General features: G+C 35.9%; 6 protein-coding genes across 7 annotated transcripts; 1 reads left to right on the forward strand and 5 right to left on the reverse strand.

Moving 5' to 3' along the window:
* Nucleotides 1-9,757: 9,757 nt before the first annotated feature.
* Nucleotides 9,758-13,523, reverse strand: LOC117704114 (olfactory receptor 5D16-like). The gene is made up of 3 exons (XM_076928268.1): nucleotides 13,494-13,523; nucleotides 12,834-12,957; nucleotides 9,758-12,109 (listed from the first exon to the last, which is right to left on the reverse strand). The coding sequence occupies exon 3, from the start codon at nucleotides 12,076-12,078 to the stop codon at nucleotides 11,134-11,136; it is 945 nt and encodes a 314-aa protein (XP_076784383.1). The 5' UTR covers nucleotides 12,079-12,109; nucleotides 12,834-12,957; nucleotides 13,494-13,523; the 3' UTR covers nucleotides 9,758-11,133.
* Nucleotides 13,524-14,770: 1,247 nt separating this feature from the next.
* Nucleotides 14,771-19,000, reverse strand: LOC117704285 (olfactory receptor 5L1-like). 2 transcript variants are annotated; one of them, XM_034496383.2, is made up of 2 exons: nucleotides 18,924-19,000; nucleotides 14,771-16,493 (listed from the first exon to the last, which is right to left on the reverse strand). In XM_034496383.2, exon 2 carries the CDS (start codon nucleotides 16,450-16,452, stop codon nucleotides 15,487-15,489), a length of 966 nt encoding a protein of 321 aa, XP_034352274.1. In that variant the 5' UTR covers nucleotides 16,453-16,493; nucleotides 18,924-19,000; the 3' UTR covers nucleotides 14,771-15,486. The 2 variants fall into 2 exon arrangements, with proteins under 2 accessions (XP_034352274.1, XP_076784384.1); XM_076928269.1 differs by having other exon boundaries at nucleotides 18,984-18,995.
* An 8,142-nt stretch (nucleotides 19,001-27,142) lies between these two features.
* LOC117704570 (olfactory receptor 5L1-like) lies at nucleotides 27,143-30,158 on the reverse strand. Its single transcript, XM_034496766.2, has one exon. The coding sequence runs from the start codon at nucleotides 30,066-30,068 to the stop codon at nucleotides 29,121-29,123; it is 948 nt and encodes a 315-aa protein (XP_034352657.1). The 5' UTR covers nucleotides 30,069-30,158; the 3' UTR covers nucleotides 27,143-29,120.
* A 10,823-nt stretch (nucleotides 30,159-40,981) lies between these two features.
* LOC117704416 (olfactory receptor 5L1-like) lies at nucleotides 40,982-48,036 on the reverse strand. Its single transcript, XM_076929038.1, has 3 exons — nucleotides 47,986-48,036; nucleotides 44,807-45,046; nucleotides 40,982-44,396 (listed from the first exon to the last, which is right to left on the reverse strand). The coding sequence occupies exon 3, from the start codon at nucleotides 44,302-44,304 to the stop codon at nucleotides 43,357-43,359; it is 948 nt and encodes a 315-aa protein (XP_076785153.1). The 5' UTR covers nucleotides 44,305-44,396; nucleotides 44,807-45,046; nucleotides 47,986-48,036; the 3' UTR covers nucleotides 40,982-43,356.
* Nucleotides 48,037-51,023: 2,987 nt separating this feature from the next.
* LOC117704122 (olfactory receptor 5D18-like) lies at nucleotides 51,024-55,613 on the reverse strand. The gene is made up of 2 exons (XM_076928270.1): nucleotides 55,499-55,613; nucleotides 51,024-53,323 (listed from the first exon to the last, which is right to left on the reverse strand). Exon 2 carries the CDS (start codon nucleotides 53,291-53,293, stop codon nucleotides 52,337-52,339), a length of 957 nt encoding a protein of 318 aa, XP_076784385.1. The 5' UTR covers nucleotides 53,294-53,323; nucleotides 55,499-55,613; the 3' UTR covers nucleotides 51,024-52,336.
* An 8,380-nt stretch (nucleotides 55,614-63,993) lies between these two features.
* Nucleotides 63,994-68,109, forward strand: LOC117702566 (olfactory receptor 5AP2-like). Its single transcript, XM_034493656.2, has 2 exons — nucleotides 63,994-64,176; nucleotides 65,412-68,109. Exon 2 carries the CDS (start codon nucleotides 65,433-65,435, stop codon nucleotides 66,363-66,365), a length of 933 nt encoding a protein of 310 aa, XP_034349547.1. The 5' UTR covers nucleotides 63,994-64,176; nucleotides 65,412-65,432; the 3' UTR covers nucleotides 66,366-68,109.
* The last annotated feature ends 3,980 nt before the right edge of the window (nucleotides 68,110-72,089 follow it).

Raw genomic sequence — 72,089 nt, forward strand, 5'->3', positions numbered from 1 at the left:
ATGTGGAATAATCCTAAAGTATCAAGGAAAGCCACAGAGGCTAGGGTTGTGGTAGGGGAGTCTCTGCATGGAGGCCCAGAAGGGTATTGTGTGAAGTTGTGAAAGTGAAGCCTGAATTATGTTGGAGCCCTTGGTGTGATACAAATGCAAGAGCTGTAAAGATATCTGAAAAATAAAGCTGCAGATGAAGTATGGAAACAGCCCAGAAGAGAGAAATATATTGCAGTGAACACAGCTGAAAGAAGTCAGGGATCCAAGAGACACTTAAATTAGGATTTGAAGTTTGAGCTGCTAGGTTTTAGTCTTGCTTTGTTCCTCTGCCTTGCCAGCATTTTCTCACTAAGTTCCTTTCCTCTCTTATAGCACAGTAATTGATGTTCTATGCCCGCATACACTGGGAAATATGTCATTTGTAACATGTAACTTTTCCTTCTGAAAAGGGCTACAGTTAAGAAAGTGTCTTGGGTCCAAGAAAAGATTTTGGACTTTGAACTTTGTCAGGCATTGACACTAAAATACTATGGGGACTTTTGAAATTGGATGGAACAAATTTTGCATTAGAATATGCCAATGAGCCTATTCAAGCTTAAGAGCAGAATGTGGTGTTTTGAATAAGAATGGCCCTGAAAGGCTCATAAATTTGAGTCTTTGGTACTCAGATGGTGTGGTGAAAATTTTAGGAAGGACTAGAATATATAGCCTTGTTAGAGAAGGTATGAAGTTGGGCATTAAGATTTCAAACAGCATGTTGGGTTGATCTCCGTATCATTTTAAATTTTGCTTGTACCTCAAATCTAAGCTCTCAGATATTGCTCCAGTATAATAACTGTCTACCTAATGCCATGCTTCCCACCAAAATGATCAGAGAGTAGCCTCAATTAAATGATTTCTTCTATAAGTTGCACTGGCGTGGTGTCTCTTCACAGCAATAGGGCAGTAATGAAGACGGCAACATTGTGAACACAGAGATAACCAGATGTGCTATGTTGTATGTCTGATAATCCTCAATGACCTTGAGAGTTCTTTTCCAGTGCTCACATCAGTCTCTGGAACATTTACTTTCCATGAATTCTTCAGTCTGTAAGAATATCTGAACTAGGCACCTGTGTTAGCTACTTTACCATTGTAAACACCAAGAATAATGCAACTTATAAAATGATGTGTTTATATTGGCTTATAGTTCTAGAAGATTCAATAATGTCATGGCAGAAGATAGACAGAGAGGAATGCTGAGATATCACATCTTCAAAGGCAAACACTAAACAAATATAACAAGCTAGACATGGAACAAGGCTATAAACTCTTAAGGCCTTTTCTGTGTAATGCATTTCCTTTCTCAAGGTCACACATCCTAAAAGTTCCATCACTTATGCCCTAAAAAACACAAAAAACCTACATGTACCAATATCAGAGCATATGGGAAGTGTTTCTGATTTAAACCATAATCCAACCTAGTGCAAACACAAGGCATTTAATATTGAATTCTTCCTTAGTAGACATCAATGTTCTCTTAAAAAGAAGTGGTTACTGTAGATTATTTATGAAGTCATTTCCAGTTGCTGCTTTTCTGCTAACCATAGCTATGACTCTGCTGTCATATAAACATATCCCAACTGTTGAACAAATATTTTATTGAATAATTATAAAAATGACATGGAAATTGGTCTGTGAACAGAGACCATACTATAGTTTCAACCAGCATGGTCAGAAATGACAATGAGAATAGCATCAATGAAAGTGTGTGAGCTATGGACGAGCCTCAGTAGATGATCTTCTATCCACATAAATCATTACTAGATGCACTGGAGAAGAAGTTAAATAGCTATTATTGTTCAATAAAGTGAAGTTCACATATCAGAACCATATGCTGACTCACCTAAAGAAATACAAAAGTGAAATTAATGATGTTAGTTTGAATGTATAGATTTATCACAAAATGAACTTGTATATTATTAATAGAATCTAAAATTGGTACTGGACTCTCAAACTATTTGACAGTATGTGTACTTGAAACAAAATGTGTAATTCTTCTTTTGTATCATTTGAAAGTAATTTTTCAGACAACAACCCACTAAAATAGTGGTTTGTATTTCAATTCAGGTTATGGATGGTGAAATTTTTGTTTTTGTTTTCTTCTTGTTAATACTCACCAAAAAAGGCAGAAAGACTATAAGAGTCTGTGTTTGATGGTAAAACCATGCCAGGAAGCTTGTTAAGGTAGAACAGACTGAGACCCAGAGACTCGATGGGCCCTCACCTGAGACTTTGGAAACTCCCTGCTCTCTGCGGGATTCCTGGTCCGGAAGATGTGCCATACTCCCCACATAAGTAAACGTGACCTGTGGTCACCTAGGCATAGAAAAGAGTTCTCCATGCTAATGAGGTACGTAGAGGCCCAGAGGGCTTAACCAATAGGCTTCTCTTCCCAGGCATTCCTGCCTGCAAAAGATATGTAATCTCAGGTCCAACCTGAGAAGTGAGTATGGTACGTTTATGTATCCATTTTCCATCATGAAAACCAATAAACTGTTTAGAACCATGGACTGTCTGCTTTATCAAGATCCACCATGGAGAGCCATGGAGAAGGGATTTGCCTACAGAGCTACAACCTAGTCTTCCATAGAAGACCTCTCTGTGCCCCTAGCCACAACCACCAACAATCCTGCCTCCGCCAAGCTAAGGACAACCCACCTCTGGGACAAGCTGGAGCTCCCTGTTTCCTTCGTCCTGGGCTAAACACTGTTCCCAGCCTGCAGCACCCCTAAGTCTGTTCTCAGCTCTTCTGCAACTCCCAGCAGCACCTGGATGTCCAAGAGACTGAGAACCAGTGGCCTCAGCCTCGTTGCAGACCTGGGGACCCCGGAACCAACTCTGTCTTTCCTATATCACTGACTACGTTTTCCAACTCCCTGAACTGTGTCTTGGTGCTTCCTTACAGCCAAGGATAAGCACAGTCAAACTTCCTGCACTCATCCTCTTCAAGTGGCCATGCCAAGTGGCAAGGTGGACATGAATTGACAACCCAGAATCTGGGGAGGAGTCCATTAAATATGCCTTTATATGATGTTTTTATTTTCAGGTGAATGAAAACAGCAAAGGACATGACTGCTCCTAAGCTATAGTGGAGGGGAAAGTGTATTGTAGGTAAAAGAAGAGCATAGTCCAAGAGACAACTTGGAATATGACCATACTGAGTTGGGACTTGATGGGAGACAAGGAGGGGAAGAGAGGGGAAAGAGAAGAACAAGGTGCAGCAGCCAAGAGGGTAAGAGTACAAAAAGGGTAGGTAACCAAAATGGAGGGATTTTACAGAAAAGAGTATCTAGAAAAAGCTCATCTACTGGGCTGGAGAGTTGGAGGTAGAGGTTAGGGTATGCTAGCAACACCCTGTAACAAGTTAGAGACTGAGTGGTTCTGGGAGAACCTGGTGGCCAGATCTGTTTTGATATGTTCAATAGACACCTCAGTCATTTGTTCTAGAGTTTGAGACTATACAGGATAAAATCACTATAAAACCTGTAATATTAATGTTTGACTTAATCTTTGTAAGTTATAATCTATTAAAAATATTTCTTTTTTTCTCAATAAAATTCCCTGGACACATTTACAAAAATTAGCCAGATGAAGACAAATTAATTTTTAATCTTCAATTTAATCAATGTAAATGTGTATGTGTGTCATATTCCACAAGATAACTATCAACTTTTCTTCATTAATGAGGTAAAGGGAAGGTTTAATATTGTTGAAGCCTTTTCCCTCAGCATAGGTGAAGCCATTTTGTTCCATGCCTGCCAGTTGTTTCATACTGTTACTGACACAGAAGAGTAGTTGAACTCAGAGCAGGGTGGAGCTGACCACATACTCGGCTATTTTCTGAGGTTTGTTAATCTTAAGAAATTCTACAACCATAAGTTCCACTTAGGATCAATTAAATTAAAGGTCAATGTGAACTATCTTGTCTAAGCCAGCTTGAGTCAGAGCTGATCACCCTGAAGTGTTTCCTGTACCTGAGAATGAGCTCACTGTGGTTTTGCAGTGAAAGATGACAGGGGAACTTCACAGAAACAGTAAGGAAGGCCAATGAATCACAAAAGACACAATTAGGTTTTGACCAGCATCAGAGAGCAAAGGACAGAAAAAATAAAAGGAGAAAGGAAAAGTTACTGTTTTCTGACTGGGCCCCAAAGTGGAAGAGGGGACCTTCCACCTTGGAGGTATAACTGTGCTAGGCTCAGAGGTAGAGGGAATCTGAGAAGAAAACGTACAGTATCTCATTAACATATTATTTATTCCTCCTATTGCTTTAATAGGACTTATGGTGAGCCTGCCTTCCAAGGAAGGGATCTTTTGGTAAGGTGATCAGTCCAGCTTAATTGGAATATTAAGTCTCCAACTAGGCCAAAGATTCTTTTTTTTCCCCATCTCCCCATTTTTAAATTTTATTTATGTATATATATATATGTGTGTGTGTGTGTGTGTGTGTATCCATTATACATCCTGATTCTAGCTCTACCTCCTTTCTCTCCTCCCAGGCCCATCCTCATAAATCCTTCCCCCCATTCTTCCTTCCCCTTCTCCTTTGAAAAATCCAACAACCCCCATGGAAACCCAAGTCTCCCTTGCACATTAAGTCTCAGCTGGACTAACTCCATCATTTCCTACTGAGGCCAGACAAGACAGCCAAGCTAGGGGAAAGAGATACTGGGTCTCTGCGACTTCCTGTTCTCCACACCCCTCAACCCTGGAAGCTGCATACTATCATTCATTCTCCTAGCTCTCTAGGCCTCTCTCTTCTCTTACTCCATACCTGAACTAGAAAAGATCATCCTGAGTAAGGCAACCAAGATCCATAAGGTCAAACATGGTATGAAATGGTATGTACTCACATTTAAGTGAATGTTAGTTATAAAGTACAGGATAACCATGATACTGACCTCAAAGTGGGGTTATACTTGAATCTCACAGAGAAGTGGAAACAGATTAAGCATCACTGGTAGAGTGAGGGAAGGGAATGGGTGAGGATGGGATGGAAACAGAAGAGTTGGAGGAAGGAGGAAAAGAGAGAGTACTGGGAGAAACAACTGGATTGGGCAGTCAGGGGATGTGGAAGGGCATCTCTGGGATGAGCTAGAAACCTGGAACTATGGAAACTCTCAATAATCTATTAAGGTAAACTGTAGCTAAGACTCTTTGGAATAGGGGATATGAAACCTCAACCTCCCATCCCCTGTAACAAGGCAAGACCTCCAAGGGAGGGACTGGGGCACCAAGATTGGTGGGTAGATACCCACGAAAACTTAGACCCACAATTTGTCTGGCCTACATGATGTGCAGAGGTAAAAGATGGAGCAGAATATAAGAGAAGGGCTAACTAATGGCTAGCCCAACTTGAGACCTATTCTGTGACAGGGAGCCCAAGCCTAACACTATTAGTGATATTCTGGCATACTTATAGAAAGGATCCTAGCATAACTGTCATCAGAGACCTCTCAGAAACTGGTGGGTATAGATGCAAAGACCCAAAATCAAATATTATGTGAAACTTGGGGAGTCCTTTGAAAGGGGAAAAAGGAATGAAAGAGCCAGAAGCATTAATAACAGCACAACCTAGGCCCACAGTGATTGAACTGCCAATCAGAAAACATGCATGAGACAGAGCTAGGTCCTCTGCACATATGTGACATTTGTGCATCTCCGCCTTCATGTAGGACTCATAACAGCAAGAGCAGGGGTCAGCTCTGACTCTGTTACCTGCCTTTGGGTTCCTTTCCACTATCTGGGATGCCTTGTCTAGCCTCAGTAGTAGAAGATGCTCCTAGTCTTATTGCAACTTGATATGACAAGGCTGGTTGATATCCATGGGAGACCTTTCCTATTCTAAGCAGAAGGAGAGGAGGGGTGGAAGCAGGGCTTGGGAAGGTTAGAGGGAAGCACTGAAAAGAAAGAAGAGAGGGAAAGCTGTGATCAGGATATAAAATAAATATATTAATTAAAATATAAATTAAAAATCTTAATAGATATGACTAAAGAATATAATACAAGATGTATTTTATGATTTTAAGACCTAACAAAATATTTCATAGAAACTATTTATAGTACTAGGGTATGTTAGATTTATGAAGCAATGTGAGGTGGCTGAAGGCAGAAACATGATCGAGTCTAATCTCAACAGAATGGACTGTTCATTACACATAGTGAAGAATGGACAATGCCGGAAAAAAGGGTTCCCTGGAGGTAGAAAAACTGTCTTTGATTTTATGGGTAGGGAATGAAGATGTGCCTGGGACCTATCTTTTCTTGGGCTTAGGATGCAGCTAGGAATTGAATTGTCTGCTTGATGACAATTTGTTTCTACAAACATTTCTTCCTGCACTGACCAATTGACTGAGCAAGTTCAGTCTTAGGAATTCTGACTTGTGACCAATGTAGTCTGTCAAGCCGTTAATGAGTGGATGTTTTATTCTTATGAATATAAATCACAAGCATCAATTTCCATATATTTTTAGCTTTCACAAATGATATTCATATGATTAACACAAGAAATGAGTATAGAATATAAATATAATGTAAGTCAGAGGCAGGGAAAATGTCAAAAAGTCTAACATGAATTCATTTCAGTTTAGTTATGTTAGACATAAAATATTTGTGACATAAACTGAAAATTGTGTCTATTTTTAACTTATTTAAGATTCATTTATTTTATGTATGAGTGTTTGGCTGCATGTATGTACATCCAACATATGTATGACTCACCTGAGGAAGTGAGAAGACTGTACTGAATACCTTGGAAATGGAGACATAAAGTGTTGTGAGTCACCATGTGGGTGCTGAGGACCAAACCCAGGTTCTCAAGAAGACTATTAGTGTTCTTTACCATTGAGGCATCTCTTTAGTTTCATATGTTTAAATTAAAATATATGAAAATATCAAAGAAAAACATATAATTACTTGAATTGAAATTACATTTAGTATTATTTCAAATGTAAATTTACAAAATTGAATTTTCCAAGATAAATTAAGTTCTATATATAATTTATCTCAAGGTTGCTTGAAATTGAAGGTCATAGAAAGAAAAAACTATCCTTTTCAATAAGTGTTACTAAAGATGTTTGTTTAAATAGCACTATTTCTAAATTGCCCTCTTGATTTCAGAAGCTCAAAATTATTATTATTATTGTTGTTGCTGTTTTTGTTGTTAGTAGTAGTACTTACTTTCTTTATAACCTGACTGCAGTTTCTCCTCTTTTCTTTTCTTCTATGCTTTCCCTCCCCCCCTCCCCTCCATTCATTCCTCCTTCCTTTCTCTTTAGAAAAAGGGAGGTATTAATGTTCCATCCTTGGCATATGATGTTGCAGTAAGACCAGGGCCATCTTCTTTCACTGAGATAAGACAAGGCATCCCAGTAATGAAAAAGGGTACCAGAAGCAGACAACAGAGTCAGAGAAAGCCCCTTCTCCTGTTGTTAGGAGTCCCACATGAAAACCAAGTTGCACATCTGTTACACATGCACAGAAGGCCTAAGTCAGCTTCGTGCATGCTTCCTGGTTTGTGGTTCAGTCTCTGTGTGCTTCTATTGGCCCATTGTTGTTGATTCTGTAGGTTTTCTTGTGGTGTCCTTGATTCCTCTGGTTCCTGTAATTCTTTCTTGACCTCTGGATTCCTCAAGACCCAACTAATTGACTTTGGGTCTTTGCATTTGTTTCCATTAGGGGTGGGATCTGTCATCTCAAGGCATGATGATCAAGTTGGACCATTCTTTGTTTGGCCACTCGAGGTAGATGTGTGAATCTCACTGAGAGTGGAAACTAGAATAGCCATCATGAATAGACTAAGGGAGGGTACTTGTTAGGAGTAGGAATGGGGATGGGTACAGAAGGGGACAGCATGGGTTTGGGGAGGGAAAACAGAGGGAGAGAGTACTTATATACAACTGGAAAGGGAGGTGCACCTCTAGGACAAGCTAGAAACCTAAGGCAATGGAAACACTGAAGAATATATGAGGGTTACACTAGCAAAGACTCCTATATGGAATCTAAACTGGTTATTTCCTATAAACAGGCAAGACTTCCAATGGAGGGAGTTTTACGCCAACCCAGCTACAAAGCCATAGATCCACAATTTTTCCTGCCTATAAGGTGTTCAGGAGTAAAGATGGAGTAGATATTAAATTTTAAAATGGATCATCATCATCATCATTCAAACCTTTTTTACAGTCCAGTCACCATCCCCCTCCTGGACCGACCTCGGACCACTCCCCATCCCATTCTCCCTCCTCGGTCTCTAAGAGATCACACCCCCTCCACCAGACCTTCCCAATACCTGAGGCTTCAAGTCTCTCAAGGGTTATGTGCATCTTCTCTCACTGAGGCCAGACCAGGCAATTCCCTGCTCTATATACATGGGAGACTTCATATGAGCTAGTGTATGCTGCCTGGTTGGTGGCTCAGTGTCTGAATGATCTCAGAGGTCCAAGTTAGTTGAAACTGCTGGTCCTCCCAAGGGAGTCCTCCTCTTCAACTTCTTCCAGATGTTTCTCAATTTAACTACAGAAGTCCCCAGCTTCTATCCATTGGTTGGGGTTAAGTATCTGCATCTGACTCTTTAAGCTGCTTGTTGGACATATACCCAAAAGATGCCACACCAAGCCACAGGTGCACATGTTACATTATGTTAATAGCAGCCTTATTTGTGATAGCCAGAAGCTGGAAACAACCCAGATGTCCCACAACAGAAGAATGGATACAGAAAATGTGGTTGATTTGCACAACGGAATATTCAGCTATTAAGAATGAGGATATTATAAATTTTGCAGTCAAATGGATGGAACTAAATTAATTTTTTTAAATGTTATTTTTGAGAGTAAAATCTTACTTGCCATCATCTTTTATTAATGAAAACACATTATTATTTACAGAAAAAGAAACAATAATTCATTAATTAAAAGTGGCAAAACATGATTTAATTTTTTTTTAAAAATTAACATAATATTTCTACTATATTCCTACTTCTCTGGCCATGGAAGGGTATCCTGGTTCTTGGGTTGTGGGATCCGCCACGCCCCCAGAACCCAGGCTTCTGACACTAATCTCCATTCAACCTGCACCCTTCAGTCACATAGGACACAGGTGGAGGGCATGATAAACAGGCCTCAGACCCTAGAGAGATTTACATACTAATGAGGTACCTGAAGGCCAAAGGGTGGAGCCAAATAAGCATTCCTCCGCAGCCCCTCCCCCCTCTTTCCCTTCCTATTTAACTCAGGTCTGCCCTGGGTTTTTGGGGGAGGTGCATCCAGATCCATCCACCATCCCTCATGCCAATAAACCGGTTTTGGAAACCCAAGGACTTTCTCGTGTTTGGGGCCACGCTGTGAGGAGCCTTGGAGAGGCCTTTAGTGAGCACCGGGGCCTAACTTCCAGTTGGAGGAACCCAGATCATTCCCAGCCAACTACACACAGTATGGCCTGAGGAACCCTGCAGTTCCCCAGCCACTTTTACTGACATCCTACTATTGTGAAAGATAATTAGTCATTTGAAAAGTTAAAATAAAATGTCTTTTAATTCTTCTCTGTTGTAGATGCAGAAAATGTGAAATACAAAACCATTATTTTCTATGTAATTCAACAAAAGTATAGAACAATCTTCATAAAAATAAAATCTAAGTCTAATATTTTATCTTTGAGATTTTTAATAAAAATATTATAATAATTTTAGGACTATAAGACTTTTCTATTATAAGCAGTATTTTTTCTCCATTTAGGTTAAAACTAGAAGTGATATTTTAATATACTTTTTGTATACAACAAAGGCAAATTAGATACAAATGCTTTAAAACAACTGCACTGAAACATTCAATGTCAACTATAATTTCAAATAAATAACAGTAAAATAGTATTAAAATTGAAATGAGCATATCGTTAACATTTGTCAACATTCTAAAATGCCATTTTATGCTTCTAAACCTTTTACAAATTTGTATAGCCAACCACACTGAGACTGGAGTGCTAAATTAAATAATTAAAATAGTAAGAACAATTTATTTTCATGTACATTTCTTGGAACACATTATAACAAGTCTTTTATTTATAAGACACAGAAAAATAGCTCCAAGTAATTATTGGATTGTTGCTGGAATAAAACATAATTACCTTCTGAGCAAGGTTGGTGCTCCTGAATGAAACAACACTCTTTCACAAGCCATGAGAAATAAAATGGCTTCCCTGTTGTTTTGTTTGTAGTTAAGTGCTTATCATCTAAATTACAGGGTAAAACAATATGAAATTAGGAACAATTATTCCTATGTTTCAAAATGCATTTCACCAGAGACATTATTATGGTATTTCAAAATAACATTGGATTTGGAAATCATGAAAAGATGAAACCATCTCTCCCTAACTACCACTTATTTCTCTACATCCACATTGTGGAGATGAAACTCTTTTAGCACTCCAGTCTTATTTGTCACAAAGAATAAATATTTGGCAGTGTAATTAGTTGTCACATGCATATAATGTGTCACATATGACTCATACATTTTCATTTGTTACACAGAATCATTCTGTGAGCTAAACTACACTACACATTAATGACAAAGACTAAAGTTAAGGTCAACCACATTTATACAGTATATTCAAGCCAAACATAATAGCATCTCTTGGTCCTAAAATGTATTTTTTCACTTGAAATTTTTTTTTCCTGTTTTGAAAATTCAGGAGTTTTAAAATGAATTTTTAATGCACAGTTCATCCACTCAAAACCAAACATGTATTTCTTTTTTTTTTTTTTTTGCATTTTTATTGGTTATTTTATTTATTTAGATTTCAAATGTTATCCTTCTTCCTTCCCAGTTTCCCCTCCACAAGTCCCCTGTCCACTCCACCCTCCCCCTGCCTCTTTGAGGGTGCTCCCCCACCTGTCCATCCACTCCTACCTCAGAGGCCTAGTGTTTCCCTATTCTGGGTCATCAAGCCTCCAGGACCAAGGGGATCCCCTCCTAGTGATGCCAGATAAGGCTATGCTCTGCTACATATCCAGCTGGAGCCATGGGTACCCTCTGTGTACTCTTTGGTTAGTCATTTAGTCCCTGGGAGTGTTTTTCAATAGCACAATTAATTGTATCTTGAGGCTTAAAGTCACTGAGAAAAATATCTTGCATTCATTAATTTACTGACTGTGTCTTTGACATCTTTATTTCTGAGACTGTAGATCAGGGGATTTAGCATGGGGATTACCACTGTGTAAAACAAAGAAGCCACTTTGACAGTGTGCCTGGAGTTCTTGGAGTTGGGTACACAGTAGAGAAATAATATGGTTCCATGGAAGATGGTGATGGCTGTCATGTGGGAAGCACAGGTAGAGAAGACTTTGCGGTGCCCACTAGATGAATGCATTTTCAGGGCAGTGACAATAATGAACAAATACGATGTAAGAATGATGAGCAGTGTGCTAATCTCATTGAAAGTGGCAACAATAAAAAGCAGTAACTGGGTAAGATGAGAATCAGAGCAAGAGAGGGCTATTAGGGAGGACAGTTCACAGAAGAAGTGATTGATTGTGTTGAAACCCCGAAAATATAAATTCAAAGCAGAACAGGTGAGTGTCAGAGAGCACACCACCCCCCATGCATAGGATCCAAGCACTAGCAAGGCACAGAGCCTCTTTGACATGACAACTGTGTACAGCAGGGGGTTACAGACAGCCACAAAGCGGTCATAGGCCATCACAGCAAATAGAATTAGTTCAGTCACTACAAATGTGCAAAAGAAAAAGAACTGCATTATGCACCCTAAAAATGAAATGGTCCTGTCTTCTACAACAAGGTTCACCAGCATCTTGGGAGCAATGATAGAAGAATAGCAGAAATCTGCAAAGGAGAGGTGGCTGAGGAAGAAGTACATGGGGGTGTGCAGTTTGGGGTTAATCTTGATGATCATGATCATCCCCAGGTTGCCTACCACACTGAAGCTATAAATTGCAAGAAACAACAAGAAGAGGGGAATCTGCAGTTCTGGGTAATCTGAGAAGCCCAAGAGAGCGAATGTGACCTCAGAAGTTAGATTTATGTCTGTCAGAAACATGATTCCTTCTGATGAGATCTGAAAATTGGTCCTGAAAATAAAATAGGGAAAGAGGTTTGCACATAAAGCATGCCTAACTAACTGTCAACAAACCTAAAGATGAAATACATACCCTTTGTGATATTGAGATACTGAAATATTAAGACAGATTAACCAGAAATTAAATTGCTAGTATATTATGAGTGATCTCATAGCTCTAATCATTTTCTTAAATATGCTTAAACATAATTTTAACTCATTATTGTGCAATACAATAATTAATAAAGAAACATATAAAACTGTGATCAAACATTAAGCAATCAAATTTTACTGAACTCCCTAGCTCTTTCTCTTAAAAATTAGTCAAATGAAATATTTTATTGTAATAGTACTGGAATTTCCAATGAAACATAGAGAAAGCATCAACTATGAAAAATACCTTATACTAATATTTGTGCATGCTGAGATATTACAAATCAATCTATGGCATTTTCAATCACAGCAATACTAATATTATTAGAATTTACTAAGGATATTGTCTATTAAATTCAATTTTTCATTTGCTTTTAATGTAAAATAAGTTATCTTTTATGCTGCCTTTTTTTTTTGCTCATGAGCAAGTGAAGTTTAATAAAAATTCTTCAATCGGAAAGAAGAAAAAAATAACCAAACCCCTAAAACTACTGTGGTTTCACTTTCAGTCAAATGGTCATTAGCATTACAAGATGAAATTTTTGCATGTGAAATGATAAAATTCAGTTTAAACAATCCATTACCTTAACTGTTTGGTTGTCTTTTATAGCATTTCTTCTTGTTATATTTAAATTAAATCTTTTAAGATGTAAACTATGGAATTAATTCCATTGAATGTGAAGATTTCTTCAAAGATATTCTGAATATCTATACAAAATTAAACACATAGAGTGAATATTGCGAAATGCTCTTATCTAGAAATAATAGTTCGCACACAGTGAGAATAGTATTTTTCTTAATGAATTTTTTTCTTCTCCCTGTAAGCCATCTCAAATATACATTCAATCCCTATATTCATGTGAAGAGAAGGAAAGCCTGTTAAGGTCTTTCTCCATTTTGTTTTCCCAGAAGGTTTGCTTTATTCATTGTGATTCAACAATTTAAATGTCTATCTGAACTGCAAACTAGTCCTAATTTTCACTTACACAAGGAGGTATATATTTTTGAAAACACTCATGACCTACCTTATTTCAAATACATGCTCACAACCAAACAAGGTTCTTTCAACATAACTTTTAATACAGTAGCACTTTTGATTCCTTGGATTTAAGGTACAAACATCATTATTGTTTCAAATCTTCTCCTAAATTACGTTTTCTCATGAAATGGTGACACAAAGCTGTGGTGTTCTACATAGCTAACAGGGAAAATATTACCAATATTTTTCAGTCCTGTAGACAAACCTGTTGGTGGTAAGTGCAGTCTCCTCTTGCCCCTATAAAAAGAACTTATTTGAGGGAGTTACTAACTCTATTATTATACTTGCTGTCTCTCCCCCCCGCCCCCGGCATTATTGTCTAGAGATAATTAGTTGTGTTGTTCTCTAGAGGTGACAGAACAAGCAATTAACATTAAATACTATTTATGATCTAATTTTAATTTCATGGAAAACTTGAATGAAAGCTACAGCATCTTTGGAAGTATTTCATGTGAGTTTTAGCTTTGTTAGTGTCATCTGCAACTCTATTTATATTTATTTATTTATTTATTTATTAAATTATTTATTTGTTCACTTTACAACCCAATATCAGTCTTTCCGCTCCTCACAGTATCTCCTTAAGTAAGGCCCCTCAATTCCTCTTAGAAAAGGAAACCCCCCTCTGGGTGTCAACCCCCATTCTTCCCATTTCTCATTCCACCCCTATGCATTCCCAACCTCAACCCTGAACATCAAGTTGCTATGGGAGGAGGTACATCCTCTTCCACTGATTCCAGTCAAGGCTGTCTATTTTGGGATCCACAGGCAGACATCTAGTCAACAGGCTCATGGCAACCCCTGCTCTAGTTTTTGAGGAACCTGCATGCAGACCAAGAAGGCCATCCACTACATATGTGCAGGGGGCCTAGGTCCAATCTGTGCTCACTCTTTGGTTGGTGATTCAGTTTCTGGCAGCCCCCAAGGGTCCCGGTTAGTGTGCAACTCTATTTTCAATCCTCAATTCCTCAATGCCTATTCTTATAATTTTTTCTTTAATAGAAATTTGTGAAATGAAGTTTATTTTTATTTACTTCAAAATTATTCTTGAATTTCCTCATCTCTGGACTTTATAGCATTAAACTATTGCTTTCTTATTTATACTAAAGTAGAAAAGTGATCGCATATTACCTCACATCTACTAGATGGATTGAAAGCTCCTTGAGTATAACATGCAATTAATATTTCCTGGATTCTTGTGAATATATGTTATTTATTTATTTAATGAGTGAAAAACCATGTTGATAACAGATATAGCCAATATTAACACAGAGAATACTGAATGAAGACTTGAATTGCTTAAAAATTAAAATTCAAAATCAAAACAGCTTTTGCTTTCTTGAACTTAATCTAACTGTTTTTTAACATTAGATACCAGATAATGTTTTATTTCAACAAGTAAAGATAAGGTAGAAACTGATATCAATTATCTTGGAGTGTAGAAGTGAAACATGAATCAAGATGCATGAAGAAACATGAACTAGCTATAATGAGCAAGCAATATTTTATTAAGGTCAAATGTGTATGCAAAAAACTGACAGACTGGAGATGTACTTAGAGGTGAGGTGCATGTTAACTCTCACTATAGTGAAGAAAGTATAGTATGAAGAAGTCAGTGACAGTTCATAAATATAGACACCAATAAGGCAAGCCAATGATATAAAAGCCCAATACAGAGAAATACAAAAATAAAATAACACAAAGGATTATATATAAGATGGATTGAAAGCTCCTTGAGTATAACATGCAATTAATATTTCCTGGATTCTTGTGAATATATGTTATTCTTGCATTCATTTTTACCTTAATTATTAAATGAAGTTCTAACGCAATACAGTGATTCAAATACCAAATAGTAAAGGAAACACCAAACAACCTTAATGTATATATTATATAGACTAGATTATAAACTATAGATACTGTGTATAAACTGTTTGACAAAATGTTGTTATCAGGAAGTCACTTTTTAGGTAGATCATATATCACATAAATTATGCTATAATAAAAGTCTACAATCATAAGAAGATGCATGTACTACATCAAAACCATTCTTCAACTGTACTTTTGCATATAGAGAACACACAGGGATGATATGTGAATACTAAGACTCAGTAATAAGTATCCTTTTGAAATAGCCGTCTATTTTATGCTCTTTATACAGCTCACCTATATGCTTATATATGAGTCTTCTCTATGGATTCCTAAGTTTTGCTAAAAAAAATAAAATCTAGTGAAGTATTCCTTTTAGAGCCTAACACTTTCCCAAGAGCCTCCTTCACATCTTTATTCCTCAAACTGTAGATCAGGGGGTTCAGCATGGGAATGACCACAGTGTAGAAGACAGTAGTCACTTTATCAACATCTAGACTATTACCAGAGTTGGGCTGACAATAAATAAAAAGGATTGTTCCATGGAAGACCATGATGACTGTGAGATGGGAGGCACAGGTAGAAAAGGCTTTGCGTCTCCCCTCTGCAGAGCGCATCTTCAGGATGGTGATGAGGATAAACAAATAGGAGGTGAAGATGATCACAATAGTGAGAATCTCATTAAAATTGACAATGATGAACAGGAAAAACTCATTCATAGTAACATCAGAGCAAGCAAGACTTAAGAGAGGAGGCAGATCACAAAAGAAGTGGTTAATCACATTTGACTTAAACGATGGGATCTCAAGGGCTAAGCATAGGTGAATCAAAGAACACACTGATGCATAGAGGTAGCAACAGGACACCAGTACTAGACAGAGCTTTGGGGACATGATGACCATGTACAATAATGGATTACAAATGGCCACAAAGCGGTCATAGGCCATTACAGCCAGTAGGAAGACCTCAGTGATAGCAAAAGTACAAAATAAATAAAATTGTAACATGCATTCCAGGTAAGAAACAACTTTATCCTTGTTGATAATGTCAGTGAACATCTTTGGCACTATGATGGAAGCATAGCAGAAATCCACAAATGACAGGTGGCTGAGGAAAAAGTACATAGGAGTATGAAGTTGAGAGCTGACGTGAATCAGCACAGTCATGCCCAGGTTTGCTATGACTGTCACTCCATAAATGACAAGAAACACCAGAAAGAGAAATATTGCCAGCTCTGGGACATCAGAAAAGCCAAGAAGAATGAACTCTGCCATGGAAGTACAGTTTACCTCATCCATGTCTGCTACATGGCAATTTAGCCAAGTAGATCTTACTACTTCTGGGAAGAGAAAAGGGGAGAAAATAAGAGATTTCTATTAACTGCAGAAAAACATTGAATTAATGTCAAGAACATGTGCTTGTAGTACAAAGAAAACAGAATTATGAAAATTTCAAATTATTGAACAGTTCAGATGTGTACAAAAAATAAAATCTCAGTAAACCACTATCATACATGTTAACATAAGTCATGACTATATCAAGAATATTCTCTGATATGGGTGTTGTAATTTTGTTTGAAATACATTCACTGTTGTAATTTGATATATGATAAAATTTAATCTAACAAGTGAACTTTATTAAAGATATGACCTGGCAGTTTGTGGTCTATTTTGTCTATGTCATATACATAGTTGTCCCACATTCACTCAACCTAATAACATGAAACTAGGAATGTACTCCCTGCAATTACATCCTGAAGCACTAGAGAAATTTCATCTGAAGCTAATGCCTTGTAAAGGTCCTTAAATTTCAATAATATTAAAAATTAAAAGTAAAATTCAGAAAACCCAATGATAAAAAATAACAATTTTTATTCCTTATTAAAACTACTTGTTTCATTATAAGCAAGATCTTATATAAAAATCTTATTATGATAATAAATAAAAATTAAAACCTAAATTATTCTAAATTAAAGATTGTAAGCTATGTTTTGTAAACTCTAATCATATTAAAATAATTGAAAATCATTTACAAAATTGTATTAGAATATTTATTAGGATATTAATACAAAAAGCTGTCAAAAGGAAGCATCATTAAATTATGGCTAATCATTACATATAAGTTGGAAAATTAGAATTTTTTTTCAAATTATATCTTAGATATGATTAATTCTAAAAACCTAGAGCATGCAAAATATAATCTAGTCTTACATAACATAAAATACAGTTACATATAATATATACTTTATACTTGCCTAAATTACATATATAAAAATATACAAATATTATATATATATATGATATATATAATTGCCTATATTAAAAAGAAATAAATAAAAACTTCTCCAATTTGTTTAAGTAATTTTTTGGATGAGTTGACTGACTTAAAATGTCATGACACTGTAAACACAATCTCATAGTAGAGTTATTTTCTCTGATTTTCTAAAAAAAAAAAAAACCACATGAAGAAATTGAATATTTTTATTACTTTAAATAAACTGAGAAAAACAGAAACAAAGACCAAAAGAGTGTAGAATTTTTTCATCTTGAATTAAGATGTACAGTCTTGACTTTATCATGTTCTTGACAGGAGAGAGAGAGAGAGAGAAAGAGAGAGAGAGAAGACAGACAAGAAGTATGGAATGAAGGAAGGAAGAAAGGAAGGAAGGAAGGAAGGAAGGAAGGAAGGAAGGAAGGAAGGAAGGAAGGAAAGAAGGAAGGAAGGAAGGAAGGAAAGATAGAAAGAGAGAAAGACACTGACAAACCTACTAAATGAATAGTAAAATGCCTATAAAGAATCAACTCTACACCATGAACTATAAAGCAACTCAATAAAGCTGGAAGCACATTATGTTTTCTTACTCATCAAGAGTTCAACAACTGGTTACATGATGGTAAATGGTCAACCCTGAAGACATACATATATGATACTTCATATGTATGAGCATGTTATATTTAGGAATGCAAAAATATAGACACATACATATATTCATGCAATAACAGTGAGACAGAGGCTCATGGAAGGAGACCTGGTAGAGGTATAGGAGAGGCTTTAAAGGAAGAAAAGGAAAGGAGGAAATCTTGCAATTAAATTAAAATTCTCCAAACACAAGCAAAGTAATTTAAAAAGTAACTTTCATTAAATCTTTAAGTCATACAAAAAGAAAAATGAGGAAAGAAAAGAAAGGACAATGTAAAGAAAATATTAGGAAAATTTTCTTGGTAACAAAAAATCTTGGAAGTCAGGTTTGAATTGTTCTACAGGGATAACATTAAAATTACTTTTTGATAAATTCAAAGAAAATTGAATGCAAAATGCTTATCTCTGTTCACAAGCAGGACCTGACAGCCTGACTACTGCATAAAAACTATTCAACCTTTTGAACTGATTAGGTATGGCAAAAGGAAGCTCATAGTCTGTCATGAAGTAAGTTAGTAAAAGAGATAGGAGAGAGAAAAAGAGTAACACACAACACGCAAACACACATATAAGCACACACACACAAACACACATACAGACACAGTGGAGAAAATAAAAAAAAAGAGACAGAGAAACATAGTAAGACAGAAAGTATATGTTATATCTTTAGTCTCAAATTTTTCATGCTCATGATGTTTGATACTAGAAAGGAATAGTTTCATTTGTCATCAGCTGTCACTTCCTGAAAGCACTACGAAATTTTTTCAGGTCAAAGTAAAATTTAAGAGTTCCCATATGTAATCTCCAATAGAAGAGAGAAAATTTGAATAAATTTAAAAACTAACTTTACTTGATAAAATATGTCCATTTCCAATTTTCAGTAATTAGAGCCTTATGCTTATGAACAAACCTGACACATGTTCTCCCCAGGACTGTAAAATTTAAACATTTCTCATGAGCAGAGAGTTTATAACTAGAAATTAAGCTCTAGGGAAAAGGGTCCCTTGTGTAAAGCAAAGACTAATTTCTATGTCATAACAAAGTTAATAAAACTGAAGTAGAGATATATGTCCTGGTGGGGTAAATATATTCTCTGTGGAAGATCTGAAGAAATTTGTTTATAAGCCACAAGGATTTAGGGAGCTGATGCACAACAATACTAATAAAGTTAAGTAATGTAAATTATATTCAAAAATTCAGCATTTTTACTACAGTCTGCCCTTATAATGATTAAGTAATATCTTTAATGACACATATTTTCAAATAAGATGTTAAAATAACGATGAGCTATTCTTATGTCCAAGTCAGTTAAACCTTCAGATAAGGCCCTTGTTTCCTAGATGACAGTTTCCTTGACAATTTCTGGAAGTCTTATCAAAAAATATCTAAATAATTTTCTTCTTTTTTTATATTTTTCTTTTATTTCTGAATAATATTTTAAAATTTTTATTCAAAATGCTTTCTATCTCAAAGTCTCTATACCCTTCATAGATTCTCTCCCTCCTTTCTCTTTGTTTCTGAGACCATCTGGAGCATCAGGTTTGTACAGGCATAACATCACCCACTGAGCACAGACTAGGCAGTCATAGAGACTGAACTACATCTCTATTACATACGAGCCAGGGCCCTCCGTCCAGCCAGTGTGCAATCTTTGGTTGCTGGCTCAGTCTTTGAGAACTCCCAGGGTCCAGGTTAGTTGACTCTGTTGGTCCTCCTGTTGGTTTCCTCTCGCCTCAGGGAGTTCAAAACCTTACCCTCTCTTTCACAGGAGTCCTTTTCTACTGTCCTTTATTTGACTGTGGTTATCTGCATCTGTTTTAGTCAGCTGCTGGGTAGAATCTCTCAGAGGACAGCCATGCTAGACTCCTATCTCAAGTATAAGATTGTTGCTAACGGTGTCAGGAATTGGTGTTTGCCTGAGGAATGGGTCTCAAGTTGGGCTAGGTATTTGTTGGCCATTCCTTCCATCTTTGTCCCTGAATTTCTTTTAGACAGGACAATTTTGGGGTTGAAAGATATTTTTTGTGGGTTGATATTCTTATTCCTCCACTCAGCATCATTCCTCACTACACTACAGGGAGTAACTTCTTTAGGTTCCATGTCCCCAGTGTTAGTCATTTTGGCTAAAGTCACCTACATTGACCACTTGGAGTCTCCTCCATTCCAGGTCCCTGGGGATTCTAGAGATTTACACACACACACACACACACACACACACACACACACACACCTCTCTGCCAGCTGCAGATTTCTGTTTATTCTCCTGGCCTCTGAGGCTCTCTCCATTTTCCCTCTTCTTTTGATCTTACCCCTAATTACCCTCCCCTCCCTTGTCCTACCCAGTTCTCTCCCTCCTTCTGCTTCCTGTGACTATTTTATTTGCCCTTTTTACTGAGATTCCAGCATGCTCACTTGCCTTCCTTCTAGTTTAATTTCTTTTGGTCTGTGGCTCATTCCAACTCTGCTTCATACTGACACATTATGCAATTCTTTTCTGCAGGGAAGTAATGTCTCTCAGCTTTAACAGAAAGTAAATCTCTGAAAAGATGTCCTGTGCAACTAGAAAGAACAATGAGACACTTTGGTTCCTGTCCTGTTGCTGTAGTCAGATAAAAACAAGTTTAGTGTTATCACTATAAAAAGAAAAGTTGTTCCTTGTCAGGCATCAATGGGAGGTGAGGCTCTTGGTCCTGTGAAGGCTGGCTAGATGTCCCAGTGTAGGGGAATTCCAGGGCGGGGAGGAGGAAGTTGGTGGGTGAGTGGGGGAACACCCTCATAGAAGCAGGGGGATGGAAATGAAATAGGAGTTTTGGGGGGATGGGGTGGTACTGGGAAAGAAGAAAATATTTGAAATGTAAATAAAGAAAACATCCAATATAAAAATATAAAAAGTTCTTTCCCTTGCTGACTATGTGGATTGTGCAGACTTAACTGCATAATGAACACATGCAATCAAAATGTCAGATTCTCCCCAAATATATGTAATTATTATGTGTATATCAAAAATTCAGTTTCAACATTATAGAAAATAATATTCCAAGTGATCAACTCTAAATACCTGTACATTGCAAGCAGCATTATATGGAAACAGTAAGTAAAATGTACATGTTTGCATACAAACACACATACACACACACACACACACACACACACACACACCAATTATAATTTTGGAGGGTGTTCTGCGCGCCTCCCGTGTCCCCTTTTCACCAGTGGAAGAGAAACACGAGAGGCAGAATTCGGGTAGTTACCACAGCGAGGCTTTAATCTGTATCAGCAGTCATGAAAGACCGAGCAGAAGGGCCAAGACAGGAAGAGGCACCGCTTAAATACACCCTAGATTGACGTGTTCACTTCTGATTGGCTGTTCACTCATCACCCAATATTACGCCTCGGGATTGGCCAGTGACTTTGGCGGGCTTTCTGCCTTTGCAGCTGCGCAGTTAATTGTTTACCAGTGGAGACACGGGATGCCCGCGCCATCTTGGAATGGCGAATGCTGACTGCGGCTCCCAACATCTCTCTCTGTTTAAATTATTAATATGAAACAGCCTTTTGCCTATTAAGCGCAGCACCAATCAAGATTTGAACTCAAGCCCAATCAAGCAAACTCCATCTTGGGGGAATAAGCAATCAAGAGCTTACAGCCCGAAGATTCTCCCTTACCCTACCAGGTGCAATGGAGACAAGTCCTCTGGGTGCAAGGGCTAAGGGGATGTAAAGAGGAATTGACACCCGTCCCTGTGCAATGGAGTATAGCTCCCAGGAGTGCAAGGACTGTCAACCTACTATTCAGGTACCACAGCTATTTAGGCAAGGGCTGGCTGGACTTAGACCTCTCATCGACCCAGTGCAATGGGCTGAACCCTTGGGGTGCATCGACTGAGGGTCTCAGTCATCGGCTACTTTCTTAGTCTAGATAGCCAAATTTCAGGGGGAGATGCTTGCTCCAAGACTGCGAGTGCTTGGGCTATAGCGGCCTTGTCATGTTTTTGTTGGGCTCTGAGCTTACAGACCAACCATCATGAACACTAATCCACAACATAGGGCAGCACCAAGCAGGCATGTCTCCACCCATTTAAGAAAGAAAGAAAGAAAAGGCAGAAGAAATTCAAGAAGTAAAATCTCCAGGGGAAACAGGGTCCATCTGCACTCCATCAAGGCTCGAAATCCGGATCTGCAATTGCTGCTGCACCTGGTCCAACTCCCCAGTCCAACTCCTTTTTAAATAAGCAGAAAGATTATGGCTTTGAATAAATGTATCATTCACAAATCTCAGAGGTGTAATACCTGGATGTGGGGTTGCTGACACGCAGCTCATTTGAACCACATCCGTGAGCTGCTCCACATGGGCTTGGAGCAAATCAACTCTCTGATTGACCAACAGGATGCCTGATATGCATCCACTTTCTGTAAAATGGTCAAAGCCTTAGAGATCTTTTCTGAGTTTTGATGAACAACAGTACCTGCTGTAACTTGATTAACCATGGCTAGGTCTAGTGATCCATTCCAGCATTGTGCCAAAAGGCATGTAACATTTTTACAATCCAAGATATCAGAATTATTCTGAAAGTTGGATAACATAAAGAAAAATGAAGGGTCTACACACACCGACTCCAGTTGTGCAGATGCATTCTTAAACACCTTATTAATTTTAATGTTATTCAAATTGCTAGAGCTATTAAATCTTGTAGCTGAAGCATTTTATACCTCATGAAATATATCATTTAACAAGACAAAGGCAGAATACACCCTTTTTAACATTCTAAACAGTGGCTACAACACATAATTTAATTGTGTTGAAGCAGGATAAACTCAAGAAAATACACATATGATTTAATTTAGGACTTGCATCCCTTTGAAAACATCAAACAGAGGTTTAAATCCTCCTATGGTAAGCTTAAGATGAGGTTTTAGCCAATTAATATCTCTTAACAACTTTTAAAAATCACTAAGAGCAAATCAAGATTAAAAGTAAACTATTTTCTTTTGCATGTACACTCACAAGTCAGAAGATGGCGTTAGATCCCCACCACAAATGGTTGTGAGCCACCATGTGGTTGCTGGGAGTTCAGCTTTTATATTTTAAAAGTCTAGCCTTTAACGGCTGAGCCATCTCTCTGGCCCCATCTGATTAGGATATAACTGAGGTCTCAAATATTGAAAGACACTGTCTTTGAATCCTTTTTTTGGAGTAACAAGTACTCTAAAAATTTTTAAAGCTCGTTATATTGGAGCAATGGCTTGCAGAAAAAACTTCTTTAGAGAAATCCACTAATAAAGTATCACACAATGAATAATACACACTAAAAAATTTAACCTCTTAATTTTTTGTATTAAAGCAACAAGAATATTTATATATATAAAATGTAAAATGGTTAACCATTTTCTGAAGCAATCATTTTTAACAAATATCGCTTCATGGGCTCTTAAAAATTATGAATAAATTTATTGCCTGTAAACCTTTCACCTTTACCGGAAACGTAAAGGGATGGTATAAAACATCTTTTATATAAGCATTTACTGAAATGGCAGCTGGAATAGGCAAGTTAGGCTGTATAAATCTTAAATTTGAACTTTATTTTGGATTAATTTAATAACCAATCTTTTTTAGTCCAATGAAAATATCGGATAAAAGCCAACCCCACTCTCCAACAATTGTTACACACATTAAAGGAATCCAAAGCATCCCATCCTCAACAACTCCAAATACAAAGGAATTAAAACAACCTGAACCATACTCTATCAGCAGGCACAGTTATACTCATGGAGGGAAGCAGGCATAATTTTAATCTCTGTAGCATAATCATAACTGTTAGCCCACAGACTGTTGTAAAGTCTTTGGTTCTTAGATTTATCCCTCTTCTCACAAGAAACAATGAGGACAAAAGACGAATTCCGGTAAGCACATTTCTAGGACCAGGTCTAAAGACCCAGAACAAAAGGGAATGCTTAGCACCTGGGCTTCTGCAGCTAAGTCTGTATTGTCTTAATTCAAATGTAAATGTAACTTCCCACCTGCCTGTTCTCTGAGGCTTGGCTAGGTTTTGAACTGTGTGATTTTGACCTTAACGTTAAACCTTAAATTTAAACTGTAAACCTTAAAAGACACGTGTTGTATCTTTTCTCTATAAACATAGGCAAATCAAAAACTTTCAAACTCTCAAACTCTCGGTTGAGCTACCAACTGTAGCCAATGGAATATTGGCAGTTTAACTATGTTTTTAAGCCTCTTTTGTAAGTAACACTCAATAGCTGTAAACAATGGAGGTGCTTCAGCATTTGAATGTACTGGCAAGGGAACAGGCCAAGATCTAACTATGTCCCACAGTGATATACTTATCGCCAAATAGAAAGTCAGTGTCAGGAGAATCAGGGTCGTAATCTTGCAATCTGTCTTCCTTCTTCACAATCTGTACCAGCCGCGTAGGGACCCAAATTGAATTGTTTTCACCTGTGGAATAAGCACAAACAGCCCCCCTTCCTGGCCATGGTTCGGGCCTATCTCTTCCCTGACCTTGGAGAAGGGCCGCAGCCCTCTGTAAATTAGTTGCTGATAGTCCTGCGTTAGTAAGGGTGTTTCCCAAACCGCATTCAGCTGTGGCATTTTCAAAGATCATCTGTTCTATCACTGGCATTGCTTGCTCTAAGCTCTCGGGGCACTCCCCGTGTGTCTGCCGCTGGAAGGCAGCTTCCCAAGGCAGACTGCCTCCCTCCTCTGCCTGCCTTTCGTGCCACGCTCTCTTGCTCTTGCTCTGCCGGGCTGCAAGCCTCCGCAGGTAGCAGAGCGCAGACGCCCCTGTAACCAGTCTGACCCGGGCCCTGTCACAGCGTCTCTGTTCCCACAGCCAGAGGCGAGAAGCACGACAGGGGACCCTTGAGCCCGAGTGAGCCGCTGGCGCTGGGACTGAGTGACTCAAGGTCTTTCTTAGTCTTATCCCAGAACGGCTATCCTTTGCACAGGTGGCTACTTCCTCCTCTATGCTCTCCTCCTCGGAGCTGCCCAGTTCTATGGAGTCAGGCTCCTTAATGAAGTACAGGGGGTCCTTTTGACCTCCATTCTTTCTCCACCATCCGGTGGAGGGTCCTCAAGCTTAATGGACTCTGCAGTAGCCCTTGTTCCTTTTGAGTACTCTTTTCTATGGCCAGGCTTCTTGGCCTGCTTCTGTTGCCCAGGCTTTCTTGCCTGCTTCTCTTTTCTAGGCCCTTTGGCCTGATGCCGGCTAACATGCTCTGGTTCTGATAGCCTGGAGCAGACCAGTCTTGAAACCTCTTGACTTGCCCTAATAGCTGAAAGCAACGCAAACAAGAGGCTAGCTATTGCTGCGGTGGCAATGGGTGAATATCCACCCGCAATGAAGGTTTCTACCACAAGCATACCTTCCAGAGACGTACCTCGAATCCTGTAGTCTTTTGACCCGCCCCAAAACTTGGGGGCCTCTGCGTCGCCTTGAAACTCTCGGGTTTCGGCTCCAGTTGTTGCGCGCGCCTCCCATGTCCCCTTTTCACCCGTGGAAGAGAAACACGAGAGGCAGAATTCGGGTAGTTACCACAGCGAGGCTTTACTCTGTATCAGCAAATGCGGAAAGACGCAGAAGGGCCAAAGACAGGAAGAGGCATCGCTTAAATACACCCTAGAGTGACATGTTCACTTCTGAATGGCTGTTCACTCATCACCCAATATTACGCCTTGGGATTGGCCAGTGACTTTGGCGGACTTTCTGCCTTTGCAGCTGCGCAGTTAATTGTTTACCAGTGGAGACACGGGATGCCCGCGCCATCTTGGAATGGCGAATGCTGACTGCGGCTCCCAACAGGAGGGGGCACAAAAGAAGATTGAGGTTAGAGAGTGGTGAAAGCTATATAGATGCACTTCTTGTGTGCAATGTTCTCAGAGTATATACATTTAAAAATTATATCAACACCCAGGTTTTGGAAATAATCATGTAAATCGAAGCATATACACTGTCTAGATGGCTCATTGGGTGTAGGCACCATCACACTGTTCTGACAATATTAGTTTGAAGCCAGATTCTAATTATTTAAAAATCAAAGCATACTGTATTTCATAACTGGATGATTCTGGACACCAACATTCTTGTATCAAGTGTGCTACAATAATTCAGATTTCATTGGTTTTTGTCATAAAGTTGTTCTTTGTCATATTGCTGTGAAACATTTGAGTTCTCAGCAGGGACCAATTTCTAATGAAATAAAAAAATTATATAAAATTACTTTGTTTAAACTTCATCAGAGTCAACCAAAAATATGTTATTGAATTTATTCTAGCCTTGCAAAGACAAAATGCAAGCAAATTGGTTAGAAAATCAAAGTAAGTTGCTACAGTGGCAAAATGTCAGTTTACGGTCTCCCCATCTGCTAGATTTTATGGTTAAAGACACAAGCTCAAAAAGATGCCAGCACTAAATCTTCCTTCTAGATTTAGAGCTACGTGGCTTTAGATAGAATCATACCAATCATCTGTTTTCTCTGGGTGTTCTGGACTAAAGTATTAATCTTTGACTGTATGTAGTATTTTCTATGTATTGTTAGATGGTTGTAATAACTTCACAAGATTTCCAAGTACCAAATCCATTCCTGTCAAAGTAAATTTTAATATAAAACCATTCCTAAGAGCCATTTGTAGGGGACTTTGAAAAGTTCCACCAGCTGTTACATTGTTAATTACGTAGAGGTAAAAAATGCTTCTGGTGATAAAAAGAGATGTCTTGAAGTATCAGCATTGTTCTCAGGAAAATTTTAAACTTTTAACTCAATAAATTATGCCAGGAGTACTACTATTTAATTTGGAAATATTCATTTTATGATTAGTCAATAATGAGAAAGCCAGAAACACAATTAATTGAATTGTCTATACCAAATTATTATAAATTTGAGAAAAAACTTGAATGGAGCATTAATTATTTTCTCTGTATTTCTTTGAGTTTTCAAAAAATTCAGAAGTATGTATATAGTACATATTTAAAAACATGAATCATATACAAAATGAATGGTATTCCAAAGAGTATTTCATTTCTTATATCTTGTTCACAGAGTAATTTTTTTTTCTCAAAGATATATATTGCAAGAAAATTATATAATCATATTAAGATAATTCAGTGTGAGAAAGAATAATATTGTATATTATCTGTCACATGTGGTTCCTAGAATAGTTATATTAATGTAAAAAATTTAAAATAGCAACCAACCAGACCACCCAGAGCCCCCAGAAATGAAACCACCAACCAAAGAGTACACATGGAGGGACCCTTGGCTCCATTTGATATGTAGCAGAGGACGGCCTTGTCCGACATCACTGGGAAGAGAGGCCCTTGGTCCTGGGAACACTCTATGCCCCAGTGTAGGGAAATGCCAGGGTGGGAAGGCAGGAGTAGGTGAGCAGGTGGGTAAGCACCATAAGAGAAGCAGGGAGAAGGAGGATAAGATAGGGGGTTTTCAGAGGGGAACCAGGAAAGGGGATAACATTTGAAATGTAAATAAACAAAATATCCAATTTTAAAAAAAGAAAAGAAAAAAGACTTAAAAAGTCAATAAATAAAAAATATTGACAAAGAAAAATCAGATTCAAGATAGTAATCTGCCTTCCCTGAACACAAGCTCATTACTATTCTAACATTGTAAATACAATGAAAGAGATATCTGTCGACAAAAAAATACTTTACAAACTGAACTTTTATATAAAACTAAAAACAATAGTCATTGAGAAACATGGAATTTTTTGAAATGAAATGTATAGCATCATTTTAATAATGTGTGAGATCAGCAAGAAGCAATAGATGGCTTATGATGAATGAGGTACCATTTCAAACCTACTAATGAGGCATTATGCTCTGTGGATATTCTAAAATAAATGACCACATAGATGTCCCAGACTAAAATTGATGAGTCACAAAAAAAAAAGCAAAACAAAATGAAATAAAACAAAATATTCCTAAACACGAGAAAGAGACATGGAGAGAGAAGAGAACATAAGACTTGAAGGAGTCAGAGAGTAGGTTGACAGTAAAGTAATGAGACAGCACATGTATGCAATTGTCAAAGTACTACTCTAATTAAAAATAATGTGTTTACATAAACATAGAGCAGGAACAGAGGTAACTATAAGTACTTCATTAGTAGCTGAATTAGCATGAGCTCAGAATTAAATATATAGCAAGGGAAGAGAGAGTTCAGCATTTCTGTCTTCAAGAGGCAGAAAAAAATATTTTTTCAAGGAATTCAAAGTTTCTTTTTAATGCATGCTTTCTACTTTGTAAAGGAGCTTTTTAGTTGGCTCAGTACTTATGACAGATTTCTAGTCTTCCAGAGAACCTGAGTTGAACTCCAAGGACTCAGATCTGGTAAGATAAAGGAGACCGAAACTCCAGCTCCAGCAGACCCTTCCACCCTCTGTGGACTCTGCACTCATGTGAAGAGATCACATACTGCATATTCATACCATATAATTAAAATATAGTGTTCATAATTAAATATTACTCAAATATTTTCATAAATGATTCCATATTATCCAATATTTCTAAGGCATAAGCGCTAAAGCAACATTGCAAGTGTAACACCACAATAGGTTAGGAGCCTAGAATTGCAAAATAAATAAAATTCTGAGCAAATATATGTGATATTGTCATTCTGTATATGCATGTATGTTACTGTCATAATTTTCATTGTAAATTATAGACAGTCTATTTTGAAATGAATAATAATGTCCATTGTGGATATAGAAATAAAATTAGAAACTTTACAAAATTCTTCATCTTATATTTGGGAAGGCCTTACTCAAAATGAAATGTATTTGCTGTGGTAGGACACAAAACATAAGGAACAAATTTAAATAAAATGATGAAATCAGCTTTAAATCTGGAATGTTAAAAATTACAAGCATTTAAATTTAGGAGTCAGTATACTGAACAGAAAAAAGAATCACTCAGAACTGTCATGTACCTTCCTTCTTTTTCTAGCCAAAGGTTGTTCCATCTATTAATCCTGTGCCATTATGTACCTTTGATTCTACATCCTGACAATACAGAGTTCATTGAGAATATATCTTAGAGTTCACAACTTTCCTGAGAGCACTTTTGACATCCTTGTTTCTGAGGCTGTAGATCAATGGGTTCAGCATGGGAATTACTACAGTGTAGAACACTGTGGCCACTTTGTCAGCATCCCCACTGGTGTCTGAAGTGGAAGAACAATAAATGGAAAGGATCGTCCCATGGAAGACAATGATGACTGTGAGGTGGGAGGCACAGGTGGAAAAGGCTTTGCGCCTCCCCTCCACAGAGCGCATCCTCAGGATGGTGACGAGGATAAACAAGTAGGAGGTGAAGATAACCACAATACTAAAGCTCTCATTGAAGGTGGCTACAACAAACAGCAGCACTTCATTAATAGTGACATCAGAGCAAGCCAGACTCAAGAGAGGAGGCAGATCACAGAAGAAGTGGTTGATCACATTTGACTTAAACGATGGGATCTCAAGGGCTAAGCACAAATGGACCAGAGAACACACTGATGCACAGAGGTAGCAGCCAGACACCAGTATCATACGGAGATCTGAGGACATGATAGCCATATATAGAAGTGGATTACAGATGGCTACAAAGCGGTCATAGGCCATCACAGTCAGCAGGAAGATTTCAGAGATGACACATGTGCAAAACAAGTAAAATTGGACCATACATGCCAGGAATGATATGGTATTGTTGTTATTGAAGATGTTAGCCAGCATTTTAGGCACAATGGTGGAGGAGTAGCAGAAATCTACAAAGGACAGATGGCTGAGAAAAAAGTACATGGGGGTATGAAGTTGAGAGCTGACCTGAATCAGTGCAGTCATTCCCAGGTTGGCCAAAGCAGTGACTCCATAAATGAGAAGAAAGAGCAAGGAGAGAAAACCACTCATCTCAGGGACATCTGAAAATCCCAGAAGGATGAACTGTGCCACAGTGCTGCAGTTTTCGTCATCCATCTGCCACATTTAAGTGATGCTTCGGAAGATAACTACATTATTCTTTATTTTATAATTTAAAACGCAGGTTACACTCTCTTAAGATGCAACTGTGTTGTAAATATCTGTAAAGATATAAGAGAATGTTAATGTGAAATTTAGCATTGACTAAAACCTAGATAATAGAAGTGATTAAAACTCATGCATGGTTCCATTCAGAAATCACACCAGAATTAAAATCTGTGCATTTTTCTAAATTGTTTCAATTGGTTTCATCAGAATTGCAAACATGTACTTAAATTATATAGGTGCAACGTAAAGTCTTTTTTTTTATTCAGTTATTTTACTGTTTTCTAAAATTCAAAATTCATTTAATGAGATGTCTCCTCAGTCAGTATTCTACATATTAGGTCCCTGGGAAATGATTTAAAAGTTTAAAGTTAACCTTCAGTGAGTCTCTAGAGAAACTTACACGACTAATGTCATGAGGCTTTTGCTCCTCTAATAAGAGTGTTTTGAAGTAAATAACAGGGATAATTTCTATATTATTTACCTCTATGAAATAATCATACTATTGAAAAATTTTAATCCAGCTACATGACTACTGTGGCAATGGATCGCATTTAAAGACTGCTATGTGATCCTAGCTGAAATTCAGACACCCCACACATATGTAACCCCTCAGACTGGAATACAGACACATTCTTATTACACATGTTAAATCCAAAACAATGTAGGTAAGGTTAATTTGTAGAGTTAAGCAGCCCTGTTTGAAAATGTTGTCTAATGAAGGGCAGTCAAATTGAAGAATCAGAGAAAGATTTGACAGAATGAGTCTGAAATAGGATATACCCAACTTCATGACACACATAAGAAAAAATAGGTGACTTAAGACAACAGTGTTTAGAAACAGGGAGATATATAGAAAGAGAGAGGTGAGGATAAAGAGGCATTTTTTTTTTTTTTTTTTACTAGAGCAGTTTTACAGAGACATGTTGCAGAGGAAGATAAAAAAGAAAAATAAGAATGACAAAGAGCCAGAAATTTAGAACAAATTGCCAGTGTTAGTCTCAATAAAGAAGAGAAATTCAGTGAGAATCAGTCAGCTTGGAGAGGAGTTGTAAACTAGAACACTGGGGTTTATCCAGCCAGCCAGAATTCAGAAAAAACTAGAAAGCATTAACTTATGCAGCAGTAAGCCTCTGATATGACAATTACCTCAGGCAATTTATATAGTGATTTGCTTAATTTTTGATTTAATTCCAGTCATGATTTAGAGAATAAATACTCTTGAGTAATACTTTCAGTTATATATCCATGGCTCTTCAGCTTATTAATAAAAATCCTTTCTACAAAATATGTTGCTTAAATTTCTTGGGAAAAATTAATCAAAGATGTAGAAAAATATTACAACAATTGGCTGCTGATAGTTATTAATGTTTTAAGGTGTTAAAATTTATAAATCAAGTGGAAAATTGAGGGTGATTAGAAAAATTTTGTAATATATAAAAATATAGCCCTTAAAATTGTCCAAATTTGTATAATTTAGTGCACAAAATACAAGAAAATGTAAATGGAAGTTAAAACCATTATGTACATATATACATATCAAATATAATACACATAAACCAGAATTTTTGCTTTTACCGCTAAAAATAATTTTATTCAGATTGTGATATACTAAGAATTTATAGCATAACCAGATTCTAAAGTAAGTTTTCAGACTATATCTGTAAAGGAACTTGCTATAATTTAGAAATTTAAAACTCAAAAAATGTAGAGAGCCATTTATTTGCTTACTTGTTAAGACTCTTGATGGAAATATTCCTGAAAACTGATGCTGGGGTACCTCTCAGAAATACTGGGGAGAAAGAATTTGGAGAAGACCAAAAACAAGCTTTTTCTAATCTATCAACTGACTTCAAAGGCTTGAGGTTAGATTAATTAATATTTAGTATTTTCAACTCATGCCACAGTTCTGATCTGAAAATGTGTATTCCTCAAATGTACAAGAAAATGAGTAATTTGTCTTTCATTGAATTAAAAAAAAACACATAATTTTGAAAATGCTTGACTGGGAATGAGTATAAAAATATCATGCTTGTTTCCTCTCAAGCATGGCTTCTTTTTCAGCAAGAAATACTATACAGGAGGATATTCCTCAGTATGCAAGAACACTTTTTTCCTGTCACAATAGGGAAGAAGTTTGGCGATATCTCATGTAAAGGTTGCTGATCTCACCAGTGTACTAGCATTTCACCCAAAATACATTACACAAAGTATGATGTGGACTAAACTGTTCATGGGACCACAGCTAGAAAATCTGTATAAGAAGCACATATCTAGTGTCTTATCTTAAAACCGAAATAAATCTTCTCTCTTTTGCTTCATTCCTGGTTCATTTTTTTCATGAACAGTAATAAGGGTTATTTATTGCTACTTCCAGTATTGCTGTGACAGTGAGCAAAATCTCCACACAGTTCTCCCAGACTGACTAGATGAATTTATTACAAACATGAACAAAATATCAGACCAATCTCTTTCTGTAGATTAAACTGATAACATTTCCTGCTAGGATTATCCATTACCAAGGAAGAAATATACTATCCAATATGCATTCTCATACCATGTTATCTACTAATGCATACTTTAGAAGCAATGTATAAACAGAAAATAGAAATGGTTTGTGGCTCAGTGGTCTTTCTTTACAAATTCTTCTTTATGAGTGCAATCATATTATCCCATAAAAAATAAATCAAAATTTGAACTCTCTGAAATTATTATTTCAGTGTATTCCACCAAAAACAATGTACTTAATCATATCCAACAAACTCACCAAACATTACATGCCTCCCTCTACTCATAAAGATGTCACTATTCAAAATGTCACGGTCTTTATATGTCACTGTGTACCCCTAAAGCTTATAATCCTAAATTTCTGAAAACAAGCACCAGTCTCTGTGGGACATCAATGTGACAGCAAGAAAATACTCCCTCTTGAGATTCAATTATTAGTCCAATGAGATACAAAATGGGAATATTCATCACTCTGATTCATTGTATCTTAATGTAACCTAATTTAATTGAAGTCTCTTGATGAGCAATGTAGGCTACCACTAGGCATTACCTCTGTGTAATATGTGAGTAGATCTCATAAGATGTGTTTGTCTTATTTCTACAGTGCACCACAGATACAATAAAAAGTCTGAAGTCACCATAGAATTCTCCCATGCAAAAGAGAGATGTGATAGTGAATATGCTGAGTCCTTCCTATACACAAATAATAAACTAAAAATATTCATTGTCATGGAGCAACTCTATCAAACTAAATGAGGTCATATTTCTTCCTGACCTAAGATAAAAATATGTGAATTCTGTTAAAAGATGTAATATTTATCTTTTTGGTTTATAAATCCATAAGACAATGGACAGATGATAGCTGCTGCTAAATATTTGGGAGAATAAATACCATGTGCATTGAGGGAGACCATAACACTGGCATATCCCATGATCTCTTCCTACATCGGGTCCTTACCTAAGTATACAATGTTGACTTCAGATATGTGTGCTCAGAGTCTGTGTGTTTATATATGCCCTATAGGATTTTAAAATGTGTTATTGTAACTTGACTCAAATAATGTTTCCAATTCTCAATAGTCTATGTATAATTGCCTAAAATTAATATGAGATTTTTTTAATTCTGAAGAAGTTACCAAAGTGTCCATTTCTATATTGTATCTTGATATATTTTTTTCTTGTTGGTTAAGCACACAAGGTTTTCTTTCTTTCTTTACATCCTCTCTGTTAACCACTACAATATTAAAACAAGAACAAAAGCCCAAAGTCTAAAGCATGAGGACTCCTTGAGTTTTACCATAATACCTGGCTTTTTTTTTTTTTTAATTTTCACCAAGACAACTCAAATTGTACTTTTATTTTATATGAAATAATCATATATTATGCATAGCCTCGTTAGTGGAATATGTTAACGTCAGCTGTAATGTTGCTCATGGACATAAAGTATTCTCCAATTTACTTTTAGTTGACTTTAGATGTAATCTCACCCTATTTATGCCTATTGAAGGGCAGAGTTCTACAACAGTAAAATGGAAGAGCATCTAAAGAGTAGCCCTGGGAGCCACATTGTATACCATCTTAGCAGATGTCTCACATAAATTTGAAAGGGGTGGGGGGGGGTTCGCTATTCATTGTAGACTTAAAGACATAAATGAGAAATATTTTTGGACGTTGCTTACTCTTTTTAGAAGGCTTTATATTTCTTCTATAATCATTACTATTATAAGCTTACTATAAACATGTCACTTTATTATATGTTTATTATGGATTTTCTTTTTTGATAGTGTTTATTTTTTAAAATAGATCTGGATTTAATGAATAATAGGAACTTAATATTTCAGACCTATTCTAACCACTTCTCTCTGATTTCTGCATTACTAAACTCTTAGGTATGTAAATGTATAAATGTGTTACAAGTAATGAACCACTTTTGATTCATTGTTAACTATATTCTAGTGACTGTATATTCATATATTTTGAAAGTTTATTTAATCTTTTTTTAACTCTTCAATTGACCTCAAAATGTACACTAAATTTATTCTCCTGACTTCTTGGTGTCTCCTCCTTGACTGTGGCAATTTCCTTGGCTAAATTTGTTTTATATTAGACTGTGTAGGGGTCATACAAAAGAGTAGGTTTTGTTAATTTTTTAAAATTATGTTTTCTTTATTGATATCATTTCTTTAACCTTCTTTTGCATACAATGGCCTACACACATGTTTCTCCTTTTTTGTGTAATAAACATCCTTCTACTTTATGTAGTATACATTTTCTTTTTTTATTGAATATTTTATTTACACTTTAGATGCCATCCCCTTCCCCCATCCCCCCACTTAGAAAACCCCTATCCCATGCCCCCTTTTCCTTTTTGCACTTACACATTTTTTAAAAAATGTTAATCAAAGGCTTTATAATTTTGGTAATGCTCAATCAGAGGTGTAACCCACTACCCAACTGAGATATATCAACTATCTTTGACTGGTGGAGATACATGAACATCTGCCTCCCTGTCTCCCACCTCTTTCTCTCTCTCATCACCTAGCTTCTCCTCTCCTTCTTCTCTTCCTCTCCTTACTCCTTCTCTTCCTCTCATTACTCCTCCCACCTTAGCTCCTCCTACATATCACCCTTCCTGTTAAAATAATTTTTTTCTCTCAAAATACAATTAAAGCATAATTATTTCTACTTGTACCAGTGAGGTACAAGATAGTTCTAATACCCAGCCCATCATTTTGTTGACTAACCAGAACCTCTGTGATCTATCCTAACTAAAACACTTAGTTCTGAACCTGGCTTTTTCCTTGGCTTTAGAATGAATGTCAGCAGAAAACCATCCACTCAAATCTTTTCTCTCAAGGTAAATAGCCAGGATTGGCTATGAGGCTATAAGTTTTCAACCCCATCAGAAATCCAGAATGACTCAATTAACTATAATTGTGGGAAGCACAAAGCATAACTTCTAATACTTAGCCAATTTATAGAGACCTCTGAACACCTGGACACTCGCTCTACTACAAAACGTTGGAGCATCTGTTCTTCTGCCTTCTGGCCCAGGATCATCTGACAGATCTTAGTGCTGCAGATTTATTAAGGGCTGATTACTCTGTCTAGGCAGATATAATCAGTCGACTATTCTGCAAGTGTGTCCTTTTCTGGACAGTAATTTGTCTGTAGATGGAAAGGGGCAATTTTTGTCTAGTGGCTGTCTCACCAAAACTGGAGTAAATCCAAAGATGCTCAATTTCTTCTTAGAATCCAAGACAGGAAGCTGTCAGGAGCAGACAGGTCTCTAATCAAAATGAACATTAATACAGAAATGTTTGTCACGTCAATTCTGTGGACTTCTGACGTTTTGAAAACCAACTATCCATGTAAGGTAATCTGGACTGTTGTCTGTTAACTCCTCTCAGCTATTTCTAAATAAAACATAGAAAACACCCTAACAATAAACTCCAAGCCATGAATTTGCTATTGTTCCTTAACTCACAAGCTAACCATCTCACATCTGTTAAAAAAGTTAAAGAAGGAGTGGGTCTAAGCCTTGTAGTCCTAAATGTGTTATACTGGTACAATGCCTATGAGAATAACAATATTCATCTCACTTTTATATCAATAAGAAGCTCGTACCAATGAAAATCTTAAAATTTGTAATCAAAGTAAATTGGTGCCATTTAAGATATTATATCTTCACCTTGATAATAATTGTATAGATTTCTACTAATAGGTTATGGTTATGCAATAAATCCTAGCTAATCCTCTCTATTCCCACAAAACCACTACTTTTCCCTAGAAAGACAGACCAACATTTACTACCTTAGTTCCCAAGCCCAGGGAATAGGGGCGCTGACTCTTCAGTAGCTTCTTCAAGCTGATTATGGGCGTTGGGATATTAGAAGAGGAGTGGGAGGAAGAGTAAATTGTTAAGCCTCTGATGCTGTGTCTTCACTGCACCCAGATGGAATTCCAGGACCTCAGAGGTTTGAGCAGGTCTGCCCAGTTTGCTTTATGAGTAGATACACCAAGGCTGATCATTCTACAATATATAATTCTCAAAACAAATTTTAGTATCAAGATAATTTTTTTAAGAGGGCTGACATTTTATTAAGGATGTTGTTTTTAACCGCTTTTCTTTTTCCCCCACTGTTACTGGATATAATATTTACATTTCAAATTTTATCCCCTTACCGCATTCTCCCCACTACCCAGGAACCCCTTATCTCATTCCCCCTCCTTCTGCTTCTATGAGTGTGTGCACCCACCTACCCCCCACTCCCTCTCCCCACCCTCATTTGATTCTGGTCTTGCCTATGTAAGATTGTTTTATCATTTCATATTACCCATTTATAAGCTTATGAAATACAAACAAATATAGATGTTGAAATTACAAATATTTAAATCAAGGACTTACATGTGAGAGAAATATCCAATGTGTGTATTTAAGACTTATTAATATCATCTTCTGTTTTATCTGCTTTCATACAAAAATTATAATTATATTCTTTTTTATCAAATATTTTATTTTTTTACATTTCAGATGTTATTCCCTTTCCCTATTTCCCCTACCTACAACTCCCATATCTCACCCTTCTTCCTCCTTTTTACTTTTATACTATTTTAATTACATGCAAGTATTAAGGTTAGTAAATGTAATTTTATCCTCTATAAGTAACTTTTTTTTTTTTTTTTTTTTTTTTTTTTTTTTTTTTTTTTTTTTTTTTTTTTTTTTTTTTTGGTTTTTTGAGACAGGGTTTCTCTGTGTAGCCCTGGCTGTCCTGGAACTCACTCTGTAGACCAGGCTGGCCTCGAACTCAGAAATCTGCCTGCCTCTGCCTCCCAAGTGCTAGGATTTAAGGCGTGCACTGCCACTGCCTGGCTCTATATAAGTAACTTGTATGTACTCACCTGTTATTGTAAATGTATGCTGATTCTTGTTCCATTTGATGAGAGCAGTGCTCCAATAAATATTCATGTGCAAGTCTGTCTATTGTAGGATAGAGTTAGTTGGGTGTTTGCCTATATATGGAGGGAAGTTAGGAGCTGTGGAAGGAAAGGATCCTGTGTTCAAAATGTATTATACAAGAGAATCTATTTTCTATTTAAAAAAATGAGAGTTGAATTTTGGCACTTAAGAATACTTAGAAGGGTTTTACATTTTCTCTGTTTATTATTTTTCTGTTATGATTGGATTATTTTTGGTTTATTTTGTTTTCTTCCTATTACATTTTTGAGTTTCTGGATTTTTTTTTTTTTTTTTGGTTGTTCAGAGTTGAGACAAGATGGTAATATCTTAAACTTTCAGTTTCAGAAACAACCATTTAAAACCTAGCATATATGTTATATAGATGGTTCACTGGGTGTATGCATCAGCACACTGTTCATAAATATAAGTTTGTACCCACAAAGTTCAGGTGGCAATAGACTCTCAGAGCTCTCACCTATGTAAATTGTGTACACACAGAGAGAGAAAATACAAACACACTAGAATACATTTACATACCTGCTTACACATGTGCACATGCACATTTATCTGCATAAACATATACACCCAAATAAGCATGTACACATACATGTGCATGCACATGTGCGCACACACACACCATACACACATACACTCATACATGCTGCTGCATACACATACACATGTGCACATGCACACATTTCTGCATATACATACACACTCAAATGCACATGCAAGTGCAATTGCACAAACACAGATGCACTCACATATACACCTGAATAGACATACACACCTGCATGCAAATGTGAACATGCACGCACACACACACACACACCTGCATACACATACACAACTGCATACAGATGTGCACAGGCACACACATACACACATACCCATAAACAAAAATCAATGATGAAAAGCTATTTAAATATAAAAATTTATTGTATTTCATACTCTGCTAATACTGAACGCCAACATTCTTGTATCTCCATGACTAAAATACAGATTTCATTGGTGTTTGTTATAAAGTTGTTCTTTGTTATGTTATGAAATACTTTAGCTCATGGCAGTGACTGTTTTACCATGAGATTAACTTGTCAATAATCTTAGGTATTTGGCTACTCCTAAAATTAATATGAAAATTAGTTATTTTAAATTTCATCACAAAAAAAAAAAAAAAAAAAGTTTGCCGGGCGGTGGTGGCGCACATCTTTAATCCCAGCACTTGGGAGGCAGAGGCAGGCAGATCTCTGAGTTCGAGGCCAGCCTGGTCTACAGAGTGAGTTCCAGGACAGCCAGGGCTATACAAAGAAACCCTGTCTCGAACCCCCCCCCCAAAAAAAAAATTTCATCACAGTCAACCAAAAATATATAATTGTCTTTATGCTAGTCTTACAAAGAAAGAAATGAGAGAAAATTAATGGGAAAATCAAAATAAGGTGCTAAAATAGAAAAATGTTAGTCTCCCCACCTGCTAGACACTATGGGTAAAGATACAAACTTTGAAATATATCAGCACCATGTTCTCTCTTCTAAATTCAGAGTGAGATGGAATCATATCTGTAATCTGCTTTCTCTGGGTATTCTGGCCTACAATGTTAATCTATGCCTGTATTATATTGTATTGTCTATGTATTGTTAAATGGTTGTAATAATTTCTCAATATTTTTATGTACCAAAAGCCATGTCCATAAATGTAAATTTTAATATGAAACTACTCCTAAAACCCATCATGAAAACTTCTTTTTGCAACAGACAGAGACTATTCCCCTGGGGAAAAAAAACCACAGCTATCACAAAGGAAAGTTGTAGAGCCCAGTATCAATGGATATATGTATCCAATTCTTATTTTAAATGAAACACTGGGAAAGAGAAGGCAGAAAGATTCTACAAGCCAGACAATTTGAGGGTTTGTTTGAGATTGTGTCTCCTAGTAAAGCCAGAAGCTACACCCATAGTATCTGACCAGTATGACTGCCTAAACAGGAGCTGAATAAGGACAACCATAAGGAGCAGGTTAATGTGGATAGGAAAAAACTCATGAAGCATCAATCCCACACAAAGAACTTACTATATGCAAGTATGGAGTGCTCAGAGTAGGAGGTGTAGTCTTCTCTAAGGAAGAGCACACCAATTGGTTATCTAATACCAAATGGTCATCCCTGAAAACATATATACAAGTAACATTATACAGACTGAGCAGGTTATATTTAAAAATATATGTCTATACATGTATGTGTATGTAACAAGGATTAATGAAAATGAGGCCATGAATTTGGAAGAAAGCAAGCAATGGTATATGACAGGCTTTGGAAGGAGGCATGAGAAAAAATAAATGGTATAATACCTTTAAAAATTTTAATGTATATTCTGGTTTTGGAAAGTTTAACAGTGATTTTCCAGCTCTTTAATGTACATTAACTTTATTAAAATATATTCCATCAAAAAAAATCTCAGCTACGTATTTAGCTGGAGCCATGTGTACTCTTTGGTTTGTGGTTTAGTTCCTGTGAGCTCTTGTGGGTCTGGATGGTTGATATTGTTGTTTTTCTATGTGGTTCCAAACCCCTTCAGCTCCTTCAGTCCTTTCTCTAACTCCCCATTGGGTACTCCATGCTCAGTTCAATGGTTGGCTGCAAGCATCTGCCCCTGTAAATGGGAGGAGGCCCTTGGTCTTGTGAAGGCTTGATGCCCCAGGGTAGGGGGATGCCAGGGAGGGAAGGAAGGAGTAGATGGGCAGGTGTGGAAACACCCTTATAAAAGCTGGTGTAGGAGGGATGGGATAGGGCATTTCTGGAGGGAAAACCAGGAAAGGAGATGACATCTAAAATGTAAATAAATCAAATATTCAATAAAAAAGAAAGAAAGTATATCAAAAACAAAACAAAAAACTAAGCAAAACCAAAAACTAAAAGAGAAAATTCTAAAGGGGAGTTTACCAAACTGCTATATGGTTAATTATGTACAGGTGTAAAATACTTCTGGTGACAACAAGGGATGTCTTGAAATATCAGCATTGTTCTTAAGAATATTTTAAACTTTTTTTTTCAAGACAGGGTTTCTCTGTGTAGCTCTGGCTGTCCTGGAACTCACTCTGTAGATCAGGCTGGCCTTGAACTCAGAAATCTGCCTGCCTCTGCCTCCCAAGTGCTGGCATTAAAGGCGTGTGCTACCACTGCCCGGCCTATTTTAAACGTTTAACTCAATAAATTATGCCATGAATACTACTTTTAATTTGGAAATATTCAATCAATGAGTAGTCATGAATAGCAGCTTAAAATTTATAAGAAAGCCAGAAACACAAACAATAAATTGAATTGTCTATACCAAATCATTATCAATTTGAGAAGAAACTTGAATGGAACAATAATTTTTTTTCACTAGGCCATGAAAAAATAAATCAACGACAGTTTTTAAAGTCAAAATTTATTATAGAGCTATTCCAAGTAGATCAAATACGAAACCAGTTTAGGTTTCCAACAGCAGAGGAATCAATACAGATGGTATGTTTTACAGTGGAATTCATGTAAAAGTTAGAACATTTGTAAGAAAAAATATATAATCATATTACAATAACGAAGTCAGCACCACAAAGACAAATATTGTATGTTTTCTGTCACATATGGTTCCTAGAGATTATAGGAATATGCACAAAACTTAAAAATTAAGTGATTCAAAAAACAATGAAAAAGAAAAATTAGATTCAAGACAGTAACCTACCTTCCCTGAAGTCAACAAGCTCAATTGTTTTCTAACATTATAAATACAAGCACATGGCAAGAAGTTGACGTGGGCCAAAGACAAGGAAGTAGGCTTAAAGCAGGAATCTGACATTAGACTAGAACAAAGAAGTAATTTCAGGTAGGAATCTAAATCATAGGATTTAGCAAAGAAGTAATCTCAGGCAGGAATCTAAATATTAGGCCAGAACAAAGAAGTAATTTCAGACAGGAATCTACATTTTAGGCTAGAACAAGGAAGTAGGCTTTAGACATGAAAATGACCTTAGGCTAGGATAGGGAAGTAGGCTCAGATATTTTGGTCATCCTGATAAGCCTTTAGAAACAGTGTTCATGGGAGTATTCACATAACTGGGTTTAATGCCTTGCAATTTTATTTATTTATTTTTTTGGCTATTTGTGCTTGTTTTATTGCTTGTTCCTCCATCATTTGCAACTATTGTATTCCTAGATCCTTAACCTAGAACTGACCTTAATACAGGTATGTAATCAAAATGGTATAAAAGCATAAAGGAAGAGGGGGTATAGGATAGGGGGTTCTAAGGAGGAGAAATGGAGAAAGGGGATGACATCTGTATTGTAAATAAATAAAATATCCAATAAAAAATAAATGAATAAATACAAGCACAGAGACGACTATTAACAAACAAATATACTTCACAAACTGAAGTTTTAGAATAAACTAAAAAATAATTGTGGTTGAGAAACATGAAAATTTTGAAAATGAAAGTTATTGCATTATTTTAATAATGTGTGAGTTCAACCTGTATGTGTAGATATCCTATGGTGAGTAAGATACTATTTCAAACCTAATAATGAGGCATTATATTCCAGTGGGTATTCTAAAATTTATGATCACACAGATGGCCCTGACTGAACTTCTTGAGTCATAAAATAAAATAAAATAAAATAAAACAAAACAAAATAAAACAAAATATGTATGGCAAATAAAAAAATGGGAAAGAGACATATAGAAAGAAGGGAGTATAAAATCTGAGGGAGTCAGGACATGACAGTAATGAGACAGAACTGTATACATGCATGCAACTTTAATTATAATATATTTGTATACATGAGCATAGAGGATAAACAGAAGTGACTGTAAGTTCTTTATCAGTAGCTGAGTTAGCATGCACACAGAATTTAAACATGAAAAGAGAGAATTCAGAAATTCTTTCTTCAATGAGAGTTCTCAGTAGATAGAAAAGAGTCTAAAACTTTAATTTTGAGACATTCCAAGTTTCATAATATATGCTTTCTATTCTGTAAAGGGGCTTTTGAGATGGTTCAGTACTTAAGACAGATTTCTAATCTTCCAGAGGGCCTGAGTTCAAATCTAAGTTCATGCATCTGTTGGGATAGAGGATACTGAAACTCGAGCTCCAGAAGACTCAAGACTCTTCCATGAATTTTGGAAAGTAAACTTATGCACAAAGATCACATACAGACAGATTTGTATCATGTAATTATTTTCATAAATAAATATTGCTAAAATATTTTCTTAAATAATTGCATATTATTCAATATTGCTGAGGCATTGAGTACCGTAGTAACATTACCAACTTTAAAATGAAGTAGGTTATGAGCCTGAACTAGTAAAGTAAGAAAACTCCTAGGCCAATATCCATGATATTCTTACTCTGTGCCTAGCTATTTGTTAAAGTCATGAATTTTATTGTACACTATATATAGACATTCTATATTGAAATGAATAATATTGTCCATTGTAGATATAGAAATAAAATTAGAAACTTTGCAAAATCCTTCATCTTATATTTGGGAAGACCTTACACAAAATGAAATGTACTTGCTGTGGTAGGACACAAAACATAAGGAACAAATTTAAATAAAATGATGAAATCAACTTTAAATTTGGAATCTTAAAAATTACAAGCTTTTAAATTTAGGAGTCAGTATACTGAACAGAAAAAAGAATCACTCAGAATGTCATATACCTTGCTTCTTTTTCTAGCCAAAGGTTGTTCCATCTATTAATCTCTGTACCATCATCTAACTCTGATTCTGTATCCTGACAATACAGAGTTCATTGAGAATATATCTTAGAGTTCACAACTTTCCTGAGAGCACTTTTGACATCCTTGTTTCTGAGGCTGTAGATCAATGGGTTCAGCATGGGAATTACTACAGTGTAGAACACTGTGGCCACTTTGTCAGCATCCCCACTGGTGCCTGAAGTGGAAGAACAATAAATGGAAAGGATCGTCCCATGGAAGACAATGATGACTGTGAGGTGGGAGGCACAGGTGGAAAAGGCTTTGCGCCTCCCCTCCACAGAGCGCATCCTCAGGATGGTGACGAGGATAAACAAGTAGGAGGTGAAGATAACCACAATACTAAAGCTCTCATTGAAGGTGGCTACAACAAACAGCAGCACTTCATTAATAGTGACATCAGAGCAAGCCAGACTCAAGAGAGGAGGCAGATCACAGAAGAAGTGGTTGATCACATTTGACTTAAACGATGGGATCTCAAGGGCTAAGCACAAATGGACCAGAGAACACACTGATGCACAGAGGTAGCAGCCAGACACCAGTATCATACGGAGATCTGAGGACATGATAGCCATATATAGAAGTGGATTACAGATGGCTACAAAGCGGTCATAGGCCATCACAGCCAGCAGGAAGACTTCAGTGACCACACAAGTGCAAAACAGGTAAAATTGGACCATACATGCCAGGAATGATATGGCTTTGTCCTTATTGAAGATGTTAGCCAGCATTTTAGGCACAATGGTGGAGGAGTAGCAGAAATCTACAAAGGACAGATGGCTGAGAAAAAAGTACATGGGGGTATGAAGTTGAGAGCTGACCTGAATCAGTGCAGTCATTCCCAGGTTGGCCAAAGCAGTGACTCCATAAATGAGAAGAAAGAGCAAGGAGAGAAAACCACTCATCTCAGGGACATCTGAAAATCCCAGCAGGACGAACTGTGCCACAGTGCTGCAGTTTTCGTCATCCATCTGCCACATTTAAGTGATGCTTCAGAAGATATCTACATTATTCTTTATTTGTGATTCAAAAGGCAATTTAGTCTTCTAAGATGGTAGCATGTAGTAAACATCTGTAAATACAAAGAACATCTTGTGAAATTTAGCATTGACTAAAACTTTGATAATAGAAGTGATTAAAACCCATGTTTAAACTCAGAAATGAAACCAGAATTAAAATCTGTGCATTGTACTTAATTGTTTCAATTGATTTTTTCAGAATTGCAAATATGGGTTTAAATTATACAGAAACAGCATAAGTGTTTTTCATTTTGTTACTTCACTGTTCTCTAAAATTAGAAATCTACCCTGATTTCTCATTTGTTAATATTGTAAATATTAGGCCTCTTGCAAATGACTTATATGTTGAAAGGTGATCTCCACTGAGTCTCTAGAGAAACTTACATAACTGCTATAATGAGTTATTAGCTCCTTTAATGTGTTTTATCATGGAAACATGGTTAATTTACATATCGTCATTTACCTTTGTGAAGTAATTACACTGATGTAGAGGAATTTTAGTCGAGCCACATGGCTGTTCTGGCAAGGTTTCATATTCAAAGGCCTTCAAGATATGTATGATTCAGCTTGAATGCAGACAGCCCACACACCTTTAACCTCAGTATGAAATACAGATATTCCTTTAGTATGCATATTTAATTTCAAACAATGCAAGGATGTTTAATTTGTAGAATGAAGCACCTTTGTTTGAAATTGATGTCAACTGAGGGGCAGAAAAAGTGAAGAATCAGAACAAGTTGACATAATGAGTCAGAAATAAGATATGCGGAACTCTCAAGAGAATAAACGAGAAAGGGAGGTTACTTAAGAGCAAGCAAGCGAGAGAGACAGAGAGAGAGACACAGAGAGAGAGACAGAGACAGAGAGAGGGAGGGAGGGAGGGAGGGAGACAGAGAGAGGAAGGGATGAAGACTTGTCAGGTGAAGACAGAAGTAAGTGAATGATAAAGAGCAGGATTAGAACAGGATTAGTCTGAGGCCAAGCAGAGAGATTCAGTGAGAATCAATCAGTTTGGAAAGGAATTTGAGCCAGAACTGCAGTGTTCAGCCAGGCAGACAGAGTTCAGAAAGAAATAGAAATGGTGACACCCTCATGAGATAGAGAGATAGAAAAACATACAGAGAGAGAGAAGAGAGAGAGAGACAGAGAGAGAGAGACAGAGACAGAGAGACAGAGAGAGAGACAGAGAGAGAGAGACAGAGAGAGAGACACAGAGAGAGACAGAGAGAGACAGAGACAAAGAGAGACAGAGAGACAGATTGACCTCTAGCAACACACATTAAGGGTGTAAAAATAAATTTAGTATAAATTAAAAAAAAAGAAAAGATGAGCTTGTTCAGCAACAAACCTCTGAGATGACAATTATTTCAGGAAAAACACATATTTACACACAGATTCAATTTATTTTTAATTTAATTTCAGCTATGGTTCTGAGAAAAAATACTCTTGAGTATTACCTTCCAATATATACATGGCTCTTCAAAACTTTAATGAAAATCTGTTTTAAAAACAAATATGTTGCTTTGAATTTTTGGGGAAAACTAATCAAAGGTAGAGAAGAAATATCATTACAGAAATTGGATATTGATAATTGTTAATATTTAAAGGTATAAAAATTTATAAATCAAGTGAAAAATTGAGGGTTATTAGAAAAATTTTGAAACATATGAAAATATAAATCACTTAATTTTCTAAATTTGTATAATTTAATGCACAAAATATGAAAGAAAGTAAATAGCAGTTGAAAACTTGATGGATATAAGGCAAATATACACATAAACAATGTCCTTTGCTTTTACCTTTAAACATAAATAATTTTATTCATATTATGATTTGAAAGAATTTATAACATAACCAGATTCTAAAGCAAGTTTTCAGATGATAGCTATAAAGGAAGTTGAAATAATCTAGAAATTTGGATCTCACAAGGCACCGTGCTAGGGCAACCAAGCACATATTTGTGTGGAAAAGAATGTAGAAAAGATCACATATGAGGTTTTCTCAGTTTATCAACTGATTTCAAAGACTTGAGGATGGAGTCATTAATATGTATCATTCTCAACAAATGTCATTGTTCTGATCTGAAAATGTTCATTCATAAACTGTACAAGAAAATGAGTTACCAGTCTCACTAAATTCGAAAGAAAACATAATTTTGACTGTTGGGGAGGAAACCAGGAGAAGAATAATGACTGAACTTTAAAAAAAAAAAAAAAAGAAAAGAAAAATAGATGAAATTTAAAAAATTTAAAAAAAAAAAGAAAATACTTGACCAGTAACATGATTAATGAAGAAAAATGTCTTGCACATTGCTTCCCACACACTGTCTTTTTTTTTTTTTCTTACAATGAATGTGATACAGGAGGGTATTCATAAGAATCCAAAGTCATTTCCTTTGTTCACATGGTTTTCATTTTCTAGCTGTTGCAAATAAAGTGGCAATAATCATTGACAATAATTGTTACTGAGCAAGTCTCTTATCAGAAGATACTATGCCAGATGGCACGGAAATGAAGCAGAAACAGTTCTATCTTGCTTTGATGACTATGAACCACATTGACAAGAATGGCAAGATATCCTTCAGGTGTAGTAGTGCTACTCAGGCTTTGGTAGTTATGAACAGATTGAATTTAAGATCTGTCCAACAGGACAGAAATCAGGCTTGGTATTAGAACCCGAGCTAACTACTTTGTCCATTGATTTGCGCAAGAGTTGAGGGAATGGAAAGTGTTGAATGAAAAAGGGAAAGGTAAGGTGATGTACTAATATTACAACTAAAGTAAAGGATATTAACTTATATGTATTATATGTAATATTAAGCAAATAGAAATAATGTTTTTCTCCTTTTTAAAATATTACTGGACATACAATGGTCTCTCCTTTGTATAATATAATCCAAGGTTCACTGAACCACTCTGACTTTTTTTAACATTCCACATTCTATCTCTACTAATTCAAATATTTTTACCAATTTTATTGACATTGTTAATGTATTTACTATGATACAATAAATAAGTAAATATTCTAATAATGAAATTGTTCAGTTTGCAAATCCAAGTAACTTTATATTGTAAATGTTATCATGTTCCTAAAAATAGCCCATAATGCTTTCTCTATCAAAATTAGCTCCATTTACTTTTGCTGTATATATTTCTATCATTTTCTATCTATAAATCCTTCTATGACATACTTATTCAAAAGTTTATTATCTGTATATTTACAGAGCATATGATAAATATTTGTTCTTTACTGATTTTCTTATTCAAATAGCAAAATTTTGTTCATCTGACTTTCAGGTTTTCTTCTCAGACAAGTAACTATCCAGTTTCTTTTTGCAGATTAAATAATAACATTGTCTGCCAGAATTATTCATTACCAAGAAATGAATATACTATCCTATAAGCATTCTCATGAGATTTTATGTAGTAATGTCAACTCTAGAAGAAAGACATAAACACAAAAAAGCAATGGTTTATGGTTCAGTAGTTTCATTTACAAACTCTTCTTTATTACTGCAATCATATTCCATAGAGAAAATAATTCAAAATTTGAGCTCTTAGAAACTATTATTTCAGTATACTCCACCAAAAACAATGGAGTTAATCATATCCAACCAACTCACCAATGAAACAGACAACTCACCAATGAAACATGCCTCTCTCTGCTCCTAAAGATGTCACTATACAAAATGCCACAGTTTTTATGTCACTATGTATCCCTAAAGCTTATAATCCTAAATTTCTGAAAACAAGCACCAGTCTCTGTGGGACATCAATGTGACAGCAAGAAAATACTCCCTCTTGAGATTCAATTATTAGTCCAATGAGATACAAAATGGGAATATTCATCACTCTGATTCATTGTATCTTAATGTAACCTAATTTAATTGAAGTTTCTTGATGAACAATGTATGCTACCACTATGCATTACCTCTGTGTAATATGTGAGTAGATCTCATGTGTTTGTCTTATTTCAGCAGTGCACCACAGACACAATAAAGAGCAAATCACCATAGTGTTTTCCCCCAAATCAGAGAGAAGTGATAGTGAATATAGTGAGTCCTTCTTATACCCCATTAATAAACTAAAAATAGAAATTGTTATGATGCAACTTTATCAAACTGAATGAGGTCAGCATTTATTCTTAACCTAGGCTAAAAATATGCGACCTTTGTTAAAAGAAGCAGTTTGTTGGAAAATCTCTATGACACTGGACAGATGATAGCTGCTAAAGATTTTCGAGAATAGACACCATGAGGAAGATCATGGCACTGCATACCTCGTATCTCTTTCCACATCTGTTCTTTTCACAAGTATAAAAGGTTGACTTCAAATATGTGTGCTCAAAGCAGTCTGTGTGTTTTCAGATGCACCAAAGTGTTAAAAAAACTGTATTAGTATAATTTTACTCAATGTTCTAATTCTCAGTAATCTATATATAGTTGCCTAAAATTAATATGGAAGTTTTAATTCTGAAAAAACTATCAAAGTGTACTTTTGTACATTGTATTTTGATGTATTTTTTTCTTGTTATTTAAGCACACAAGATTTTCATTCTTTATTTATATCTCCTATGTCAACCACTACAGTGACTAAAACAAGAGCAAATGACCGAAGTTTAAACCATAATGACTCCTTGTGTTTTTGTCTTGGTAACTGCGTTTTTTGTTTTTCCTCAAAATAATTCAAATTGTATATTCATTTTATATAAAATAATGATATATTACGCATAGCTTAGTTTGTCAAATTATATGCTAAATTCAGGTATAATGGTGTTGATGGGCATAAAGCATCCTTAAATTTATTTTTAGTTGACACTAGAAATATTATCACACCATGTATACCTCTAAAAAGGCAGAGTCCCTCAACAGTAAAATGATAGAGCACCTATACTATCTATATTATAGATAGTAGTCCTGGAAGTTATGATGTACAACATCCTAGCAGGTGTTGTACATAAGGATTTTGGTGAGTCTTCAACTTATCTTAGACCTAAAGACATGAATGAGAAATATTTTAGGACTTGCCTTATTCTTTTAAAAATGCTTGGAATTTCTTTTATAGCCATTAATATTATAAGCTCACTATAAATGTACAACTTTATTACATTTTTATTATGGTTTTTTATAGTGTTTATTTTTAGGACATATGTAGATTTAATGAATATTGAGAATTAAATATTTCTGACCTATTTTACCAATCCCTTTCTGATTTCTGCATTACTAAACTCTTGGGTAAGTAAATGTATAAATGTGTTACAAGTAATAAACCAATTTTGATTCATTGTTTACTATATTCCAGTGTAAACTTGTATATTCACATATATTGGCAATTTAACTTTCTTTGCTTTTTTTAAAATAATTCTTGGATTTTCTCCAAAATGTACATTAAATTTATTATCCTGTCTTCTTGGTGTCTCTTCTTTGACTGGGGAAATATCATAGGCTATGTTTATGTTTCATTATTAATGTGTGTAGTGATCATAAAAAGATATAGATTTTGTTATGTTATTTATTCATAATATGTTTTATTTACTGATATTATTCCATTAATCTTATTTTGTATACAATGGTCTAGATACTGTGGTGGCCTTCTTTTCTGTAAAAACCCTTCTTCTACTTTTACATAGTATGTATTCTATAATCTTCATTTGATTCTTATCCTGCCTGCTTAAGATTGTTTTATTGTATCATATTACCCCGTTATCCATTCATGAAAAACAAACAAATATATTCAAATTATAAATATTTGAATCTGGAACTTACGTATGAGAGAAAACATCTAATATTTGTATTTAAGACTTATTAATATAAAATTCAGTTTTATTCACCTTCTTACAAAGAATATAATTGTATTCTTTACAGTGAATAAAATTTCATTCTTCATATATGCCATGTGACAGGTATGTATTCATCTGTTAGTGAATTCTTATTCTTGCTGTTTAGAGCAGTGTATCAATAAACATGCATGTGCATGTAGATCTGCTGTAGGATAGAGTTTGTTGAGTATCTGACTAGATATGGAGGGAAGTTGGGAGCAATAGAAGGAGGGGAAATTGTGTTTAGAATGTATTATACAAGAGAAGAAACTGTTTTCAATTTTAAAAAATGTGAGTTGAAGTTTGGCAGTTAAGAATACTAAGAGATGTTTTCTATTTTCACTATTTATTATTTTCTGTTCTGATTGTATTATTGTTTGTTTATTATTCTTCCTTTCTACTATTTTTTGAGTTACTAGATTATTAATTTAATTGAGAGGTGAGATAAGATGTTGATATCCAATGCTTGAAGTGAATTCATAATGGAGAGCAGGCTGGCCACAAACATATTCTGATTATCCTAATATCCTCATAGCAAATAAGAACATAGAACTATTATATCTGTAAGACCATGGAAAATTATATATTAGTATAAAAATAACATTGTGAAACTTATCTCTTTGAATGTTCATTGAATTATTAGAAAAAGTAAGACCCATTGATAGATTTTTATTTTTTATAAAATGTGATCATCTTTACCCCAAGCAAGCATCATAATAAATCTAAATTGATTTGTTTCTTCTTGTGAAGGATAGTAAAGATGTATTCATTGTGTATTCATATATTCTTGTGAAAGAATAGTAAACATGTATTCTTCTAAGAGAAGGCACTAATAACAGACAAAAATAAGAACCCCATCCAAGTCAAGCTTACTGAATTTATTGACATTACTTAGAGGACCAAGGTTAAGGAATAAACTGGAAGACAGCCATGTCACTGAAAAGCTTTGTTCATGAGAGAGTATCACTAGAATATTTCCAGATAAGAGGGATTCAGATAGGTGATCACCACTGTGTCTAAAACAGACTCTACTTTGACTATAAACCTAAAATTCCTAGGGTTATCAACACAAAAGAGGAATGAAATGGTACCATGAAAGATGGAATTTGTGATATCCACATAAATTGAAGCAGTCCTGAATTGGGCAGTCAGGAAGTCCTTTCTCCCAAGCAATCATTGTTGCTTGTACAACCTTTGGAAGGAGGTTATCTTTTGATTCCTGTTTTCTGTGTCTTGCATCAGTATTAGTATAAAATAAAAGGTAGACAGGACTACAGAATCCATGAATGGAGCTGTCAGATTTTCTTTTAATCCAAGATACAAGTTTCAGATTTTGGTTGAATCCATCATAGGCTCTCTCACTGTCTTACTTGATATTCATTAAAAATAATAAGCATACGTTATTTAAGTGACTGTTATTGCCAAGCACATAGATATGTAATTACACATTAATAAGATCATACTTGCTCTCAAATATTTTCAGGATTACTGACACAATATTAATATTCTTATATGCCTGAATATATATATATATATTTACAAAAGAAATATGTATTTTGTAAATATATACATATATTTAAAAAAGAAATTTATAATTATATATATTTTGTGAAAGTTTCCTCCTATTATCCTTTAATCAATTACAATATTCCTTTCTTCCAAATCTTTACAGAATTTATTTCTGTATTATTCAATCATCAGATTCATCCTTGCCAAACTATTGTATATCTGCATCTTTGAAGGCAAGCACTAGTTCTCATATTACAATAATTTCTATTTTATGTGAGAATGAAAACCTTCTAATGTTTCAAAAGATGTTTTGTGTCTTGAGTATTTGATAAGAATAGAAGATAGAATAATATTTTTTGATTATACAAGTATTTTCAGATGACAATTATAAGAAAAAGTAAATTTAATATTGTATTTTAAAATATATGACCAAATTTGGAAAGAAATGCTAAAATAAAAGAACTCATTGCTCCTTTTTAGAAGCTGAAAAGAACTAAGTTTTGTTTTTCTAAACTAAACCCCAAATTTATCCATGCATAATATTAACTCTATTAATTGTAAAAGTATGTTTAAGATCATACATGGAGACAGTTTATATATTCATGAAAGATCTTAAAATAATATAATATCCAATAAGAAATTACTTGACTAAAAATTTCTGACAATTTTAATTGTGTCTATCACTCTTAACACAAGAGCTCATGGTAATTACTTTTTTAATTGTGTCTTGGACATCCTTATTTCTCAGACTATAGATTAGGGGGTTAAGCATGGGGATCACCACTGTGTAAAACACAGAACCCACTTTGACTGTGAGCCTGGAATTTTTAGAGTTGGGCACACAAAAAAGAAATAAAATGGTACCATGGAAGATAGTGATGGCTGCCAGGTGGGATGCACAGGTGGAGAAAGCCTTGCGGCGCCCACTGGCTGAATGTATCTTAAGGACAGTGACAACAATGAACAGGTAAGACAGCAGGATAAGGAATAATGTGCTGATAGCATTAAATGTGGCAAAAACAAACAGCAGTAATTGGCTGATGCGAGTATCAGAGGAAGAAAGAGCTAATAGTGAAGAGAATTCACAGAAGAAGTGATCGATTCTATTGACACTATGAAAGGATAATTGTATAGTAGAACATGTCAGTGTCAAGGAACATGTGAACCCCCATGCATAGGAGCCCACCACCAGTGTGACACAAAGTTTCTGTGACATGACTACAGTGTACAGCAGAGGGTTACAAATGGCCACAAATCGGTCATAGGCCATAACCACTAATAGAAAAGCTTCAGTAACTACAAAGACACAAAATAAAAAATACTGTACTAGACAGTCAATAAATGAAATGGTTTTGTCTTTTGAAATAAGGTTGACCAGCATCTTTGGAGCAATGATAGAAGAGTAGCAGAAATCCACAAAGGAGAGGTGGCTGAGGAAGAAGTACATAGGAGTGTGCAGTTTGGGGTTAATTCTGATCATGAGGATCATGCCAATATTCCCTACCACAGTGATGTAGTAGATGATGAGAAACACCAAGAAGAGAGGGACTTTCATTTCAGGGTAATCTGAGAAGCCCAAGAGGGTGAATATTATCCCACTATTGTTTCTTCCAGACAGCAACATTATGTGCCTGTAACAGTATGAAGATTAGCCCTGAAATTGAGAAAAATAATAGAAATAGGTTAATTAGGAAACACTTTTTTGCCTATGAACCCTATAGGAAAGGTAAAGTGTATATCATCTGTGTACTTCATTCCTTAGACAGACTATAGGCAATTTTCAAGAAGGATTATGGTACAAACTAATAAAATCCCCATACTGTAGTTTCTTCTTAAAATACATTGGATTAAACTGCAAATCCTTCCTTTTTTTATTCCTGATTATACAATAATAAGATTGTATTATACTTATTTTAAATTAGTTAATTTTTAATATAATTCTATAAGTTCCAAAATGATAGGACTAATGTTCATATAATCACTGATTATCTTAAATTGGCATTCAGTATTACAAACTGGAAATTTATAAATTATAGTTCTGTCATATCTTTACATATTCTTAACATTTTGTGTGGTGCTTCTTTGGTTATATCTTGTGTCACTTTATTCTTTACTCTGCTATAGTAAAGTTTAAAATTAGATGAATGCTAATCACTTTTTTCTATTACTATGCTCTTTACTTCAGACAGTTCTAATTATTAATAATCCCACATGGAATGATAAAAATAAAGCAAATTTTTTACTTCTTTGTAGTAATATTTTACTTGTTTATAGTAATTGATAAGATTCAAGGCAGAAAAATTTGACTTTCTCACTAGCATTCATATAGAGACCATCTACATATGTATATCTACATCTCTGATCCTCATATACTTAGCTATATATACACTTCTATGTCTTAGAATAGTGTCCTAGGCACAGATAATGACATACTTCATGTTTAATGATAATCTTGTTGAGTATTAGAAACTACTCTTGTGGAAAAATAGAGCATTTTCAACAGGAAATGGATATGGTCATACATATACACCATTGCCAAGAACAAGCACAGGAAAATGGAAGGCAAGGGGATAGTCTCTTCTAAGAAAAAGTCTCTCATGAAGACTGACAGAAATTTCACATTTTTAAGCCAGTCTATCTGTGTTCTTGTCTTTTCAAACATTTCTCTGTCTTTCTATTCTCCCTTCAAAATAGTTAATATAGCCATCCTGTCCCTCAAATATTTGAGAATGAGAGAAATGAAAAACAAACAACAAACAAATATTGCTTTATACAGGGAGTTTCCGAAAACTAGCTTAGTAAGTGACAAAAATAACACAAAATTTCTTAATTATATTATTTCCTTAAAGGTCAAACCTCAGATTCAGCTTTATCCAGAATATGTACCACTTTGTTTTCTGGTAATATTCCTATAATTACATAGACCATGATATAATTTCAGATAACCCATTGGCAAAGATGTTAAAATATATATAAAAGTAAGTCACACATTTGTTCTTTCTGCTGTTATCCTCATGAATTTGAATTGATACAACCTATTATTAAGTTAAGGATTCTAGCTGTCATATGCATTTCTTCACAGTGTGATTCATTTTACACAACATTTCAACTTATGTAATCCTGCACTGCAGAAAATGTAGTGCTTCAGCAGCATATTACAGTTATTATATTGCTATCAATGTATCAAGATAATATCAAGATTACTGATATTAATCTTTCTAATAATCTTTCCTCATGTAGGTTACTTGTTTCTTCCTCCCAGAGTTCATAATTCCAATGGAAATTAATCCTTAACTCATAATTCTTATGGAAATTGGTACTTTTGATATTTTTCTCTAGCATAGACTATTCTACCTCTGTTTTTTTAATTAACATAAGCAAACAGCTATTTCCTATGAAATTTTCCATTCCACTTTATTTGTGTGGCCCTTCCTCCTGTCTTCTTCTCAGTACCCTGTATGTTCTGATTGAACTATTCTATGCCCAGTGTTCCTCTTCACTTTCAAACCACAAGTGTTTTACTATATTCACTCACTTTCCTTAAAATCTGCTTTTCCTCTCTCATGATTTCTCAAAATTAAAATATATGTTTTATATTCTCTGTGATTTTTCCCATATAGAGAAGCTAGACACACATTTTTTAGGTTTTCCCTTCTGTTCTAGCCTCATAGCCCATCTGGCCCTCTTTACCCGAGTGCTGAAAAGCCTGGCTGAGCCCCTAACAAAAGTTCTGCAGAAAGACAGAAATTCTTTTCTTTATTATTCACAAAACCTACACCAAACCTGGGTAGTAACAAGGGCTGGGTTCTCCCCTTCAAAAATGACTTACTGGTTGTAAAGAAAGGAAGAGAGAGAGCGAGAGCGAGAGAGAGAGAGAGAGAGAGAGAGAGAGAGAGAGAGAGAGAGAGAGAGAATATCTTTCTTTTGAGTCTTAAACCTTATTGTAAAAAGTGTAGGGTTTTTTTTTTGTCTGCAAGACACTTACCTGATTATATGAATAGTTACACCCTTGGTGATGCACAAACCTTTGGGACAATTTGGTCTCATTCTCTTGAGATTTTGAAATAGGCAGTGGAAATTAATCAGCTCATTTGATGTAACTTTTGTAAATCAGAGATTGTGACATTTATTGTCTCAATTATGTTTAACTTTTTGGGAAAATGAACATTCTAAAATTTTAAAATTTTGTTTTAAAATTTATAACACAATGTTTACTGTTAATTGTTATAATTTCTCTCAATTTACTTGTATTGGAATAATTTTCTTTTTATTATTAATTACCTGTATTTGTTTTATGCTTTTATATGATTTGCCTCGATTTTTGTCTATGCATTACATACATGTACAGTAACAAAAGAACCAGAAAAGGGTGTCTTATAATCTGGTTAAGTAGTAACAGGTGGTTGTTAGCCACTATGTGGGTTCTCAGAAGTGCTCTTTCCACAGATATCTCCGTATCTCCAAGTGTATTTTGAATTTAACTTAATTGAATTTGTAATTCCTGAAGCTGTAGTTGAATAGCTACTCATTCTGATATCTTTCTGCCACTGATATTGACCTTATTGTGACAAATTCCTATCTTAGGACTACCATAGTATCCCAAACTCAATGCTCACGGCTTGCTTTTCAGGTGCTTCAAACTATCTTTTCTTTCATTGAATCCTGGATTGTTCATAATTAAGTTATTCAGCTAATCCATGTTTGTGTAATTTTACTTACCAAATGGCAATTTATAGAATCAATTCAATCCCACAAACTCAACACATTTCTTCACAGATATTGAAAGATCAACTTTTAACTTCACTTGGAAAACAAAAACAAACAAAAACCAAGCAACTAACCAAACAAAAACAGTATGTCTAAAAAATTCTAACCAAAGAACTGCTGGAGGTATCACTTGTTAATATCTAAGTGGTGAATGTAACAAAATCACCACATGGCAGATCTCACATGAGAGATTTACTGGGGATGGAATAGACAGAGGCTGCCTCAGGGTGAAAGTGGGAAAAGACAGTCTAGAAGGGAGGCACTGGCTTTTGATAAAGGGATGTAATACATGTATATAAAGAGAATATGTGACTTCTGTGGTTGGTGGAAAAGTGCTAGAGCTTGGCAGCTACAGATGATGTACCCTGATATCCCTGATGAAGGCAATGGAGATGTCTGGTTGCTAAAATCTTCAACCCTAATTTCAAATTAGTATACAGACTGTTGAGATCTGGCCCCCAACACCACCAAGCAATACTGAAATCATTTTGTTCCATGTTTGCCATATATTTCATATTATTGCTGTAGTATGCCTGCCAATCATTCATACGCACACACACATACACACACACACACGCACTCGCACACACACACACACACACACACACAAATAACTTGATTCAGAGCAAGGTCAGGCTGATGACATATCCCATGTTATGTATGTATGAGGGTTGTTAATCTTAAGAAATACCAGAATGCTTTATACAGGACTCATCAAATTAAAGATCAAAATGAATTGTTAGGTCTAAAGTGGCTTGAGTCATAGTCAATTTCTTGTTCCTGTTTCTGAGCTCATTGTGGTTTTTGCAGTCTTAGCCTTTATAAGCTTAAAGAGAAAGATGTTCAGTGCCATACCCTCAGCCCCTAAATACTGAGCAACAGCTCTGGTCTATCAGTCATAGTGTTTGTATTAAAAAAAAAAAAAACATTTCTGTCTGAGATTGGTGTTTGTGTGGTTTGTTTGTGACTCTTGAACCCCAACATAGAGCTATAGTAATAAAAGCTGTATAATATTGACATAGTAACAGGTACATACATCAGTGGAATCTAATTGAAATTCCAGACATAAATTTAAACACACAGGAACACGTGATCTTTTATAATAAAGCAAGAAATACATAATTGTTAAAAGACAGCATCTATAATTAATGATTCTGCTTAAATTTTATTTCTACACATAGATAAATCCAAATGCATGCTTATAATCTTACACCATATTCAAGTCTATTTGTGTCAAAGATCTCAACTTAAAATCAGATACACTGAACCTGGTAGAATAAAAACTAGAAACTAGCCTTGAGCATTTTTTAGTTCTGTACAGAAGACAACTTTCTGTACAGAACACCTACATCCCAGGCAAAAACATCAATTAATAAGTGGGACTTCATGTAATTTTAAATGGGGAAGAGATCTAAACAGAATATTCTCAAAAAGAGCAGTCTCATATGGATAAAAAATACTTGAACATTCCACATTGTAGCCATCAGAGAAATGAAAATCAAAACTACTTTGAGATTCTATCTTACTTGGCTAAAATCAATAACACACATGTTAACTTATGCTGCTGAGTATATGAATCAAGGTGAAAACTCCTCCATTGCTGGTGGGAGTGCAAACTTATACATTCACTATGAAAACCAGTGTTGTGTTTGCTCAACAAGATAAAAATCAATCTAACACCAGACCTAGTTATACCACATATAGCATACACTACCTGTAGCCGCCCAGCAGCCACAGATGAACTGGGTTCACCTAAAAGGAGGGCTGGAAACAAAAAAAGAGATGGAGGGGCAAGAAAAACATGAAGCCAAGACAAAGTTTTCTGATCAAGGCTCAAAGTTTAGTATTCAGCATATATATATATATATATATATATATATATATATATATATATATATGGAAAGCCTCACCTAACCCATCCTTTGTTTCAGCTGTATTATGTCACAAGACAAGCTCAGTGGGCAGTCTATTTCTTCTAAGTTCCTGTAGGAAGTTGTATGTGCAGCCAGGGTGGATGACTCCACCTGGGTCCTATTGTAGCAAGGTCTTTTATGGTAAAGAAGGTCTTTCCAGCCTGCTCAAGGCTGCAGGAGGGCACAACTACTTACAACACAGATGTGTGATCAACCATGCTCATTGCTCCTCTGTTTGTGAGAGCCAGAAACTAGAAACAACCTGGGTATTCATAAGCAGAAGAATGGAAAAAGAAAATGTGATACATTTACACAATAAAATATTACTCAGCTGTTTAAAAGAGTGGCATCATGAAATTTACCTGCAAATGACTGGAACCAGAAAAAAATCATCCTGGATTAGGTGACCCAGACCCAGAAAGATAAATATGAATATATTCACTTATAACTGCATATTAGCTACCTCATAAATGATAAAAAAAAAACAATGATCCATAGACAAAGATGATAGATTGCCACTGAGGAAGGAACTAATGTGGATATGTGGATGTCCCTGAGTGTGGATTTTATAAATGAAATAGAGTAGAGGAAGGGGAACATGAAAATAGGAGGATCAGGTAGGAAGGGGAGAGGTGATGGGTTTGAAGGAAAAAATGTTGGCAGAAACCCCTATAATTAAATGGCATTTGAAAGACAGTATTGAAAGCAAGTGCAGTAGAAAGCAGGGATTAAAATATCTCCTAAAGGTAGTCTCCTATACTCATAGATTAGTGCCTTATTTGGTCATTATAGAAGAAGCTTCCTTCTACAACAAATGGGTTCAAATAAAAAGACCCCTGTAGATGAAGTTTAATCCAGCAACATGGCTACTCTGGAAAGGGATCACATCCAAAGATCTTCAAGGTCTGTGTGATCCAGCTGAAATACACACACACCTTTAATCCTAAGAAATAGAGGCATGCAGATCTCTGAGTTCAAAGTTCTTTGCCAGAAAAAAAAGTTTAAGGCCTGGAATGGTGGTACATGACTTTAATCCCAACACTCAGGAGACAGAGGCATACATATCTCTGAGTTCTATTCAGTCAGTTCAGTAGAATGGAGAAATGAGAGGCAGTGAAAGGCAGTCGAGTTTGCGGCAGTTTTGTTCATTGAGTTCAGAGACAGGTTTTATAAGAACAGTTTTATAGACACAGTTTGCAGAGAGAACTAGCTACACACAAGTGAAGAGAAGGAGTTAGATAATAAAAAGGATCCAGGAGATTAGAACAAATTGCCAGCATTAGTGTGAGGCTAAGCAGAGCAATTCAGTGAGAAGAATGAATCAGTCAGCTCAGAGATGAGTTTGATCCACAACAGATGGGTTGAACCAGCCAGTCAGAGTTCAGAAAGAACTAAAAATGGTGAGCTTATTAGTAGTAACTTTCATAGGATGAAATTATTCTAGACCTACATTATGTTGTATAGATGCTAGAAATTTTTCAGGACTAACCCTAAATGGATTAGTGGATATTAGATAAGGAGCATGGAATACCCATGATACAATTCATAGACTACATGAAGCATAAGAGGAAGGAAAACCAAATAGTGAATGCTTCAGTCCTACTCAAAGGGGGGAACAAAATAATCAAGGGAAGTAGAGGGTGGAAGGAATATTGGAGGAAGAGAAGAGGGGAAGGAAAATGAGGGGAAGAATCAGGTATGGGAAGAGATGGAGGTAAAGTACAGAGGGTCTGAAAATTGAACAGAGGTATGTAGCAATGGGGGATGGGGAACTGGGGATATCAACCAGAAAGTCCCATATGCCAGGAAAGCAAGAGCCTCCTAGGACCCCACAGCTATGGCCTTAGCTGAAATAGCCCACAAAGAGGAGGGAGAACATGTCAAGACCATATCCAGAGGTTAGGCATGGCCCTGGTTGAAGGAGGGGACCATCTACCCCTCTCCAACATTTTAACCCAGATTTTTTCTGTCTAAAGGAAATACAGGGACAAAGAGTGGAGCAGAGACTGAAGGAAAGGTCAACCAGAGTCTGCTCCACCTAGAGATCCATTCCACATGCAGACACCAAACCCAGACACTATTCTGGATGCCAGGGAGTACTTTCAAGCAGGAGACTGCTACAGCTGTCTCCTGAGAGGCTCTGCAAAATCCTGACCAATACAACTGTGGATGCTCACAGTCAAACATCAGACTGAGCACAGGGACACCAGTGCAGGAGTTATGGGAAGGACTGAAGGAGCTGAAGGGTCCTAGTCTGGCATCAGTGCCGGGGGGGGGGGGGGGGTGCGCTCTTGGTCCTGTGAAGGTTTGATGCCCCAGTGATAGGGTCATGAGGGGGATGTGAGTAGGTGGGTGAGGGAGCACCCTCATAGAAGCAGGGTAAGGGGGGAATGGATAGGGGGTTTGCAGAGGGGAAACTGGGAAAGATGATAACATTTGAAATGTAAATAAATAAAATATCCAATTAAATAAAAGAAATTTTGGGCACTAGGCCTAGGTTAGCAAACAAGCAGTAAGCCTCCAAGAAAACAAGTACATGACATTAATAGTTTATTTTACAGACCCTCAGTAAGACATTAGTAAGAGAGAGATCACATAAAACTTAAAGAGATGTCTCCATTTAATTCCTTGACCTTAGAGCTCAGAGAATCCCTTGGAAGAGGAGGCAGAACAGGTAGAGGGAAAAGAGGCTATGAAGGACAGCAAAACAACAAAACCCTATTAAACAAGTGATTATAGTGCATGTAAATTCACAAGAGACTGAAGCAGAATTCACAAGGCCTCATAGGTCTCCATTAGGTTGCCAGCATATGTAGGATCCTGGTCCTGCAGGATGTCCCGCGGCAGTCTCCCGGCTGGTGGCAGGGCATGAGCGGGGAGGGGAGATTGCCTGCCCCTACCACTGCTTCTGGCATCCGTCCTTGCTGGCCAATCTTCTCCAGGTGTTGCCCCTGCTACTCCGTGCTGAACTGGTCCAGGCTCGGGCCAGGCTGATAAGGAGCCAACTAGCTGACAGAAAGGCAGCCGGGCATTCCAGGCAGGCTCCAGGGAGAGCCAGCGGGTTGTCAAGCGGTACAGCTCTTTGTTTAGCCAGGGAATACCGGCTAGGTAGTGGAAGAGCCCAGTGGGCTCTGAAGTGTTACAGCTCTTAAGCCGGGAAGCGCCAGCCAGGTAGCTGAGAAGGGCTGCGGCGGGAAGGAAGTTCTCGGACACCTGGATGGTTCTTGTGTGTGTTTTACTTCTCAATTAAGCTCAATATATACAGTTTGGGGTGGGTGAAGGTTTTAGCAGCAGGTAACCTCATTGGCTAGTCTGAGGTTTTGGGGATGCCTCAAAAGCATGTGAGGAGAGCCTGGGGCACCATTCCTATGTGACCCAATGGTCGTAGACCTCTCAACCTCTCTGAGGGAGGGGCTGTAAAGCGGTAAAGGGCGTAAGCTGAGAGAGCCAGGGGCCAGGAACAGAGCTGAACGGTCTACCGTCCCTCAAATGGTCTCCGGGGTTCGAAGCTCGTTCAACCAGACACCTGGTTGTCTCTCAGCTCAGTGCCCTACAAGCATATATACTATATATACTGGAAACCTGAATATATATTGGATGTTTGTTCCCTTTCTTGAGACTTCTACTCTTGACTTTATTGTTCAGATTTTTTTGCTTTTTGTATTGGACATTTTATTTACTCACCCACCTACTTACTCCCACCTCACATTTCCCTACACTGTAACATTAAGCCTTCACTGGACCAAGGCCTGTCCACAAATTGATGTCCGACAAGGCCACTCTCTGCTACATATGTGGCTGGAGCCATGGGTAACTCCATGGGTACCCTTTGCTTAGTAGCTTAGTCTCTGGGAGCTCTAGGGTTCTAGTTGCTATATATTATTTTTCAGTTTTGATATGAAGGTTTTTGTTTTATTATATTTTACTTTGTTAGGTTTTTGCCAACTTTTTGAAGTCTGTTATTTTCCTTTTTATTAGTTATTTTATTTATTTACATTTCAAATGTTATCTTCCTTCCAAGTTAACCCCTATCTCCTCCCTCATCACTCCTGCTTCTAGGAGGGTGTACCTCCACCCACCTAACCCTTCCCAACTCAGCAGCCTAACATTCCCCTCCACTGTGTCATCAAGCCACCATAGGACGAAGGGAATTCCCTCCCATTGATTACAGATAAGGTAAACTACTGCTACATATGCAGCTGGAGTCAAGAGTTCCTCCATGTGTACTCTTTGGTTGGTGGTTTAGTCCCTGGGAGCTCTGGGGGAGGAGTGGTCTGGTTGGTTTTTATTTATTTTTCTTCTTATGGGGTTACAAACCCCTTTAACTTCTTCAGTTCTTCTTTTTAGTCCTCTATTGTGATCCCCATGTTCAGTCTAACGGTTGGCTGTGAGCATCTGCATCTGTATGGCAGTTCCTCAGAAAACTGGAAATAGTTCTACCTGAGGACTCAGCTATACCACTACTGGGCAGATACCCAGAAGATGCTCTAACATATAACAAGGACACATGCTCAACTATATTCATAACAGACTTATTTATAATAATCAGAAGCTGGAAATGAACCCAGATGTCCCTCAACAGAGGAAAGGATACAGAAAATGTGGCACATTTACACAATGGAGTATGACTCAGCAATGACTTCATAAAATTTTCAGGCAATCAGATGGAACTAGAAAATATCATGCTGAGTGAGGTAACCCAGTCACAAAAAAATTCACTTGGTATGCACTCATTGGTAAGTGGATATTAGCCAAAAAATTGGAATACCCCAGATATAACTCACAGACCATACAAAGTCCAAGAAGAAGGTTTCATCCATTTTTAAAAACATATACTTGAACTTGAGCACCTGTATTGCTTTTGTTAAATGTTACTTTGGTTTATTTCACAATTATTAGATGTGATTAGATGGACAATTGATAAACCAAAGTACCATAATATATACAACATCAACCATAGTGTTTTACTTTCTCTATCACTACATTTTCTTATGACCTGATGCTGTTTTCTATCTGGAATGGTTCCATACAATAAATTTCCTACTTTCCCAATAAAATTATTCTCTTCTTTATTTTCTAACCAAAAAAGGAACTAAAACAAAATATTCACAAAGTATATAGGTTTTTACTGAAAGAAAACTTTAGAAAATAGTGTTGGCTTAGGTAGTTAGAATTTCAGTTCAGTACAGATATAATTATATTACATTCACAATTTGTTTTTCTTCAACAGTTTTATCTTCAAAGTATAATTATAAAAATGGAACTATACACATTGTATTTATTGCAATTATTATATTAATCTATATTCCAATTCATTCTACTACACTTTCTGCACATAATGTTCTGAGTGCCATTTGAAAACCTGTTATGGTTTCTTAAATCAGGGATAACAAATACAATTAAGTTTTACATAGTCTACAATCTAGAAAGTCAAAGTGAGTATCTTTGAGGCATTTGTAATAAGACAAACATTTGATTCATCATTCCATTTTATGTTTAATGAATTCCTTTGTGCAACTGTTTAATTGCTCATTTATTTTCTCATGGGAATTTGGACAATAGTGCTTTGGTTCCTAAGAAGCTCAGGTAAGATTAAAGTCCAAATGACAAACCATATAATGTCCTGCTTTTCCTAGGAACCCAGCCTTTTTAAGGGAAGTGTACTTTCCTTGAAGAACACAGAAGGTACATCAAAAAAATGGAAAATGAGTATTGCTATAATGGATTTACATTTTTTGTTTAAGTGTTATACATGTTTTCTGTTCAAAAATAAACTGTGGCTCACAACAGGGAAGAAGGAGGTGAATGAAAGAAAGGTAGTTGTCTGGTGAGTATTCTTATCACAATCCTCGGATATTGGCACTGGGTGGGACTGCAGTGGTTTAGTTCTCATAATCACCGTCTAGAAAGCTGGGGATTGACTTTGAACATGACTATAGGCAAGTACGTTCTTCATCCTCTTGGTGAGTCTAACAAAAAACTAGCAATAAATCCCAGTACACTTAAAGTGTGTTATTTTTAAGACATCAATACATATTATTAGACCTTGTGGTAACATCTAAATATAAACACATCATAATAAGGTATTAACTAAAAAATTAAATGGAGCCAAGAATAATGGAACACACCTTTATTTAACCTAGTACTTGGGAGGCTGCTGCAGATGGAATTCTGTGAGTTAGAGGTGAGTGCCAGGCCAACCAAGTCTATACAATGAGAAGCAGCCTCAAAACAACAACACAAATAAACAAATGAAGGAACAAAAAGAACAGATTTATATTAACAATGGGTGTAAATGTGATTTGTAAAACACATTGATTTCTACTTATTTTAACTTAATGATATATATATCATGTAATAAACCTGCAGGAGAGATAATAGAATACAAAGAAAATTAGTGAAAGAAGTGTGACATTTACTGTGTCTGAATAATTAGAAAATGTTTTATTGATCCCCTTCAGTCATTCTCAAATTATAGATGAACCTCACACATGTTAGATGTTTGTCCTCCTGAACATTCCTTAGCTTCTGATGAACAGAACTGATGCTCATGGAATAATGATGACCAGTCTTTTTGTTGTATTTTTATATTGTATTATCAATGATAGTAGAATAATTCTGTGGACATCCTTTGTTGCTCACCTGGAAACCACCAAAATGAAAAACAGTCCTTCTACTCCGTTGTTGACACAAATTCTTCTGGAACTGAGATACTTTTATCTACTATAACAATTGATGAGAGAAAATACAGGAAACTGACAAATTTGATCACAGATGTAAAACTACATACCGAGTAACGCTTTGACAATGTTGATAAAGAGAAAATGAAATTACAAGTAAAGTGTCATCCATATTCAAAGAGCACTACATTGTGATGGTGAATATAAGGCATGAAAACATTAAGAAGATATATTATAAATTCCAATTTAGCATCAATATTGAAAATTTATTAATTCAATATGCTATTAGTCTTACTCTATGAGAATGAGGTAGATTATAAATCCCTTTTCTCTTGAATTTTAAATTTATCTATGTGTTTATTCTATTCTTCCTGGGCTGCAGAAAACAAAATTTCTACAAATAATGAGTCTGGAGAACAGCACTGTGAAGACTGAATTCTTTCTCCTGGGATTCAGTGATCATCCAGAACTTCAGAGTCTTCTATTTGCTGTGTTTTTCTCCATCTACTCCATTACTCTGATGGATAATATTGGGATGATCTTATTGATCACAGTCAGTTCTAATTTACACATTCCCATGTACTTTTTCCTCTGTGTTCTGTCCTTCATAGATGCATGCTATTCTTCTGTCATTGCTCCCAAATTACTTGTGGATCTAATTTCTGACAAGAAGGTGATTTCTTACAATGGCTGTGCTACACAGTTGTATTTTTTCTGCTCTCTGGTTGACACAGAATCTTTCCTTTTGGCTGTCATGGCTTATGACAGGTACATTGCAATTTGTAACCCTCTGCTTTACACTGTAATTATGTCCAAGAGAGTCTGTACCCAGCTAGCATTTGGAGCATTCTTGGGTGGAACTATGAGTTCAATAATCCACACTACTAATACTTTCCAGTTGTCATTCTGTTCCAAAGAAATTAACCATTTCTTTTGTGATGTCTCTCCACTCTTCTCTCTGTCCTGCTCTGATACCTACACACATGACATTATATTAGTAGTGTTTGCAAGTTTGGAAGAAGCTTTCTGTCTTCTTACTGTTCTCCTCTCCTACATGTATATTATAGCAGCCATTCTTAAAATAGGTTCAGCAGAGGGAAGAAAGAAAGGGTTCTCTACTTGTGCGTCTCATCTGACAGTAATCACCATTTATCATGGCACCCTGATTTTCATTTATTTGCGTCCTGGTACAGGTCATTCAATGGATATTGACAAAGCAACCTCTGTATTCTATACATTGATTATACCCATGCTTAACCCCTTGATATATAGTCTCAGAAACAAAGATGTCAAGTTTGCCTTTAGAAAAATTATTACCAAAAAATTTTTTTCTTAGCTAAGTAAAGATGAGCTTCACAACATTAAAAAATTTCTTTACTTTTTCCCCGTAAAATTTCTAAAATTCAGTTGAATGTTTTATTTTCCCAACTGTATGTGTAATGAAGTTCTGTTAAGAAAAAAAGTCCAGTATCTAACATTGAAACTGGGCATCTTCCCTATTGTTTCTTAATATCACTTTACTTTTTAAATTGCTATTTAATTGTATCTATTTTATATACGATTGACTTTTCACTTAATATCCTTGTCTTTCATGCTAATTTTTCTTCACAATTCTCAATAGTAGATAAATCTTTTATGATTCTTATGAGAATACATTGTAATGCTGTTATGTCAGATTTACTCACTCTGCCAACTCTTCCAAGATCCACAGCACTTCACAATAAGTTCATCTTTGTGTCTTTCTTATTTTTAACTCATCAGGTCTGTGACCATGCAGTTGGAAAGTGGGCTTGTTGCATCATAATAATTACCTTAGTATAAAAATTGTTGATTCATATATTTTCTTCTTTTCTTTTGAATTATAAGTAATATAAACTCATTGTAGTTTATTTGTTCAAATAGAGCAAACTTTTAATTCTCAAATATTAAACATTTTTCTGAACACACATTAAATTTCAAAAGACAATTTGTGCTTTAAATTTCAACTGAATAATAGATGTAAGAAAATTTGTTTACTTCTTTTTTGAAGTTTTAAATTGTCTATCCTTTTTATCTTGCTAGATATATGCTGTGTTCCTTCCCACTTCCATAGTTATTCATTTCTGTTCACCAACTGATCCCATGACTTTGATGGGAGTGTCTGCCTTAGCCTACATCCTGAGTGTTTTTTTAAAAATGAAATAAATATCAGTTTACTATTGGTCACTTTCAGTTTAGTTTGTACAATTTTTATATTCAATTCATCCTGGTCCACTTCTTATTTTATTTAACTCATTCTATCTCCCATGCTTCTCTTTCTTGGGGCATATCCTTCCACAGACTACCATATACTCTGACAGCAAATTTTATAATCAAAAATTAAAATCCAAATTTTATAATCAAAAGTTCTGTCTTGCCAAATGTTTCATTTTCATGTCTCTGCTCAACACAGAGAATGAGAAAAAATGCATAGTGAAAAACTGATTAGTTCAAGTGATTTCTGAAAGACATTTGTATTTTAGTGGGGTATGTGGTTCTTTGATACTGTGATGAATACAAGTAAGGTAAATTATTAACACATCAAAAACAAAGAAGCAAGGTAAACACAAAGTAAAACTATATTTATTAGCCTTTCGAAAGGCAGTTATACTTCTAAACATATTAATCAGACTGAAATGAAGTCCTTACTTCAGAAAAATGTTTGGCACTGAAGCAAAAATTATTGTCATGTGAGTTCAAAGGATGCTGCTGGTGCCAAGGGAAATCAGTCTATTCTTTCTGGACATGAACATAGGAAATACAGTGTTTTAAAAATGGGAACAATTCTGATCTATAGGAAAACCACTGTATTTCAGTAGCATGAATATAGTATGGGAGTTTCACTAGCTGAAATATTTTCAGATTTTAATCGCATACATTGATACAACCCATCTTTGTCATATCCCTACTCCATTCTCTCTCTCTCTCTTTCTCTCTCTCTCTCTTTCTCTCTCTCTCCCTCTAACTCTCCCTCTCCCTCTCTCCCTCTCTCCAGTTTTCCAGTTTCCCCATCTCCCTTGCATATATATATATATATATATATATATATATATATATATATATATATATATATATATCACAGAATCAAAATTTCCTGAGCATATGCCATGAAGCATAGGCATCCTATCAATGGCTTCCACTTCAAGAAAAAGTGCCTTTTCTTACTGTAGTAGTCATCAGCTCCCATCAGCTCCTCAGATAAATGTGGAACATCAGGAGCCCCTTCCCCAGTATTCACACAGGATAACTATATACTTTAAAATTCATTTCCTTTTTGCTGGCCTTTTGTACCAGATTCTATCCATGGAGATCTCTGGCCAGGATAGATAGGAGGGTTCAAGCAAAGAGAAAAGGGCTCAAGCAGGGAGGGAGAATTGCCTCTGCTGCTTCAGCTGAGGCTGTTGCCTCCTCTGCTTCTGTCGCTGCTCTTCCCAGAAGCCACACTGGCCACTCTGCACTGAGCCTTCTGGGTTGAGCCAGAGGGAGACTGACCAGGCAGCACAGGAGGGCAGGGGACCTTCTGATGGCGTTTCTGGCGAGCAGTTCTCTTCTTTGGTGGTGGTGTTATAGCTCTTACGACAGAAGCTTTCAGACAGTGGAGTAATTCTCACACACCTTTATTCCTGCTGGATAGGATCTTTATACATAGTTTTGAGGTGGGTTTGGGTCTGACAGTAGGTACTCCCTATTGGCTTAGTCTGATAGGTCAGAGACTTGGGGTGTTACCCTTACTTGACTGAGAGCCACAAACCTCTCTATGATGGCCAGTAGCGGGTTGCAGCTATGTGATAGAGGCCTGGTGCCAGGAGCAGACAAAGCTCCTACTATCCCTTCAGGGTAGCTAGGGCTTCTAGCCTTAGCTCAACTACCAGGTTTCCCTCTCATGGTCTACCACCCCATCACATCTTTTGTGTGTACCTATACATTCTATGTTGTGCTGTTGAAGGTGAAAGGATATCTTGTTTGTTTTCTTTTTCTATCATATGGCTCCAGTGATCTAGTCCAGTTCTTCAGGTTGGGAGCAGCTGCCTTTAGTCACAGAATCATCTTCTCAACCAAGAACTGTTACAAGTAATACTTTTACATTGTTTAACTTTACACACTTAAATTCAATATTGATTTTGTCAAAAATTGAGAAGATTAAATGCCAAGGTGAGAACCTACAACCTAATAAGGAGTGTTTGTGTTTAAAAAATACAATTGTATTTTAAATTTTTATGTTAATGAGTATTTGTATGTTTTACATATATACATCAATTAACAATATATTTGCAAATATAACACTACTTCTGTACCAAAACCTCAATTGAAAACAAACTCAACAACCATTACAATGACATGCATTATGAGAGGTTACTATGTGCACTTTAAAACAATGATATTGGGTAAAATTGTCCAATTTAAATCCTCTATGACTAGTGTCTGCCCTTCTGTTCTGTTCTGTGAGATTTCTGAAATCTAAATCTTTATATTTAGTGACAGTTTATTCAGTTTTCTTACTGAGCAGTGTCATAATAAAATATGGATCAAATGTTATTTATTTAACCCCGAGTAATGGTAATCTCATCAATTTTCTATACATCTTAGTGTACGTATAAATATAGTTCTATGTCATATAAAATAGAAAATGTGGTTTTTAGGGTGATTCATAAAGTAAGTATGTGCTCATTTTAATGCATTCTATCAAACAGTCTCCCATTCAACTAACTTTCATTCCCAATTGACAATATAGACTTTAGATAATAGAATTAGCCATCCAAATAAACACCTGAAATTCACATTGTCAATACCTTTCACTTTAGTCCTTGTTTTGAAGAGTCGCAAAACTTCTGTTAAATGTTAAAATTTTTGATCTGAATTATATCGTTATTTAACTTTTGCATTGTGTGTGGTAAAGTCTTAATGTAATAGAAAGGACAGTTGGTGTGATTTTTTTCACGAAAAAAAGCTACCACAAAAGTCATTCTCAGTGCCACTGTGGCCAATCCAGACTTAAATATATTTATTGTTCAAAATGGAAGTTCCATGTCATTGTTATAGCTCCATTTTAAATCCTTCCCACAATTAGCATTGGATTACATGACTGTAGGAGCCATAGACATACTGAGAATAACTATTGAGCTGGAAAGGGACACATAAGTAATTTGTTATGGACCACTTTTTAACAGAGGGGAATAATATCCAGCAAAGAAGAATGGCAGGCTAAATACCACAGTCCCTTAGTGCACATTGAATGCCTTGTTTAGAAAATAATTAGAAAGAAAGGAATTACCAGACACCAAAAGCAATTGCCTCTAATGTGAAAACAGGAATTCTTCTTACACATGAGTACTATAGGATATACAATATACAACAATTACATGCCTCTGAGCTTATTTCTTTAAGTGTCCACCCTTAACCTCCAAATACATAATGCTCATGTTTTCAATGGCAATAAATTTTTCTTCTGAAAAGATATTGAGAATAGAAACAGGCACATGGTGTGGACCTACTGTGCCACCCCTGTCACACTTACTTAGTTCTATCTTCTCTTACTTGCTCTTCTTTGGTGTGTGTGAAAAGGAGAGAATTACAGAATGGAAGAGTGGGTTGGTTATGGACGTGAACAATGCACATGGATCAAAGCCTGGTGATATCCATTCCCACTGCAATTCTTATAAAATCAAAATAAAAAATGAAATGTTCAATCAGGGTCTCTATTAAATTCCTGTATAAGCCATGGATCTTCTAAGTCACATTACCACTTGATTATTTTTAAACTTTAGCTATTAAAATTTAGAGATATGAAAATACTTTTATCTCCTATATTTAGACATAAATATTTCAGCATAATGTCCACATATGTTCTTATTCAAATCCTTTTGTTTCAGTCCACACTTATTAGATGTGCTTACATGGTCAAGCAAAAACATTAAAATCATGTATATTCTTATAGCTTGTCCAAAGTAGTCCTAGATGAATTCTATTTATGGAATTAAGATTTATTCTCTTCATATTCACTGTCTTATAAACTATAATCACTCCATATTTGTTCTAAAACAATAAAGTACATATTTAAAATACAAAGTATCCCTGAAGTTTTATTTGAAACAATCATTTTTGATGAAGTAGTCACAACAAGATTACATGTTTTAATTTTTCCTATTATTATCTATAATATAGGTATTGGAGTGACAGTTATAATATTAATGTAATTTCTATTTTTGACCCAGGAATAATGGAAGTCTACACTGAGAGGACAAGTTTAAAAATTCATAGAACAATGTACAGAGAGTAATGCCATTCAGAAAGAACTATTAGAGAAATCCGTGTTAAATCAGCACTGGAAAAGGCAAAGGAGATTGACAAGTTGAGAAAAGATGCAAAGTAGAGATATTGGAGGGAGGGCACATTTGATAACACTGGTGTTCCTTGTTTCTCATCTTTCTTGTTTACTTTTCAGTTGATCCTAATATTATACAAATTATTGAAGTACAACATAATGTCAAGATCTGTGTGTACATTTTATAATTATCAAAATCATCATAATTGTCACATTTATTATATACAATGTTTATCATTCCTGTATGGTGTGGTGGCCAAAATAATCTTTACTTATTTTCAATTATGTAGTATAGTATATTTGATCCTAGACAGACAAATTTTTATTAAAAACCTCAAAATTATTCTGCTTTATTTGTCTAAAAAGCAAGATAAAATAATTAAAAGAGAGTAAAGAGTGCAAAGACCTTTAAGTAGACCATTTGTCTATTTTTCTTGAGTGTATAGATACAAATGTTTTTCCTTTCCTTTCTCTGACTTTCAAGGACATAGTATTAAAAATTGTAAAGAAAACAGCACACACACACATATAGATACATATAATAAAATGCACAATAGTTTTTAAAAATACAAATGATTTCTACAAAGTAGCTATTAAAATATGGATTATAATATCAGCTACTTGAGGCTTATATTTGCATAATACATGTTTTGAAGAAGCAAGACTATCTGATTATGTATTTATTTTTTATTGGATATTTTATTTATATTTCAGATGTTA

Source organism: Arvicanthis niloticus, chromosome 2, assembly GCF_011762505.2.
Source record: "Arvicanthis niloticus isolate mArvNil1 chromosome 2, mArvNil1.pat.X, whole genome shotgun sequence".
NCBI lineage: Eukaryota > Metazoa > Chordata > Mammalia > Rodentia > Muridae > Arvicanthis > Arvicanthis niloticus.

Coding starts and splice junctions, on each gene's coding strand:
- LOC117704114 (XM_076928268.1), bottom strand. CDS start 12,078: ATGTTTCTGACAGACATAAATCTAACTTCTGAGGTCACATTCGCTCTC.
- LOC117704285 (XM_034496383.2), bottom strand. CDS start 16,452: ATGGATGAGGTAAACTGTACTTCCATGGCAGAGTTCATTCTTCTTGGC.
- LOC117704570 (XM_034496766.2), bottom strand. CDS start 30,068: ATGTGGCAGATGGATGACGAAAACTGCAGCACTGTGGCACAGTTCATC.
- LOC117704416 (XM_076929038.1), bottom strand. CDS start 44,304: ATGTGGCAGATGGATGACGAAAACTGCAGCACTGTGGCACAGTTCGTC.
- LOC117704122 (XM_076928270.1), bottom strand. CDS start 53,293: ATGTTGCTGTCTGGAAGAAACAATAGTGGGATAATATTCACCCTCTTG.
- LOC117702566 (XM_034493656.2), top strand. CDS start 65,433: ATGAGTCTGGAGAACAGCACTGTGAAGACTGAATTCTTTCTCCTGGGA.